This window comes from Pseudonaja textilis, chromosome 8 (genome assembly GCF_049901715.1).
Source record: "Pseudonaja textilis isolate UNSWEBS1 chromosome 8, rPseTex1.2, whole genome shotgun sequence".
Lineage (NCBI taxonomy): Eukaryota > Metazoa > Chordata > Lepidosauria > Squamata > Elapidae > Pseudonaja > Pseudonaja textilis.
In genome coordinates, this window is record NC_141997.1 from 7211839 (window position 1) to 7283927 (window position 72089).

Genomic DNA, 72089 nt, shown 5'->3' on the forward strand with positions numbered 1-72089 from the left:
TAATACATATTTTACAAAAATGGAAATCTGCCATTTTTCTCATGTTCCAGGCTCAGAACAGCAATTTGTAGCAATGCCAATGAGGCCTTTTCTAGGTTTTCCTTTTTGTTGTGAACAGGTCTCTGGGTAGGCCCAAACACATTCAAACACCATCATCATGACAACATCATTCTCCATCTGTAAAACTGATGGAGTTGGGGTATATAAAACTGAATAATTGGGATCGGATTTAAAAGTTGTACAAATATACGAAATATGAAAAATGAGAAGGTACACAAATAGGACACTTTACAAAGTAAAACAAAATAAGCAGTAGCATTTGCAAAAAGAATCCTACAATATACTTGAAATATGATTATCAGATCTGTGCCTTAAGCAAAACATACACCTTTTTAATTATCAACAACATGTACAGACATTTCTTTCTTAAAAATCATGTCAAATAATCCAAAATCCATATTAAGGAGGCTTGACCACAGGGGATACCACAGATTACATAGTGAAGATATATATTCACAGATATATAATTCACCTTATTTAAAGACATATTAAAATCCATCCACTTATAAGTTAGCTGAGAATGGAAAGTAAGCACATACTTATTTTTAAAAAATACTAAAGGAAAAAAACTTATTTTTTACATTTAAAAGGAGTAAGTCTTGAATTGCTTATAATTACAATACCTGGTTTTTCAGTTTAGGCTCCTTTGGAAATATACAAATAATAATAAAACAGAAATCAATTCATAAATAGACTGTTTACATTCATAAAAAGCAGCCCATTCACGGACCTAAATACATCAAAGATAGCCTGAGTCCCTAAACCATACTTTGATTCTGCATTAAAAGGACCCCCAAGTCAACTGTCTAAAAACATACTACTTGGCAATCGTATTTATTTAACACTCTCACTTCTTCCCCCCAACTCTCACTTCTCCCCCCCCCTTCTTTAAAAGGGACCTCGGGGAAATTTAGTAGCAAAAGTTAATTATGATAGGAAGCCACCAGCTAGGCTCAACTTTCTGACACATGACTGTTGTTCACTTTAGTTCTCTACCCTTCTAGGCTGGCCTTCTCTCTTTACCACAGCTCCAGGAAAACAGAAGTAAGTGCTTGGCATCTTCCTTTCCAAAGTCCAATACTGCAGAACTATGAATTCAAATACATAAAGACAGCAGTAGAACATTGTAGTCAGGTAGGTAAGGAAAGTGTAATAGAAAATTTCTTCTAAAACCAAACTAATAGCTATCAATAGAAGAGGTTTATTGGAAAGTGGCAGTCTTCTATTTATCATTAATGTTTAATAAAATTGAAGAAGTTGCCAGAGCACACTAAAGCAGAAGAAAAGGCATACCATTGCTTTACCCAATCAAGAATAACATTCTATGTATGATTCAATGAACCTAGCCAACAAATCAGAACGTTTAAGACTAAAGACACTTTCCTAATGACCCTTGGAATTGTAAAGGTGCAGCCTGGCTTCCACCATTTCTATCTTTGCAAATGTGATTTGATGAAAGTCTTCTTGGGGGTGGTGGGAGGGGAAGCTGGATTTCATCTATTTCTCAATATGAGAACAATGTTTAAATTAAAATTAGAATTCTTTTATTGGGCAAATGTGATTGGACACACAAGGAATTTGTCTTGGTGCAAATGCTCTCAGTGTACACAAAAGAAAAGATACATTCATCAAAAGTCAAGAATCATCAGGTACAACACTTAATAATAGTCATAGGGTACAATAAACAATCAAATCATACTAGGAAACAGTCCATATAAATCATAAAGATACAAGTGACAAAATTACAGTCATACAGTCACAAGTGGGAGGGGATAGGTGATAAGGAGTGATGAGAAGATTAATAGTAATAATAGTGCAGACTTTGTAAATAGTTCGACAGTATTGATTGAATTATTTGTTTAGCAGAGTGATGGCATTCGGGGGAAAACTGTTCTTATGTCTACTTGTTCTGATGTGCAGTGCTCTATAACGTCGTTTTGAGGGTAGGAGTTGAAACAGTTTATGTCCAGGATGTGAGAGGTCTGTAAATATTTTCACAGTCCTCTTTTTGACTTGTGTGGTACACAGGTCCCCAATGGAAGGCAGGTTGGTAGTAATTGTTTTTTCTGCAGTCCTAATTATCCTCTGAAGTCTGTGTCTGTCCTGTTGGGCTGCAGAACCAAACTAGACAGTTATAGAGGTGCAGATGATAAATGCTTTAGGGAGACTGATGCCAAATGAAAAGTAGGGATATGTCACACTTTTCTATTACTCTCTCCTTTCACATTGGTCCTAACATGTCAAAGCTTACTAAGTAGCAACAATGTCCAATTTACTTCCTTTTGGCTTTAACATGCAATCAAATAAACTGCAGAATAAATCACTGACCTCCGAGCACCATTTCCTGATAATGCCTCTGAAGCCATAGGGGCCTCTAAAAAGAAATGCTGAATATCAAGAGGTGGTATTCAGCAGGTTCTGACCAGTCCTGGAGCAGAAATTTTGAGTAGCTCAGAGAACTGGCAAATACCATCTCTGACTGGAGATTTTACAGTATTCTTCCCCTGCCACGCCCACCAAGCCACGCCCACAGAACCAGTAGTAAAAAAATTTGAATCCCACCACTGCTTGAGTATGATCAAGTAGCAGAGTCAGAGGACTTCAAAAATATGTTTGAAGGAATCTATGGACGCATTCTTAAAGAGTAAAACTACTTTTCTTTCCATTGAACCACCCAACTGTCATTTTGGAAAATGATATATTTCAAAGTTTTCTGCATCAGCATAATAAATGATATCAAATGTGCTATTATGTTATCGTGCTGTCACAACCCAGAATCCTAGAGCCACATTAGCAGCCAAGAGTGCACTGCCAGCAAGTAAAATTAAGAAGCCTAAAAGCTCCCTGTTTTGCTTTTCAACAATAAATTTGCTAGCCGTAGCTTCTAAGAAAGAATTCAATATCCATTGGCCATCCAAAGCAAAACAGGGAATTGCATTAACAACAGCCAATGCTCCAGAGAGTGAAATCAGATATCTGTTTAAGCTTGTTAAGGTGCATGATATAGTCATTTTTTAAAAACACATAAATTTTATAGTTTCAGCACTTTGGGAACATAGCAATTAATTGAACTAATACTATTTTTATTTGCTCTTTATAATTCTTTATTGATAGCAAAAACCAAAATAAGTAAGATCCTAGTTGTAAAATGTATTTTTATACAAGATAAGGGAAGAGACTTTACATAAGAAAAAAAAACATATTGAGAAAGGATGTAAAGGCTAGACCACATTATATATTCCCCTACAGGTGGACATAAAAAACTAATTTGCCTTTACACCAGAGCTGTTGGCAGTATACATATTTAATAAATAAATAATTTTTTAAAAACCCTGCATATTCCAATGTTTAAAAAAATATTCCAACTTGGAAATGGGTAATCTAAAACACTATAGTCATTTTTATAATTCTCAGTAATAGCTACATGCTATTGCAACATATTAGAATATACAGTATATTATTCACATTATCATACAAATGATGAAACATATTGCTAAACAGTCACTAAATGAGGCAGTCATTAAACAAGGACTACCTGTCCTTGTAGTGACATGTTCCTATAGGTTTAAGAAATGAAAATTCTAATATTATAGAAGCCAAACAGAATGGGGCAAGGCGTCCTTTATGAGTGCCAACTTGTCCTGATACTTGGTGCAGGAATTGTGCAGACTAATTACCCGGGTTATAATCTACATGGTTTCTATGTCCTTTCCAGATTTTCACTGAAAGAAATATATCTTGTTTTAAATGACTGAAGTGAAGATTATGCTTCCATAGCTATATTGACTATCCCACTACCAATGGAATCCCTGATTCAATGGACTCAAGCAGTCCTGGGACACTTTATAAGAAACCCCAAAGGGCTTGGTATGTGGAGATCTCAACACTCAACTTGGCAAATGTAGCTCATTTCCATATCTTTATCCAGAATGGATCTTTTCTAGTCATGATACGAGCCACATACGTAAATGTTTCTTGTCATAAAAGGAAGTCAGCAAATTGTTTTTTCCAACAGAAAAAATTGCTTTGCCCACTTCCCATGGACAAGGCCATCAAGAGTTGGTGTGGAGTTAGCAGTCTTATATATTTAATAAATAAACACATTCATTTATTCAGGCTTTTTAAAGAGTTAATGCTAACATTTTAATTTGTAACTATTTGTTTATGCTTTTACTGACGTTTTTACTGTAATTTTGTAAGCCATTAAGAAAACAGACTGTGTAATTTTAAATATATACATAAAAGATGTGCATAAAATGTTAGATATATTTTTACTTTTATCATTTCCTGTAATTGGATTGTTTAAATCAAAATCTTACACCATAGCCAGTAGCTTCCACCCCCTTAAATAGGCCAAATATGCAAAATAAGTTAGAAGAGGCTGTTCAAAAGGTAAAAATCAAATGGCTGTAGTATTTTATATGCATGATACTCCCAGAGTCTTTTCTCAAAAAGTCCACACAAATATGAAAGGATACTTGCAAAATGTTTCCATTATTAAAGGAAGGTCCAAAGTTAGAAAACTGTATCGAGGTACAAAGCTGCTGAGGCTCACTTAAACAAAGAAAGAATTTTCTGTTACAAAATCAAGGAGCATTTCAAAACAAATCATGTCTAAATCTCTGTTCACAACAAATACAACATTTTGTTTCATTCCCCATGATGTATGGTAACATCACTTCTATTATAATTATGTTATATTCATAGTTGGTCTATATTTTGTGAAAACAGCAAGTCTAACATATAATACACCTACTGTTGTTTTACAATCAAGTGCCTATAGAGGGAAAATAGATATGCAGCTGATCTTTGTATCTGAACATCACATATTGTTGTGGTTAGCCGGCAGCAGGTGCAGATGGCTGAGGAGAGCAAGGACTCAGATGAGGGGCCAGGACCATTTGGGAGTGGTCTGCTGCCTTCAGAGATTGTGGGGGCTGGCAGCAGCAATGAAGAGGTTCCTGAGGAGCCTGTGCCAAGTGCGTGTGTGCGCAGGGTTGCTCGTAGGAAAGAGCAGCTGCAACAGCACGGGCGACTTGGGAGTAAGGCTGCAAGGTAATGGCCCCTCCTTCAAGAAGATAAAAGGCAGCTGTAAAGCGAACGTTCTTTGCAGGAAGCAAGGATGTTTTGAAACTCAGCCTCATGGACATTACAGTATTTTAAGTTGGTATTTAAAGACTCGGGTTGTGAAATATTTCTTATCTGTGATTCTTGGCAGTCTCGTACAGTTTTGGCAAGGTTTGTGCTTATCAAAGTTAATTAGTTTGCAGCAGCCTTTTAACCGGGGATTCGTAAGACTCATTAAAAGGTTTCTGTTCCCTTTAGTAATTATTTGTCTTATTGGAAAAGGGTTTGGGTCAGAACACATATGTATTTTAGTAGAAGAAAGGCAAAGACAAAAACAGGAAATACCTATTGCATTCATGTCCCTAAGCATGTGGTGCTTATGTAAAGTACAGGAAGTCTTCGACTTACAACAGTTCATTCTGTAACCATTCAAAGTTACAACAGCACTTAAAAAAGTAACTTATGACCATTTTTCACACTTACAACCATTACAGGATCCCCAGGATCATGTGATTTACATTCAGATGCTTGATAACTGGTTCATAGTTATGACAATTGCAGTGTCCTGGGGTCATATGATCACCTTTAGTGTCCTTCTGATAAGCAAAGTCAATGGAAAAGCCAGATTCACTTAATAATGGGGTTACTAATTTAACAACTGCAGTGATTCACTTAACAAATGTGACAAGAAAAGTCATAAAATGGGGCAAGCTCACTTAACAAATTTCTCATTTAGTAACATAAATTTTGGGCTCAACTATGGTCGAAGGTAGAGGGCTACCTGTAGTGAACAAATACAGGTAGTCCTTGAGTTATGACTGTATTGGAGCCTTCCTGTCATGATTGTACGTCATGATGGTCATAAAATGGGTTATCGCTTAACTGGACCCATTGTATGATCTTTTTTGCAGCAGTCGTTAAGTGAACTTAATGGTCATTAAGCAAAGCAATATTACACTTAAAGGGCATTTTTGCCAAAAACCAGAAGTAAATGTCAGGTTTGGCAAAAATGTCGTAAAACACAATCACATCACTGCAGGACACTTATAGCCATAAATGCAGGCTAGTTACTAAGCACTAGAAATGCAGTCATGTAATGGGGGCATGGGAGCTGGCCACCGGAACCAGATTGTAAGTACCCCACTGAGGTGCATCATAATTTCAGGTAGTTGCTAAGCAACCAGATGTAAGTCAAGGATTATCTATAAAAGGAGTCTATTTTATTTATGGCCAAATATTGAAAAGTATTATCTATGTTGAGATTTGTTTTTAATGTCAGTGGTTTAAAGCTGAAAATATAAACTTTATGAAGTTCAAGAAACTATATACATGCAGATTAAGAAACTGTACAGCACAAGTTTATATTGCACAAATAATTTCATAACAAAATTAGGGCTCAATATCTTAAGACAAACTTTTATCAAAATACTGAAATAACAGCAGAAACTATGCAAAAACATTTGTTAGAACACCCTGTAGCAATATTTTCATATTCCTGAGTCAATTTTTCAAAATTTTCCTGCTATTAAGAACCAATGATCAACATACATGTACACATGTATAAAATAGATTGTTTTTCATAGTTTATGAAATGTATGCCTGCAGAATAAACTTCACATTAAGCAGGTAAGCTTTTTTGTAACTTAAGTACATTTATTTATTTTGCAAACATGACCAAATACATATACATATAATCTAAATAAAAATATATAAATTTGATTACTGTGGAAATAGGGTAATATCATTAACACAATAAAAAAATTATATCTGATAAACCTTAACATTGAAATAAATAAATAAATAAATAAATAAATGCAGAAGAAAAAATCAACCAACTGTAATCTGTATATTATGTATTTACCTGCTTCACTTCTGTTAGCATTCTCATCAAATCATACATACCTGTATATTGGAGATGCGCTGGATGACCAATGAACAGCATATCAATTTGAGGAGGATGCTTCACCCTTATGAGCCTGGTGTGATTTTCCAAGGAAGGCATCACACATGTACTTGGGATAAAATCCTTTGGGCAATCTTTGTTTGTTTGACAGAGCTGACTGGCCTCAATAGTTTTCCTTGCTGGCAAACAAGCATATAGGGTCTGGAATTTAAATAAGTATTAAATGTATGCTATTGAGAAACATTCATTTGACAAGCTAGATGAAAAAAAAAGAAAAGAAAACTACGTTTTAGTTAGTTTACATATTCATTATCACTTGCTCAGAATGAAACTTTTATGAACTCTACAAAATTGAAAATTCCACCATTTCCAGGCAGTATCTCAAAAGTATTATGGCTGCAAATGCAACAATATGCTATAAACATAAAGTTCCATGTGGCATATATGATTACCTGAGGGGACATTACGGAGATATGAGAATCCAACTACAAGAGAGTTGGGAAATGTGTTTAGAATAACTGGCCCAGGAGACTTACAACTCTTTTTGGTACTGGAGTGGACAGGTAAAAAATGTTGGGCTCTTTGGTTTGCTGAGCTTGGCTATTTTCTTTCAGGCATTTCCTTACCAGGCAACATAATCAAATGAATGAGAGAGTAGAATTAGCTGGCTATTAATCTTCCTTCCTTTACAGTTTATTATGGTATTGTTTCTTCTTGGACTGTTTGCATGGTATTGTATACTTTTTACTACGATATTGATTATTAACAAGGATGTGTTCTAAGTTGCTGCTTCTTCTTTGACTAGGTTATATCCTTTACATGGTATAGATTGACTTTATGGCTCAGTTGATGGCTGATACGTCTGAATACTAGGAATTCCCCAGCATTTTTGGATTTACAGTATCAAGTTTCCCAGTTGAAACTGTGGTTGAATTTGTCTGTGTGCTGAGGCATTTATTATTTTCATCATGTCTTTTGTTTACAACATGTTTTTGGGTGCATTCTGCCAATCTTCTACTTGTCTGTGCAGCATAGGCCTTACATCATACATTATGTTTAATGCCTGGGTCTTTAGGTTTGTTTAAGATGATTTTGTTTGGATTATAGTGATACTGAGAAGTTATAGTTGCCTTTTGGTTGCCAAAGATATATATATATATATAGGGATTTTTTAAATAGGTTGTTACAGTTGTTATGTAGATTATATAGTCCAGCACTTTTTAATGAAGTTGTGAAGGTGTCTGTTGTGTTAAAAGATATTGTACGTATAATATGTTTCTTGTTTTTGAGGTGTCAGATACTGCAATGCATTTGCTCATCTTCTTCTGAGGACAATGTTGCTGGTGGACACTATGGATTGCTTTTCAATAATCTGGATTTCTGTTCTTTAATTGCTTCATCTATTGAGGAGAATAGTAATTATTCTGGTGTAAATTTTATTCCTTTACAGATGTTATTGTTTCATTTGTCTTCTATAACTGTTCCTTTTTAATTATAATAAATATGTCATCTACAGAATGGATCTATATTTGGGTTCTCCATGTAAGAGTGCTATTGCTTCTAAACATCACAGACTCATGAATCCTGAGAGGGAAGATCTCATGGGTGTTACTTCTGATTTTTCTGTATATACCAGGAGTTGAACTGGAAGAGATGAAGCAAAGGATTAAGTTCCATGAGCCTGGGTATTTCAATTACTCTGTTCTCTGTAGAGTTTGGTATGTTCTATAGTGGTGTTATAATAGATTCCTATCTATTGTTGTGAAGAGTGCTGAACATCAAATGAAACCATAATTTCCTCTTTTTAATAGTTAGGTCCTGGAGGCACTGAAATGGAGAACTGATATTCATTATCATTATTAGGTGTCCAACTTTTTTGTGAGTTCTTTGGTAAATTGTGTGTTGGATTCCTTGGTAGTTATAGTGAATCCTGCAGTATGCAGGAAGGTGGACTTGATGAACTCACTTCCAACTGCATAATTCTATCTTTGGTCACCTAGTTGTAAACATATATTTTAAACAATACTATGCTGTGCAAATCTGGGTTGGTGTGCTTTCAGATATTTGAAGATAGCTATGAAGTTGCTTTTGATAAGATGGGTGACTACATAAATCAGATGCTATTAGAAACCTCTCTTGACTTTTATTATCTGCAACTTTGGCAAGCATTCCTTTGACTCCCTCCTCTATATAATTGATAAATATGTTGATGTAACAGCCCACTTGAGATGTTTCTCCAGGTACATTTGACAGTATTTATAACTACACTTTGAGTATGATCCTTGAGGCAACTGTGAAATTGTTAAACTTAGACTTGATCATTTTCTTTATAAGGATGCCATGAGAGGTTTTGCCAAAAGCTTTGCTAAAGTAAAGATATACAATATCCACATTTCCCCAATCAACTAGGCTAACAATATATATTAGTTACAAGGTAGTTATTATGTGTAGGTAATCTGCAGTTACCACCACTTTAAATGGAATGGAATAGAATGGAATACCTTAATGGCCAAGTGTAATTACACACACAAGGAATTTGTCTCTGGTGCAGAAGCTTTCAGTGTACATGCAAAACAAAAGATTAATCAGAATAATAAATATAATAATGATACCAATAAGGTAGAAAAAAAGATGAGAAGGATAATAATAATAATGCAGCCATGGCACAAGGGTAAATATATTTAGACATAAGACAGTACTCTGGGAATTAGGTGTTCAGCAGAATGATTGCAAGAGGGAAAAAACTGTCTGTGCCTAGAGACAGACATGGTGGCACAGTGGTTAGAGTGCAGTACTGCAGGCTACTTCTGCTGACTGCCAGCTGACGGCAATTTGGCAGTTCAAATCTCACCAGGCTCAGGTTGACTCAGCCTTCCATCCTTCCAAGGTGGGTAAAATGAGGACCCAGTTTGTTGGGAGCAATATGCTGACTCTGTAAACTGCTTAGAGAGGGCTGTAAAAGCACTATAAAGCGGAATATAAGTCTAAATGCTAGTGCTAGTTGTTTTGGCATGAAAGCGATGTAGCAGCATCCCGAGGGAATGATTGAAAAAGTTTGTGACCAGGATGTGACAGATCGTTAGATATTTTCTTAGCCCTCTTTCTGACCTGTACAGTACCCAGGTCCTAAATGGAAGGCAGACTGGTTGCATATATCCAACTAAAATGATTCACTTAACAACTGTAGTAAGAAAGGTCATAAAATGATGCAAAATTCACTTAACAAATGTTTCACTTAGCAACAGAAATTTTGGGCTCAATTGTGGTTGTAAGTTGAGGACTACCTGTAAATAGATACCAACTTGGTGAGAAAGTAGCAATGCTCTGTGACTTCATGCTGACCACAGAAATGTCTTCTGACAGCACTGGCTCAATGGCCTTGAAATGGAGATGAGCCCTGTCCCCTAGCAATGACTAGAGAAGTAAAATCCACAGGGACTCCTTTTTACCTAGCAAAAAAACATCTATAAGAAAACAACCAAGCTCAGCACACAACTAGAACCTTCAATTCTGAAGAATATATGTTCTCTAATATTGGAAGTAAAAAGGGCATTTGAAAAAAATATTAACAAAACATTTCAGCACAATAATGTGGTTATTTGCATTAAGACTAAGCAGTTTAGTCTTGCTCTATATCCGTTATCAAACCTTATTTATTGCAACATCCTGTTATTTCTGTCAAACCTAATATTTGAAAAAAGTTAGCAAGAGGAATCAGGTGCGAGACAGTATTTTTAAATAAAAATATGCGCATTCCTTTTTCATATAATTCATTTTACTGAATTTTGTAGTTTGTATGCTATTGAAAAAATGTTCTTTTCTATTTAAATAAAAACTTACCATTCGGCTGTTCAGATTATTACTGTATGAAAAGCAGATATCTGTGAGGCTATTGTTGTTACAACATTCAACAGTGCCATCAAGTCTTTTAAAACCTAAGGACAAAGGCAAAGGCAACATTATATTTTCAGATATAGATCCACTGGTCTATAATGTACTGTATTTTTTGGAATATAAGATGCATCCCCCCCCAAAAAAAATGGATAGAAATGTCTGTGTGTTTTATACAGCAGATGTTGCCAAAGCCCCTCCCACCCACCAACCCCCACCCGTCGCCCTCTGCCTCCCAGCAATTTGCCTCCTTGCATCAAACAGCAAACAACCTGGTCAGCTTCAGCACAGCCTGATTAATACAAGCAGCTGATTGTCAGTAGGATCGGCCTCCTAATGATCAGCTGTTTCAGGCTGCATGGATTGCCATTGCCTATTGCTGACTTGCACACCCCATTTTTGGCCTCCACATGCCCCATTTTCCATCGCCCAGAACGGGCCAAAAATGGGGCATGCGGAGGCCGAAAATGGGGCATGCGGAGGCTGAAAAATGGGATGTGAGGGCCAAAAATGGGGTGCACAGAGGCAGCAATAGGCGATAGCAATCCCTGCAGCCTGAAACAGCTGATCATCAGGAGGCCAATCCAACCGACAATCAGCTGCTTGTTCTAATCAGGCTGTGCTGAAGCTGACCAGGCTGTTTGCTGCAAGGAGGCAAATTGCTGGCAGGCAGAAGCAGAGGCAGAGGCAGATTTTTTCCCCCTTGTTGTCCTCTTTCCTTTTTCCTTGTATAAGCTAGGTGTGTCTTATACTTTGGAGTGTCTTATACTCTGAAAAATATGATAATAAGAGCTCAACATCACCACTTCCTGAAGGGTTTGTATCTATGTGTATGAGTGGGTTTGTGTGTGCGTATATAGCAGTGACAGTCAGAAATAGCTATAAGTAGCCATCAGTATCCATTTCCAATGACTATTTCCCATTCATCTTTATAAAAAATACTTTGATATAAAATAATAATGTGTAGGATAATACTAACATCTATTGTGGGGGTGGACTACTGAGGAAGTTGCAAGAGACTCATTTACAACAGTGCACTGACACTCTAGAGCTGCTTTCAAGTCTCTATGACAAGTAATAGATGTGTTCTGAAATTTATGCTGCCCTTGTGTGTTTTGACAGTGCTGTGAGGAAAGCCAAACTCTCCAAATTCATCAGCTCAGATACTGCTCCAGAGCAAAATCCAGAGCAATACTAAAGCATTGGCTAACTTGCTTTTCTTTCTCTCTATCTTTCCACATACATGAGTTTTGGGAGGTAAAAAGTAGAGAAAGGGAGCATTGGCTGATTTACATTTTTGCAATCTCCCATTGGCTAGCTTGAAGGAACGCTGGCCAACTCAAGCAAGTACTCAACACTCACTTGGCAGCTGCCATGTGTTTGAATGGTGAAGCCAAAAACATAAGATTAATTTGCTAAGAAAGAGACTACCTAGGAGACCGGAATGTAGGAACAGCCCAGCAAATAATACGATTTTGCCCTAGCAGGCTCTAGGTGTTAAGACAACAGAGAGAGATTTATCTGTCCCACTTGCCAAGGAGACACTGTGCTGCAACAGGTAAACTAAATCCATAAAACTTAACAATTCAGCTGGTAGGTAGGAGTAGATATTTCATCCCAGACTAAGCAAATATGTTGAAATTATAATCAACTATATAAGCAACCAGTAATAATTTTGAACTGAAATAGTCATCTGATTAACAGGTAGATAATCTAGTAATTGATTTAACATTTGAAATCAAATGTGTAGTTTTTAAAACAATTGTTATGTGATTATACTAGACCTTGCTTTGGAAGAGGAATTCTCCTCCCAAATGAGAATACTCTTTAAGACAGTGAATTAACAATATTAATTTTTTAAAATCTGGTAATCATATAAAGCAGGCGATTCTTCCGTTATATAAAATCAACCTACAATATATCATAAAAGTATAATTAGATGCCATCTAGAAACAATTGTACCTCTTGTTGAGAAGCTTAGCTGCTGTAGTATTGATGATTTTATGCAATAACCCTTTTGTGGCTTCTGATAGATGTTTTCCAGGCAGGCATGCCAGTCTTCCACACTATAAACTGAGCAATCTTGCAGACTAGTGACAAGGTCACCAACAAAAAGACCTCTAGGACCATTAGCAGGAGAATCCTAAAAAAGAAAAAATGTTAATAAATCCTGGACTGAAGACCACCTAGTTTTGTTTTATTGGCTACATTTTCCTATACAGTAGTTTAACCATGATCTGAAGAGAAATGAGTGAAGCAAACTTCCCTTTTAACCAACCAGTGGAGTATGAAAATAAAAGTATTTTCTCTTATTATTCTGGCTATCCAAATTGATAAACAGTGATTAGCGATAAGTAAAATAAGATGAATAGCTACTTCAATATTAGTAACATACTCCTGATGCAAATGTGATTTTTCTTAGTATCATATCTTTCCCATTTTAATAGAACGTTTTTACACTTAACCCTGATTAATTGATTGTATTCATATGTACACCTGATTATATTTCATTGTATCACATAGATTTAGGTTTATTTCATATACTTCACTACTAATACCACCCATATCTTAGCAAAGAAAAGTAGTTGTAATAAACTGAATGATTGTGAAACAGAGCTTTAATTTCTTTATTATACACCAGAACAACTAGACACAAGGAAAGTTTTTTCCTGAATGCCATCACTCAGCTAAACAAATAATTCCCTCAATACTGTCCAACTACAGTATTTACAAAGTCTGCATTACTATTACTATTAATCTTTTTCATCACTCCTTATCACCCATCCCCTCCCACTTGAGACTGAATGACTGTAACTTTGTTGCTTGTATCCTTACGATTTATATTGACTGTTTCCTAATATGATTTGATTGCATATTGTACCCTATGACTATTATTAAGTGTGGTACCTGATAATTCTTGACTCTTGGTGAATGTATTTTTTTATGTATGCTGAAACCATTTTGCACCAAGACAAATTCCTTGTGTGTCCAATCACACTTGGCCAGTAAAGAATTCTATTGTGTCTATTCTATTTTATATCCTATCTTTCCACTTCAAACAGTATTCAATGTAGAAAAAAACATTTTAATTAAATTAGAAAATTGAATGGACACTACACACACACACACACACACACACACACACACACACACACACGAACTGGAATGCCTTCGCAATTTCAGGCAAAGATTACTTCAAATTAAATAATGTGGAAAACCAGCTCATTAATACCATAACATAAAGTCAGAACTTCACTGAGCACCAGGAGTTCTATGTCCATAATTTCCAAACAACGAACCTCCCAGTATATGCAACCAGCACTTTTAGAAAAGAGAACAAGGACCATTATGTTTGATTATAAAGATGACAAACTATTCTTCCAAAGAGGTGAAATTATAATGCTGTTACCTGAGTGACTTCAGTAACAAGTGCTCCTGCACCAGTGTAATAAAATGGGTAAAGAATAGCAGGTAGGAAGAAGAGAAATACAAGACCCACAATACCAAGCACAAAGTTATGCCAGACACCTGTAAAACCAGAAAAACAAAGCATTTAATGTCTTACCATGTAAGAATATGCTAAACAGAATTTTAATATGTAGAACTATTTTTTTATTTTACTACAATAGCAACTTAATCTAAACCGCATAAATTCTGCTTCAGGAATAAAGCTAATATTAAAATTTTGAAAATGAAGTGTTTAAATGTAACTGGAACTGTACAGGCAAATGCTCCTAGATAATGGTTAACAGAAATCTTGATTTAAAAAATGTATATGATAGTCATAAAAAACTTGACTGGGAACCACTCTGATCTTCATTACAAAGGACAAGCACTGCTATGGCAATAAAAATGAACTTGTATGAGTCTGCCTCTTCTCTCAGTTCAAGAAAGTAATGACTCTTGAAACTTCAGCATTTCAAAAGGAACCTTTTGTTGAAAGGGAGTGATTGCAGGACAAAGGAAAGCTGGATCTAAAGTCCCCCTCAGGCAATACAGTTAGGATAAAGTAATTAAAAACCCCACTACTCAGTCTGAGGTTGAATGAGCCAATCCACAAGTGTGAAGATGTTGTTAGAACAGCTGGCCTGAGAAAGAGATAAGAAGCGATTCCCAGGTTCATCTTGAGGAGGCTTCAGGACTGAGACAAAACACATGGCCCTCCCCCTTTATTACATTCCCCCAAAGGTAAATCAAGCCTAGGGCATGTAGGTGCCAGGATAAAGGCTATAAACTAGGGGGATACAGGATGTATGGGAAATAGGAAAAGGGCAGTAAGCTGACAAATGTATCCAGCCCCCCTCCCCACAGGAATGGCAGTATCACGATAGGATCTGACAGAACTATCTGAGAAGTTTTCTGAATGAATATGAAATAGAACAATCAGCATAGCAGATAGATTAAAGGGAATTCAGTGCATACTTTTTTAACGTTAATATTGAGGAATAACAATAAAGTTATACTTTGTCATTTTGGATATTATAAATATACCCTCAACTAAAATCCATTCATTAGAATGTGATCCTGGAATTAAATGCCACTGGCAGTTGTGCACTATTATAGCCAAGAATGTGAACTGGAAAATTCAGTTCACAGCTGGAACTACTCCTGTTATATTAGAACACAAATGGAATTTTAAAATAAATAAAGCTAGTCAAAGATTGCTCTTAAATGAAATAAGTATTGTTATGTACAAAATGGTCTCAGCATTCAAAACTTGCTAAATTTAAAGGGAAACACAAAAGGAAAATTATACATGGTTGTCATTTTGGTAAAAAAAAAAAATCCTGCCATGCAAGTATGATTCCCACAATCCGTGTACACATCTAATGTGCACAATTTAGAATTGGTTGACTGTTGCCTTCTTACAGGAAAAGTTTCTGACTTCCTAGTTTAACTTACAACCCTGGGATAACCTCCTAGTCTCCCACCCAAATACCAATCAGGACTGACCGCCTCCCTGAACCCTTGCCAAGGTATAGGGTTTTTTAAAAGTTATCTCTTTTTCAATCTTTTTTGCTGTGAGTTATGTATTTTTACTATTCTGTACATTGTTCATGATTCCCACTTCTTGGAATTTCCCCAAATCTCTCAGTTGTTACAAAAAAAATAGAAACAAGCCAGTTTGTTTATAATTATGCAACTAATAATATATTTACTTTTTATTACTGGCTTTATAATGAAAATCTTACTCAGGGAGCACTTGAATCACATCTGTCTTAAAATGGTGCAAAATTTCTACCAGAATCCTAATCCTCTTCATTCAGAAGTATTTATAATGACTAAATTAAATGACTGACTGAAGTGTTTTATTTTCCATTTGAAGTCATCCCAACATTATTAAAAGTCAACTTCAATTAGAAGATTAAGATTGTGATCTACAATGGTTCCTTTTTTTATCTTCTACTGCCAAGTCATGAACAAATGCCGAGAAACAATGACTTAAACACTGTTCATACATATAACAAATTGCCAGTAATAAATGAAAATTGTACAATTCCAAAACTGACTGCTAGTATTTAGTATTATATACAAATATTATTAAAATCATTAGAAGCAAAGGAAAGAAGACATAGCCCAATCCAAGACATATGTATCCAAGAAACTCAAAGATCTCTTTCCTAATATCCTCAACAGAAAATTGTAAGAAAATTAGGGCCACCTAGGCTCCTTCCATTTTCTCATTTTGAAACAGTACATGGAGATTCATATTACAGCAGCAAAATATGTTCTTTATAAATCCTGCAATCTTTAATAGGAATCAATCACAGGTTGAACATGAAGAGCACAAAACAGCTGTCATGGTAATCAAATACATGATATATATTTGGGGCTTAATCAGAAATAAATTAAAATTCTATTTTAATTTCATGAGAAATTGACATCTTGGAACAAGTAAGAAATATATCATTAAAAGAAGAAATTACCAAGAGAAACTAATTTATCCAAAATATCTTAATAGTAATAATATACACAGCTCAAGTATTTGTTATGTTTCTGTTTGGCCTCAGCAGCCTCAATACTGAAGGAATACTTCAGTAGCTTTGAACATATTGGAGAATGTTTGTACAGAGGCTAGACACGCGGTGGCGAACCTATGGCACGCGTGCCACAGGTGGCATGCAGAGTGCTCTCTATGGGCACACGCACCATTGCTCTGCCGTGTATGCACGTTCCTCCTGCCAGCCAACTGGTCTTCATGTCTCTGTCGTGCATATGGGGGGGGCGCATGCACAGAGGGATGCATGAGGGGAGCGGAGCGCACTAGAAGGCAGGGCTCATGAGGGAGTGGAGTGCATGCGTGAGGGGTGCGCACACAACCACAGGGGCGTACGTGTGAATGTGGGGGGGGTGCATGCACGGGGTGTGTTGCATTTTGGGAATGCACACAATGAGCACTTGGTGCCGAAAAGGTTCGCCATCACTGGGCTAGACTATTCAATGTTATCAACAAATTTTAAAAGTTACAAAAATAAACTTGAATATATAAAGAATGGAAAATGAAGAATTGGAATATTCCACATTGAAAAATCATCTCTCTTAAGTTCTAAGAAACGTTAAGTATGTTCAATATGATGCAAAAACCTGATTAGCCCGATAGAATTTGCAGGATATCCTCAGTGTGTCCAGCAATACCCATGCTTTCAGATACAATATAAAATATACTGCAATAGTAATCCCAATCAACTTACCTGCACAAAATATTCTTAGCTGCTGAATGGGAGATATTAGTTGTAAATGAGTAGTGAATAGGTCAACAAATGCTCCAGGATAGACAATAAATATAAAAATTCCAAAGCCATTAAACCGAACTTGCTCTCTAAAAAGCAAAGAAAATATTTTTTAAAGATTGAATCAAATATTTGTAAGCAAAGAAATCAACATGCTTCACTTCATGGAATTTTATTTTCTATGTCTACTACATAGCTATACAGATGATTTCCTATTAACCCAAGAAGAATGTATTTGAGAATAAACAAAATAATAATAACACGCATATTTTGAATAGCAATTAATGTAATTTCATTCTAAGTATTCAGTATGCTTTACTTCAATTATCTGACTATAATCTTTAACATAATTTGCAGGCAGAACTATTACCCTCCAAAAGGAGTATAGTATATAACTAACTATGGTTTGTTTAAGGATCAAAGCTGTTAGGAAAGGTCTTTCTGATCTGTTATTCAGTGTCTGACCAGCACAATATAAAAGATCTGTTCAATTAAAGAAAAAGAAGCAGTCTAAAGCAGAGGTGTCAAACTCAAGGCCCGGGAGGGAGATCCAGCCCGTGGGGTGTTTAGATCTGGTCCCCAGGGCTGCCCTAGAAACAGCGAAGGACTGGCCCGCGGTGTCTCTGCCAGTGAAAACAGAGCTCAGGAGGGCCGTTTTTGCTGGCAGAGTTTTGCAGGAAGCTATTGCAGCCAAAAATGGAGGTCACAAGGGCTGTGTGCAGCTCTCCCAAGCTCCATTTTCACTGGCAGAGGGTTGCCATTGCAATGAATAGACTATAGAAATCAGTATCAGATGAGCCCTGTGATGGTGCAGTGGTTATAATCCTGCAGGCTACCTCTGCTGACGGATTGCTGCCAGCAGTTTGGCAGTTCAATTCTCACCAGCTCAAGGTTGACTCAGCCTTCCACCCTTCCAAGGTCAGGACTCAGATTGTTGGGGGCAATATGCTGACTCTGTAAACCACTTAGAGGGGGCTATAAAGCACTGCAAAGCGGTATATAAGTCTAAGTGCTATTGCTATTTAATTTGTTTTCAATAAATCTTTGACTCATAACCAAGAAAAATAAATTAAAAGAAAAAGCACAAAGTCATCATCCTGGCCCCCAAACTTCTCAAGCAGTAAAAGGAAATAGTGTAGAGCCGTGATGGCAAACCTATGGCACGTGTTCCACAGATGGCACGCAGAGCCATTTGTACCGGCACGCAAGCTGCAAGCAAACTTATCTCACTGCACATGTGTGCGCCGCACAGCTGATTTTTGGCCGGTTTGAGGCCTTTCTCAGCCTCCCAAAGGCTTGAGGAAGGCTTCTGAAAGCTTCTACAAGCTTTGTAGGCCGAAATCTAGCCCCATTTCGTCACTTCCAGGTTGTTGTTTTTTTTGAAAAACAGGAAGTGATGAAACGGGGATAGATTTCAGCCTACAAAGCTTGTAGAAATCGGCAGAAGCCTTTCTCAAGCCTTTGTGAGGCCGAAAAAGGCCTCAAGCCAGCTGAAAATCAGCTGTGAGGCGCAGTGCAGGTAAGGGGGCAGTGTGGGTTGGTGGGGGATTGTGTGCGCATGCGTAGGGGACATGGGGGGGCATGCATTTCCTTCTGGGTGCTGGCATGCGAGTGCGAGCATGCAAATACACACACAAGTTTTGGCACAGGAGCCCAAAAAGGTTAGCCACCACTGGTGTAGAACATATTATGATGCTAAAAGTGTAACTCTAAGATCAGAGTAATTCTCAAGAGCATAATATATTAACATTGTCTATAATCCATAAGATCAACACATAAGTAACATCAATAAAAAGTATTTCCTAAAACCTACAAGGCTAGTACTTTAATAATATAGCTTTAACCTATATTAAGCATGATGAAACTGAAGAAAAGAAAGTAAATAAAAGTATGTCTTCAACTTTTGTGATATTTCCATTGAGGTAACACAAAGCCAAGCTACTGGTTGCATGATGGAGGGTTGCAAATCTTCTAAGAGGAACTTCACAAGGTGCTTATACAATTTTCCAATATGTTTATGTAATGGGGTAAAATATAATTGTTCTAACTGTTCCTGAGAAATTTACAGTGTATTAATATATGACTGATTTTTTCTATCTTCTATCAAGAAGTCTTCTATCTAGAAAAAGACAGATGGAAACATGTCACTCATAGAAAAAATCACAAACCTAGTACAAAACCACTCTCCAACCCAACTCACTCTGATGCAGCCCCACTGGTGCTGAGCAATCAATTTCATAGACTCTCCCTGGAAGAAAACATGCAGACACTTAGAAAAGAAGCATCATCAAATGTCCCTAAAAAGATAGCATCATTAAGTGCTGCTATGACAGGTAGAAAAGTCCCCCAAATCTTCCTAAGAAAAAAATGGTAAGTGTTGGTGATAGAAGATTCAATTCTCAAAGGAATAGAACCAGCCATAGACCAGACAGTCAATCCAGAGAAGTATGTTGTCTACCTTGAGCAAAAATCAAAGACATGGCTGAGAACCTAACCAAAATAATAAAACCCACAGATTACTACCCTTTTCTACTACTACACATAGCAATGAATGCTATGAAAATGGACCTATTAATTACTCAATATTGAGTGATAATGAGCAGCTAAGCAAGAATGTTAAGGACTTAGGTGCACAAGTCATTTTTTCATCTGTACTGCTAATGAAAAGACAACATCCAGTAAGAGAACAAAGGATTCTAGAAGTGAATAACTGGCTAAAGGGTTGGTGTCACCAAAAAACCTTTGGATTCCTGGACCATGGTCTGGCACTACCTCCATGATGGACTTCTGGCAAGGGATGGGCTCCACCTCACAAAAACTGGGAAGAATGTTTTTGGAAAATGACTGGCACAACTTATCAGGTGGGCTTTAAACTAAAATTGAGGGAGGAGAGTGACCAATCTTTAGAATCTTCAGGACCTAACTCCATACAAAAACCTAGAAAGCAAGTCAAATAAAGAGGTAAGGAGAGATGGGAAGGAAGACAAACTCAAACACCAAATAAGAGACATAAAAAGCATACTCAAGAGTCAGATATAAAGATCTCAAGTGCCTATATACAAATGCACAAAGTTTGGGAAACAAACAGCGTGAACTTGAACTATTAATACATGAAGGTAGATATGATACAGTTGGAATTACAGAAACTTGGTGGGATGAAACCCATGACTGGAACATACTGATAGAAGTATGTAAACTGTTAAAAAAAAAACCAGTCATCATAAAAGAGGAGGTAGAGTTGTACTATATGTAAAAGATGACTATATAACTACAGAAATGAACAAAATCAAAGACAAAAACCACCTAGAATGCAAATGGGTCAATATAAAAGAAAAAAAGAATGACATTGTTATAGATGTATACTACAAGCAGTGGTGGGCTGCTGCCGGCTTGAACTGGTTCTAGCAAACTGGTAGTTCCAACGATCAGCTGGCCCCACCCACCCCCACCCTATTCTGTCCTATATTTCCGTCTTTTTCAGCGCAGCTGATTTGCGCAGCACAGTGGATTTCATGCATCTCAGCTGCTCTATTTACCAGGGCTACCCTGTACAGGTTCAAATTGGTGTTTTTTTTAATACTGCATGCGTGCGCAAAGCATGCATGCACAGAATCAGTTGTTAACCCGGTTGCAACCCACCACTGACTACAGGCCACCCAACCAAACAGAAAAAATAAATGTACTCGCATCCGCTCGCAGCCAGTTGCTGCATGGCTCATTGCGCCAGTGTCTCCACTCATGACAGAAGTTTGCATGGTGCATTCTGCCATTGCGCATGCGAGCAGCAGCACCGGCACAACGAGCCTTGCATTGTCTTGCTGCAAGCAGCAGCACTGGCTCCGGTGTTGTCAGATAGGCGGCCAGGGCTCAAGGCCTCAGGGTAGGTTTATGAGAATTGGTTTAATGTCACTAACATTAACTAACATCAATACCCAGGAAGATACTGGAAAAGATAATCAAAAAACAGATCTGCAAACATCTAGAAACTAGTAAACTAATAACTAGAACTCAGCACAGGTTTGTTAAAAACGGATCATGCCCAACCAATCTTATTTCATTCTTCAAGATAGTGACTAAATTAGTAGACCAGCAAAATGCTCCGGACATAGTATACTTAGACTTCAGCAATGCATTCAACAAAGTAGACCACAATCTACTTCTTGGTAAGCTAGGAAAAAAATGGGATAAATAGCATCACCATCAGATGGATTTGTAACTGGCTGTCAAACCATACTCAACTAGTAGTCCTTAACAGTACTTTGTCTACATGGGGGGGGAAGTAAACAGTGTGGTACCACAAGGTTCAGTCTTAGGCCTAGTACTCTTCAATATCTTGATCAATGACTTAGATAAGGGAATAGAAGGGGAACTTATCAAATTTTCAGATGATACTAAGCTGGCAGGAATAGGCAACACTATGATAGGCTCAAGATCCAGATTGATCATGAAGACGAATACTGGGCCCTAACTAACAAAATAAAATTCAATATAGAGAAAAGTAAAGTCTTACATTTAGTTAAGAAAAACTAAAAGTACATATACAGATTGGGAGAAACCAGCCTTTATAGAAGCAATTGTGAGAGGGACCTTGAAGTCTTAGTGGACAACCAGCTAAATATGAGTCAACAGTGTGCAGCAGCAGCAGCCAAAAAAGCTAATGCAACCGTAAGTTGTATTAACAGAGGGATACAATCAAGATCAAGGGAAGTACTAATGCCACTCTATAAAGCCTTAATAAGATCACACCTAGAGTACTGCATCCAGTTTTGGTTACCACACTATAAAAAAGATGTTGAGACTCTAGAAATAGTACAGAGAAGAGCAACCAAGGATGATTAGGGAACTGGAGACTAAAACATGAAGAAGGGTTACATGAACTGGGCACGGCTAGTCTAGTGAAGGGAAGGACCAGGTGAGACATGAGAGCAGTCTTCCAATATTTGAGGGGCTGCCACAGAGAGGAGGGGGTCAAGCTATTTCCTAAAGTGCCTGTAGGCCAGACAAGGAATAATGGATGGAAACTGAACAAGGAGAGATTTAACCTGGAAATAAGGAGAAACTTTCTGATAATGAGAACAATCAACCAATGAAACAGCTTGCCTTCAGAAGTTCTGGGAGCTTCATCAGTGGAGGCTTTCAAGAAGAAATTGGACTGCTATTTGTCAGAAATGGTATAGGGTCTCCTGCCTGAAGGGGGGAGGGGGTTGGACTAGATGACCTACAAGGTCCCTTCCAACTCTGTTATTTTAGCATAGAATTTTAGCATATCTGCCTTGCAGCAATGCAGAAGGAAGAATTTTGGATCAAGTTTTAAGAATGATTTTCTCAGTTTAATAAAGATAAGTAAATGTTTTGCTGGTTCTCATACACCCTTAGCAACTCAAATTCTATTGTACTGGGATAATCTCAACCCAATATTCTATATCGTTCATTCTTTGGATAAGCATTTGCTTAGCGTGACTGTAATATAACTACATTAAAAATGATGCCAAAAGCCCATATGATACAAGCTTTTGCTCTACCACTGAATTCCAGTTTGAGGGGAAGTTATCAGCAAAACTTAATGATGACTTCCTGGGGAAAAAGTTTTTAGCTGATAATTAGTCACGAACCTCCAAACTCACATTTGGATTCAGGGCATTCCTAGTTCCATTCCAACATGAACATTTGTTTTCCTGTTAGGGGAAGCAGATACAACTTAAGAATTTCATTTGCATCAGCTCCAATGCTTCTTGAAATAAATGTCAAGAATTTGGGGCAAACATCTTACCTCAAAATGAGGGTTTAATGAAGTCAGGGGAAGTTGGAGTTAATTTAGGGAAGGAGACGTACTTAATTCCTATTAATATTTATGTTTCTCCAAAAATAAGACCCGGTCTTATATTTTTGGAGGCTCCAAAAGCAGCATTAGAGATTATTTTCGGGGAAACGCAGTACATATTGCATGTGACACGCATGTGTGTGTGTTTCAGCAGAGAAAGCTGACTAGTGTGATCCCTAGTCAGGCAGGCTGGAAAGAATGTTGGATTTCCACTCATCTTCTGGTTTCTTTACAGGATTACAATGTCAGCACCAATGATTCTGGGCTACATCTTCTCCTAGCCCAGGAAAGGCTGCAGGCTGCCCCGAAGGATCTGCAGTAGTCCCAGTTGCTGCAAGTGAGTGGCAAGCGCATTAGATCATGTCTCGGCATGTTTTGGAAGGGAGAAGGTGCAGCTGCTATTGCTCATGCTTGGATTTGCACACTGGCGGCAAGAGACTGCAGGATTTATCTGAGGGAGGGAGGGAGGGAGGGAGGGAGATGCTTCCAGGTTTTTTGCCCAGGGCAACAGACTAGACTGTCTTGCCCTCACCGTGTGTGTGTGCGTGTAAATATTTATATATACATGTATACATGTATACACTTATACACACACACACACACACACACACACACATCTTGCAGTCTCTTGCCAGCAGCTTGCACCTTCTCCCTTCCAAAACACGCCAGGATATGATCTGAAGAACACCTAGCTTGACCTGCTACTAAAACGCCTCTCGGCTCTTTCCCAAAAGGAAGGTGGCTCTTCTCTATGATTCACCACCTTCCATAGTGCAAGGGACGGTGGGCAAGTCCCACTTTTACTTTTTGATGTACTTGCAGCAACTGAGACTGCTAAGGGCAGCACCAGCAGCAGGTGGAGGCAGGCATGGGGCCTCCCATTCCGTGTCCAGCAGCCTCTGCAAGCATATTTCAGGCAGCCGTGAACTCATTTGGCTCTTGGTCCCTCCCAAGCCACTGACATGAAAGAATCTTCAGCCAGAGCAGCCTGGTGCAATTTAATGCTTTTAATTTACAAATAAAAAACCTGGTTACTAATACTACAGTACTTCTTTTCTTTCTTGGCTTCACTTTTTTCCTTCTCCTTTTCCTTATTATCCTTCTTACTCTCCTTTTCCTGCCCCTCCTTCTTGGCATCTGTTGCCAATCTTGTTGTTGATGAGGTTGCGCACCAAACGGATCAGGCAAGGCAGATGGTGGGGCAGGAGTGGTGCCATGCCGCAGCACCCATGTACTTGCTGCCTCCTGTGGTCGCCATGGTCACCCCACTCCTCCCAGGGCTGACGCTCTTGACTGGGACTTATATTGGGATAGAGCTTATATTTAGGAGCATTCTAATAAATCATGCTAGGGCTTATTTTCTACTTGGGTCTTATTTTCGAGAAAACGTGGTAGCAGATGATGATCTTAAGGTTAAGTAGACGCCTGACTAGAGGCAAGGTGAGGCAGGGGGCGACATCCAAGATGGCTGTGCTTGTAAACACTGTGACTTTGAGCTCCTGGTGTTTTATAATGGAGTGAGTGGGCAAAAACTAGTCTATACCCGCGGGGAGTTATTAAAGATTGGATTTTCTAGGCGACTAGATATTACCAGCAACTTCCAACAGTCTCATAATATACTGAGTGATGTAATAAGACTGCCAGGCTCTTCATGGATCGTTGCTGGGCCTGGGAGGAGATGTCAACAATGAAAAGAGAGAAAGCAGAAGCAGGGATGCAGAGCTGGTTTGCTAGCTCAGTTATGGAAGCAGCCCAAGTATTTTTCTAACCAGTGCTAGATCCTTTGTCAACAAAACTGATGAACTAGAGCTATGGATGGCGGCAAATAAGCTCATTCATGACTGTGTGATGATTATTAGAGAGACCTGGCTTTATCCACTTTTACTGGATGTGTCAGTGGAGCTAACTAACCACACCACACACCACTTTGACAGAAATGGCAATTCCAGTAAAAGCAAAGGTGGAGGACTTTGTATTTACACACATGTAATGACTGGCTCACTAACAGTAGAGTTGTTTATATACACTGTTCTCCAGATGTGAAATTTTTAACTGTCATTTGTTGGCCATTTTATTTACCTAGAGAGATTTTTTATAGTTACCACCACTGTCTATATTCCATCTGATGCAAATGTTAGCACAGCGCTAAGTTACATGATGCCATGTTGTATTTTGAAATGTTTGAGACTGCATTTCAAATGATCCATCTGTTAAACTTCTGAAGTTTGCAGATGATACAACAGTGATTGGTCTCATTTGAGACAATGAAGAATCCGCATACAGACGGGAAGTTGTACAATTTGCCTCGTGGTGTAATCAGAACAATCTGCAACTGAACACACTCAAAACCATAAAAATGGTGGTAGACCTTAGGAGAAACCCTCCCATACTACCACCTCTTACAATACTGGACAACTCTGTATCAATAGTAGAGACCTTCAAATTTCTAGGTTCTATCATATCACAAGACCAAAAAGGGATACCTAACATCAAAAACATCATCAAAAAAGCACAACAAAGAATGTTCTTTCTGTGCCAACTCTGAAAGCTCAAACTGCCCAAGGAGCTGCTGATCCAGTCCTACAGAGGAATTATTGAGTCCACACCTCCATAACTGTCTGGTTTGGTTCTGCAACCCAACAAGACAGACACAAACTTCAGAGAGTAATTAGGACTGCAGAAAAAACAATTTCTACCAACCTGCCTTAAATTGAGGTCCTGTATACTGCACGAGTCAAAAAGAAGGCTGTGAGAATATTTACAGGCCCCTCACATCGTGGACATCAACTGTTTCAACTCTTACCTTCAAAACGATGCTACAGAGCATTGCACACCAGAACAACTAGACACAAGGACAGTTTTTTCCCGAATGCCATCACTCTGCTAAACAAATAATTCCCTCAACCCCCTCCCACTTGTGACTGTATGACTGTAGCTTTGTTGCTTTATATTGACTGTGACCTACCTAGTATGATTTGATTGCTTATTGTACCCTATGACTATTATTAAATGTTGTACCTGATGATTCTTGACTAATGTATCTTTTCTTTTATGTACACTGAGAGCATTTGCAACAAGACAAATTCCTTGTGTGTCCAATCACACTTGGCCAATAAAGAATTCTATTACTATTACTATTACTTCATGTTTTGGGGAGGGGGGTGCTGCACCAAGGGAGGCTCATTCAATTTCATTGTACACATGTTGTTTATTGACAATAAAGGTAAGGTTTGATCTGATTTGATTTGAGGCATACTGTGTACTCATAAAGTGTGGTCTAGTTCCTTTTGAGTGGAAAGTCATTCCAAGATTCTCGATCATTTTATCTTTTTTCTGTTTTGTTTGTTTTTGAGATTTTCTTCCTTGTTTTTTGGAAGCCCATATATTCTCATATAGATAATCCCTGAGTTATGACAGTTCACTTAGCGACCGTTCAAAGTTATGACCTAGCCTCCCCCAAAGAACTTACAACCTAGCCCTGAAGTTACGAATGTTACAGCACTACAGTTGTTGTTCACACTTACAAACAATGGCAGAAGTACTGCAACATTCCCCCCCATCTATTTCCCCCTGGGGTCTCCACAGCCATTAAGCCTGTGGTGACTCATGTACCTTGAGATGATCTAGCTACTGTCAGTTCCATTGCCTGCTTTGGTGCATTTGCAGAAAATGCACTACTGATCTCATGTGATCTTGCACTACAATATGTTAGACCTCTATTTTCCGTGAACTGAGGGCCATATAAGATCTGAGGCAAAAGGCTTTGCAAACAGAGGAACAGAGGAAAAGAGAGAAACAGAAGGCGGCCCCGGATCTCATGCAGACTTTAGTTTGTAGAAAACAGAGGCCTAACATACTGTAATGCAAGATCACATGAGATCAGTAGCGCAAGATCTCACACTACTGATCTCACATGACCTTGCACTACAGTAGTTTAGGCCTCTGTTCTTTGCGAACTAAGACCTGTACCAGATCTGGCCGAAGGCTTGCAAGCCAACGAGACTTTGCAGCAGCGAAATCACCTTGCTTGAAGCCTCCATTGGCTTGCAAATGCCTTTCGCACCATTCCAATCTCGGTGCGAAGAGCATTTACAAGCCGATGGGAGGCTTCAAGCAAGGCAATTTCACTGCCCCAAAGTCTCGCCGTCTTGCAAATGCATTTCATGGTGAGACTGGAATGGTGCGAAAAGCATGTGCAAGCTGATGGGAGGCTTGAAGCAAGTGATTTCACTGCCCCAAAGTCTCATCAGCGTGCAAATGCTCTTCATGCCAAGACTACAAAGAAACCGTGGGAGAGAGACTGGAGAGGAGGCAGATCTTCACAAGTTAAGTGACCTGGCAGGGTAGGATGGAGGGGGGAACAATTGTAGGGATGCCAGGAGTGGGAGTACATAATAGCCCACTGAGTTTGGGGAGGTCTTGTGTGGTCTAAAGCAGATGGCCTGTTCCATCGCTAGGCTCCCATGGCCTTCCCCACTCTGAGATACCTCATGTGCATTTAATAACCCACACATTTGGTTAGCTAATGTGAGCGCGAAAGCAGGGAGTGATTACAGTCAAGGTACACAATTCACTCCTACAAATCCTCAGGTTACAAATGTAATTGGCAGGCTCAATTATATTCGTAAGTCAAGGACTACATGTATATGTAAACATGAGAAATTAAGAAATCATATAAATTAAGGCTTCTAGCAAATGTATTTTTCTTGTTACAAAGTCAAAATGTGGATTTCATTACCTAATAGCTGCCACTCCATGGCCAACTTCATGTATAATACCACTGATGAGGATTGCTGTGAAGAAATAGGACAGCTGGCTGATGGGAAGGTTTACACCAGGTACCTGTTTTCAAAGACATAACAAGATATAAGGCAGCAAGAGATGATTGGTCTTCCTGCATTCTGTTAACACAATTGCCCTAAAAACTACTATAGATTTGCCAGTGCTCTTATAAATAACTCATTTTCATGAAAAAAGTAAGATACAAAAAAGGAAAATTATAGTCAGATATAATCCTGTCATATTTACATAACTATCCTGGGTGAAGAACCCCTAATTTCAAATCACAAGTATTAGTGAAGAATTCTTCATTTTATTGTCCCAAAGGTGCTTTATTAAAAGACTTTTCTTCTTTTTTCCTTGAAAATGTTTCGCTTTTCATCCTTAAAAACTGATGAAGCTTCTTGGATGAGAAGCGAAACATTTTCAAGGAAAAAAACAACAGTCTAGTTGTCTTTTAAATAAGTACCTTTGGCACAACCAGGACCTGGGTGATTGAGAATATAGTCATTTGTTTGACCCCATACCGCAGCCTTCTACAGTATGACTCTGAGGTTTCAGCAACTTTGAGACATAATATCTCTAGCAATATTTTGTTGAGCAAAACACAACTTGGCCATCTTGTACAAATTTTGTGCTCTATTAAACAAAATAATAAAAACATTCTCATGAGCAATCTCCAGCTAGATAATTTGGAGTAAAGTTGGCTGAAAATATTGTGGCTCTAAAAAGGTTAAATTATCTAAATGGAGATTGCTCATGAGAATATTTTTATTTTGTTTAATAGAGCACAAAAAGTTGTACAAGATGGCCAAGTTTTGTTTCGCTCAATAAAATATTGCCTGAGATATTATGTGTCAAAGTTGCTGAAACCTGAGTCATATTGTAGAAGGCTGTGATATGGGATCAAACAAATGACTATATTTCTGCAAGTATTGCATTGGCAAACATAACACTTTACCATTTGATGGTATAAGTCCATTTTTAAAAGTGCTATTCAAAATCCACTGCATTCAATATAACTGTTTTGGATAGCTATCTACAGATAGAATAAGTTTGTATATAGATCAAATGAATGTAAAACATGTTAAAAGGCATATATTTTTATTTTAATGTGCTAAAACAATTTTATCTTGATATTATTTGATTGCTTATTGCAAATAAAATAGTAAGAACACATTAATAAAAATACAACGTAGGGAGGGGATGTTACCACACCTCTCCATAAATCATATATGATTATGTGTTTACATGCCATACTTAATTGAACATGCAGTTCAGCTCTCATTTATAAATACAAACCAAACTGCATTTAATATTATATACGTTGCCAAGTCTGGACTACAGTTATTTTGTGGCAAGTTCAAAAGAGAGCCAATTTGATCTCAGCTGAAAAACTGAAAATTTAAACAGGCTTTCGTTACTTTACTCATTTTTATAAGATGACAATGGCAATACATTAAAACAGGAAAAAATTAAAATGTTTTAATAAAATATAATTATATTTAACATCAAAGTATTAAAAACACAGTAAACCAAATACAAAGATGACAATTTGCAGAATACAAGCCCTTTGGAAAAGTTTGATTTTTAACATTATCTGGAACACCATTAAGAAAGGAACAATTTGATGAGAGGAAGCATCTATGTTGTGGTCAATGCCACAACAGAAAAACACTTCTTGTTTTTGGCTAACATGGGGAAAGAGCATTGGTTCTTACCTGAAATGCATCTTCTAGTAGTACAGGAGGAGAATCCAAAGCGTGGGTAGTCTCTGCTTCCTTCCTTGAAGACTGAGTCAATCAAAGCTTAGTTCCGCCTCCTTCCACTGCGCATGCCCAGTTTTTGATGAAGGCTAATGATTGACCTGGAGATTTCTTGGTGCTCTTTCTTGATGGTCCTAAACTCGGGACTGACATTACTCGGGTGGGTTTGGATTCTCCTCCTGTACCACTAGATGATGTGTTTCAGGTAAGAACCAACACTCTTTCTCAACTGTATGGGTCAGAGAATCCAAAGTGTAGAGCGTACCTAAACCAGTTGTCCTAAGGGTGGGCAATAGTCTAGTCCCGAATCCCCACCTCCATGTGAACTCTTTGTAGTACCCTTCTTCCAAAGGCTGCCTCTGCTGATGCGAAGGTATCCAACTTATAGTTCCTGATGAACAGAGATGGTGATGATCACATTGCTGCCTTACAGATCTCTTCAGTTGGGGCCTGTGTGTTCCAAGCCGCCGCTGCGGCTGCACTCCTGGTTGAGTGTGCCTTTATACTACCTGGGAGCTGTAATGACTAGCTTCCATAAGCCTTTGTAATACATGCTCTGATCCACCAACCTATGATTGATGGTGAAAGCTTTTGACCCAAAGAACCAGGTCTGATTGATATGAACAATGTTTCCATTCTCCTAATGGCCCTAGTTCTCTTAAATATATATGCGTACTGCTCTCCTTACGTCTAAAGAGTGCCACTTCTTTTCTAAGCTATGGACTGGTTCCAGGCAGCAGTCTGGTAGCACGATTTCCTGAGCTCTATGGAATGTGAAATTCACCTTTGGAATGAAGGTCAGATCCAGGCTTAATACTACTCTGTTTGGATGGAATGTGCAAAGATCTTCCCTCACAGATAAGGCCACTAATTTGGATATCCTTCTGGCCGATGTAATGGGCCACTAGGAAGGCCACCTTAAGGGTAAGCGAGTACAAACTAACTGGCCTCAATGGTTCAAATGGTTCTGTCATGTCAAATGGCACCTTTGTCAGGTCCCAGATGGGGTACCTGTGAATCACTGGTGGCCTTCAGTGGTTGCCCCTCTGATGAACGTGCAGACCAGGGGATGTTGTGTAAGGGATGCCAAGGTCTCACAACCCAACACTGATTCTATCGCCACTACCTGCCTACAGGATGTTTTGGGAGCCAGGCCCTTTTCCAGACCCTCCTGGAGGAAATCCAGAACCTGTGTCACTAACACTGTAGTTGAGTCAATTTTTCTTGGAACACCAACTTTCAAATGCTTTCCAAGTAGCAGCATAAATTCTATTGGTTGATGGCCTCCTAGAGGCCTGGAGTGTTTGTATTACATTAGCTGAACATTCTAATTGACTCAATGTGGCCCTCTTAAGTGCCAGATGGTCCATTGAAGCCATTGTCGCTCTGGATGTTGTACTGTCCCCTGGGTCAACTCTATTCTGTCTGAGGGAATTCTCCATGGTCTGGCTACTGACAGGTCCACCAGATCCAGGTAACATGACCGCCTGGGCCAGTGAGGTGCTATGAGTAAGTCCTTCACCTCTTCCTCTTCACTTTTTTGATTACTCTCGGTATTAATGGGAGCGAGGGAAATGCGTAAAGTAGACCCCTGGGCCAAGCCCCTCAAAGAGCATTGGTCCTTTCCGCCCCCAGTGTTGAGAATCTTGAGAAAAATCTCAAGAGTTGTGCATTTGCTGGGGACGCAAATAGATCAAGGACTGGTTTCCTGAACCTGTGTGTCAGTTCCCTGAATAGGTCCGGGTGTAGATGCCATTCTGCATGGTCGACCATCATTCTGCTGAGCCAGTCTGCTTGCATGTTCTCTGCCACTCAGATATGCTCTGCTCTCATTGATAGATGTTTTTCCACCCAGTGGCCAAAACGTTCTGCCTCTTGCATGAGTGCCAGGGAGTCCCTCCACTGTCTGTTGATATGTGCCTTGGCAATCACATTGTCCATCAGGATCAAAACATGCTGACATACTACTCTTGTCTTCAAAGTTCTTAGAGCCAGGTGCATAGCCCTGAGCTCCAGCCAGTTGATGTTGTTCTTGAGGTCTGTCTTGGACCACTGGCCCTGTGTAATCTGAGTCATACAGTGCCCCCCCCCAATCTACCAGGCTGGCATCTGTTCTAATGGTTAGTCAGTTGGGTTCCTTGAACCCACATCCCTTGGTCATGGCCTGTGAACTCCACCTCTGAAAGGAAACTTTCACTCTGGAAACTTCTGGGACCTGTATCTTTGACCTTGCATTGTCCTTGCCTGCTCTCTGGCAAGGTAATAGAAACCATGTCCAGCAGGTGTTGCACTGCTGTCTCCATGATGACGTTTTTGGCTCTGTCTCTTGGTATCGGGCACCTTCTGAATGAGTTCGGAGGTCTGGAAAGGAATTCTAGAAATAGGCCTCTTCTTACTGTGTCCTGGACCCACTTGTCTGTTGTTATTGTCTCCCATCGGTTGGCGAATAGGCCCAGTCTTCCGCTGATGGGCGTGTTGTTCCGACTGTCACTTTGTGTGGCCAAGGGCTTGTTGGAGGGGCCCTTGAATGGTCATCTTCCTTGGAATGATTGACTGCCCCTGTCTCTAAATCTGGATCTATCCGGTTGCCTGGTTGGCATCTGTGTGTACTATCTCTGGGAATACTGGGAGTGACCGAAGCCTCCCCCAGAGGCTGGAAAGGACTGCCGTCACGTGTATGGTGATGACCACCTATCTGCTTGACGAAACTTCCTAGGCAAGAACTTTCTCTTGTCTTTAGTCTCGATCAGTAGTGGTTCAATGGCTTCCCCAAGTAGCTTGTCCCCTTTAGCTGGGGCCAAAGCAAGTTTCCACTTATGCTTCAAATCCGCCTGCCAGCGGCAGAGGCAAATTAGACGCTTTACTGCCACTGAAGCTGCTATATCCTTGGTAGCATACTTGACCTCACTGAGGGTGGCATCAGCTATTAGCTGCATTGCTATTATTTTGTTTAAATCCTGTTCAAAGATCACCAGGTGGTGCCCTCTCCTACATCTGTTCAAGCCATATCAGGTCTGTCCTGCTAAAAAATGAGGCAGTAGAATTTGCTTTTACCGACCATGCTGCAGCTTGGTGGACCTTTTGGAGGGTCTGCTCCACCTTCTTGCCTTCCCCTTTTAGACCGTCTTCCGCGTCATTGGTCAAAACGGCAGTAGACGTAGAAGCCGCCACTGCTCTATCTATTGTTGGAACTGGGATCAAATCCGCAGCTTCCACGTTATAATTCCTCTTCTCATTTCCCCCTGGTGTTGAGAAAATTACTGGTCGGTCCAGCTGCCCTTCCATTACCTCTCTGAACAATTCAGGTGAGGGCACCACTTCGCTTTTTATCTTAGTTCTTGCAAACAGCCTGTCTTTTGGGTTTGTTGGTTTTAGATCAGATTCCTCTGTAGCTGTTACCTTCCCCAATCCTGTTGCTACTTTGGCTTTCCCTAGCAGCATCTTAAACAGCTCCTGGTGAAATAGGCCGGTGAACGCTGGGGTTTCTGTCTCATAAACCTCTTCATCTGAAAAGGCTGACTCTTTCAGATCATCCTCCCCTGAAACTGAAGCCTCACTTTGGGTGTATGACCTAATTGAATTGGATCTCTGGAACCTCAATTCCTCCCCTGCTTCTCCTGTCAGTGAGGGATGTTGTGCCTCTTGCCTTTTCTCATTATGCACCAGGTTAAGTCTATTACCTTGCCCATCCCTAACCTCTGAAAGCATTTCCCACATTATGGCCCTTATTTCCTCCCTAAGGGATTGTTCTCTAAGTCCTGCTGCTGTAAAACTGGCCTCTGTTGCCAGCCTCCTCCTATTGGGGGAAGGCTTCTGGCTTTCATTGCATTCCTGGGGCTTTCCTTGCTTCTCTGTTATTTTCTTCTAAACAAAGAGCTGGTTGAAAAAACTGCTCATCAGCGCCCTCTGGTGTTGACTCTCTGGCGCTCTTCTCCTGATGCTTGGTTTCCATTGGCCTGCCTGCTGGAACACAGGAATTTCCATTTCTCTCTGCCTCCTTCTCAGCCCTTGCAAAGCTCTTTTCAATGACCCTTTGTCTCCTTAAGGCTTCTCTCTCATCTGATTTAGATGTCTAGATTAGTGGTTTCTCTCTCTCTTCTATCCTTGATGATCTGATAGCCTCCCTAGGTCCCTTTGAGCCCTGCTCTCTATTAGGGCTTGGGTCAGGCGATCCCTGATCTTCCAAGCCGTTTCTGAAAAATCAGCCATGTTGTCCCCTTTGTTGTCTGGAATAATAGCTTTGCTCTCGCTGGAGCTCAGCTGGAGTGGTCTGCTAGTTCCTAAACACTCAAGCATATGCTTAGCCGGGAATGAGTATGGACTCTAGCCCCCTTTCAACTGGGTGGGCTTGCAGGGTTGTTTCCAGAGCTCACACAGCTGCAACTGAGTGTCTTGTCTTTGTCTCTTAGGACCCCTTTTAAAAACTATTGGAGGCTACGCGGAGGCTCCTGTATCTGTTGTCCTTTGCTTAACCCAAGCTAGCTCTGTTCTTTTGGAGCTGCCGTGGCTGCCCATCAGCTGTTTGGCAGTCCCTTGCTTTATCTTTGCCCGGTGGCTTCAGGATGGCCAATCGCTTGCCTACCAGTTCCTTCCCTGATGGCCAAGCGCAAGACCACTTGCTCACTCTGGGGCCACCACTGCTTTCTTCTGAGTACTAAACAACTGTTTAGCACTCTCCCTACTTGCAAGGGAATCCCGGGCTGTCTGTCTGTCCATGGCTTCCACTCCCTTTTTGCTTTACTCACAGTTTGCTGTTTTTAAGTTTGCTTCTTTCCAAATTCAAAGAATCCAAAGTGTGATTAATTTCTTCTTTTGAGCACTCTCTCCATGTGTCTTCTTTGCATGAAGACCGAGTCAAAAATTTGGCATGCGCAGTGGAAGGAGGTAGGACTAAGCTTTGTTGACTCAGTCTTCAAGCAAGGAAGCAGAGACTACCCACGCTTTGGATTCTCTGACCCGGCCAACTGACAATAAGTGATAACTTTCCCCAGGAAAAAAGCATAGTAATGAATCAATTCTATTTAGAAAAGGCAGTCCTGCAAGTATCTAGGTGACAAACCTTATAGGTTTTTACAGATGAAAGCCAGCACTTTGAGCTGTAACTAAAAGCTGTACCCCTGCAATAAATGTGAAGCGTCCAGATGATGTGTTTTTCCCCTTTTCCTGGATACTTTTTTCTGCCTACGTGTATCATAAGTACTTTAGGTTACCTTGGGTTCTGGGAAAGTAGCCCCAGAAATCCTCCAATATAAAAATAAATATTAAGACACATTGGCAGAGCAAAAGTCTGAAAGACTTCTTGTAAGATACTGATTTTAAGTTTTATTTCACTGGTTAGATTATAAATATAGAAATAAAACTCACCACAACCTGCAGCATTTGATCACTTTGACTTGCAGGGTTTTCAGTTAACATCTGTGACAGAGTCTGCGTCAATGTCTTCCCAAGCAGAACCACAGAAGCAAACATAGCTGCTATGCCAAAAATCATCCCTATGTTAAACCTGAAGCAAGCATGTAAATATTAATATAAATTATATCATCTCCAACTTGGTAAGCACACATGGCAAATTCAAATACTTAATGGCTCCCAATTTCCTACACCAGAAACATGCATTCATTGTACAAAAAAGAATACTTAATGCTAAAACAAAAGGGCATCCTATCTAGCTGTCATATAAACAATCAGTTTCAGAAAGTAACCATTCTGATTGGAAGGACTGAAATGAAGAATTTCCAGTAATTGTCTTATAGATGCCTAAATGGTATATGTGAAACAATACCAGAGATAAAGAAATCTTGGCTTCCATCTTCCCCAGGTGTAGAAAAGGCGGTTGAAAAAAGCTGTCTGCCATCGCACATGGAATGGAGAGACTGACAATCCATAGGATACAAGCCATTCCTCATAAGATTCTTTCAGAGAAGATGACTATAAGAGAAGGTGAATACAGTAAAACAAAAAAGAAAGTCAAGAACTTTGCAAATTAGAAGTATGATTGCACAAATATCTCATGTTTTTTTTTACTTCTGGAAAATGTGTCCCTAACTAATGAGGGCTAGCAAGCCAACATCTGGTACGTTGAGAACACGATGAAGAGCATTCCAGCAAAATGGCTATTAAGAGCAAGTGGTTCATTCACAAAATAGCTGCCTTATCTATGCACAAGACACCAATAGAGCAGAACATTATTTGCCTCTTTCTCTTGTTCTTCCACTCCTGCTTCTGTTTATCCTGTTCCTGAAAGATACATATTCTTCTCAAATAAGTACTGAGCCAAGTCATCCACCATTTTTCTTTCCTTAAAAATGTATGGATCATATGAAGTTCACAGACATGAAATGATGGTGATGCTGAAAGCTGGCTTTCTCTCTTATGTTTCAATAGGAGAGGCGAGAACTATCAACAGAACTGATGTAAGCATAATAGTAATCAATTCCACACTGGAAAGGCAGAATATGGACTGTCTTATTCAACCTCTGCTATATTTTTGACTATTTTCAGCTGTTCTTTGGATGGGATGAAAAGCAGGGGCAGATGGGGAATTCTGGGAATTAAAGGCCACAAGTCTTCAAGTTGCCAAGGTTGGATACCCTGATGTAAAGCATCAACAGTGCATTATTTATCAATTTTTTTTCTGGAATGCCTATGGAAAAGTCTTGCTATTTTGAAAGAAATTGCAGCAGTAGATTCCTGTAATAGCAATGAAAACAATGAACCCAACATGCTAACTGAGATGAATAAGTATCTGATGTAAAAGTGCACAAGCTTAACTTCATTTTAAAACAAAATCAAAGAGAAGATGAAATGAGAAGAACCAGAATTCCGACAACAGAAATTGAAGAGATTTGCAAGGCTTGGAGAATATTACTGTGGGGAAGTGTATGCACTTCCAAACTGAAAACTTGTGCCTAATTCATTCTGAATACAGACTTATGACCACAACTGAGCCCAAGATTTCCATTCCTAAATAAGGCAGTTAAGTATATTTTGCTTTTGTACTTTTTCTGCCACTGTTAATTAAATCACTACAGTTGTTAAATTAATCATGTGGTCATTAAATGGATTAGGCTTCCCCCATTGACTTTGCTTGTCCGATGCCAGATCTCTGGGAAGGTTACAAAAGTGATCATGTAACAAAGTACAGGTAATCCTCAACTTACAACGGTTTGTTTGGTGACTGAAGTTACAGTGGCAATGCAAAGTGACTTGTGACCATTTTTCACACTTATAATATTAGCATCATCCTCAAGGTCATATAAATATCAAAAGATGCTTGGCACCTGACTCATTTATAACAGGTGCAGTATCCCAGGGTTATGTGATCACCTTTTGCAACCTTCTGACAAGCGAAGTCAATGGGGAATCGTCCAAACTCAATTGATCCCAAAGTTTCTATTGCTAAGGGAGACACTTGTTAAGTAATCTTGATGAATGTATCTTTTCTTTTATGTACATTGAGAGCATTTGCACCAAGGCAAATTCCTTGTGTGTCCAATCACACTCGGCCAATAAAGAATTCTATTCTATTCTATTCTATTCTATTCTATTCTATTCTATTCTATTCTAATAAATGTCTCACTTAGCAATAGAAACTTTGGGCTCAATTGTCCTAAGTCCAGGATTACCAATACAAAAAGTGGCTCCCGCACTCAAAAAGTCGCATATAAAAAAGCAGTCCAGTAAACGTTGGATCCTTATTCCTTGGGCGGCTGGCAGCCCAAACATCCTTATTTGTGGCCCACCCCCGCGCCTATCAAGCACCTAAGAAACACAAGTTCTCAGCAAGGGAACCAATCGCGTTTCGGTCTTACTCTGCGCCTCTTAAAATAAAATTTAAAATAAAAAATTTAAAATAAAATTTAAGAGGTTAGAGGGGCAGCGTATGAGCAACTGTCATTGCAGACGAGGCAAGGTGGGCAGAGCCCGAGCGAAAGTTGGGCAGAACGGGGAAAAGGCTCGCGGCCGCTATGAGCTGCTCCTCTCCCTCCTCCGTAGACTTGAGGAACGTATCGCCTGCAAAGATTTCCCATACAAGGGGCCTAAGAAAGGGAAAGGCTTACCTTCAGTATCGTGTCGCCTATGTATATGGTGCACCAGCCCCCCAACACGCAGACCACCACGGGCAGAGGAATCATAGTGACGGCACCAAAGCGAAACAAAAGTGGCCGCGGCAATCAGGCCGGCGATTCACACTTTACGGCCCGGAACAAAATGTCCCTCGGAACTAGAGTGAGGAAACCGCATTTCCTGAGAAGGAGACTTCCGGAAAAAGCACCGGGAGAAACCTAGAGAGCTGCGTGTTTGATTCTTGGCGTTAACTTCAGGTTCTACTTTGCAGTCGATAGATGGCTTCCTTTCAATTGAAATATTGGGGAATTGCGTGAACAGCGGAAGTCTTTGTTGTTTTACATTTTGTTCAAATCATAATTATCTATTGAAAAAGTCCGAGCGCACATCTTTCCAACCTACTCGCACGCCTGGATTTTTTCTCGAGAAAGTTTTTTAATGCTCCCTAAGGTTTCACTAAGTGTCTGTGGAGATTCTCAGTCATCCAGGTCATGGTAGTTCCTAAAGTGCTTTTTCAAAAGGCAACTGGACTTTTGGTTTGTTTTTTTTTCCTTGAAGACGTTTCGCTTCTCATCTCAGAAGCTTCTTCAGTGAAAGTCCAGTTGCACCTTTGAGTTTCACTAACTGGGAAATGTCCGGATTCGGAAGAAAAATCTCACCTGCGAAATTTCTCACTAGATATTTAATATCATGAAAATGTAGAAGGGAGACAGGCAGCTAGAAGTCCCCTCCTCGCAACAGCGTATAGGTGGGTCTAGAAGGGAAGGCTGTGTTAAATTTATTGTACTGGAAGCAAAGACACTCGTGGCACATGGAAAGCAAATTTTATTAGCATAGATTGCAGGAGTAGGGAACGATGGCCCTTTAAAGACTTGTGGGCTTCAACTCCCAGAATTCCCAGAACTCAACTCATTTTCAGAGGAACTAGTGGATGTTCCAGCGGAAACCCGAAATCTGCCCCAGGAGTGTTTGCGTGCGTGTTTCTGTACGCGGTTGTGTTACAACTGCAGGAACGCTTGTTCAGCAAAAGTCCTTCGAGCCGTTCTGATGCTTAGCGAGGTTCCTCGGACGATCAGCTGAAGACCAGTTGACCTATAGCCTTTTATGTTATACTTTGGAGTCCACAGTGTTCTTTCCTTATTCTACACACCCCACAGCTGCCATAGATAACTTAAAAATAAATGTACAATACTGGTCTGGTACTTATAGACTGAACATTTATCATCTTGTGAAAAGAAATATCCATCTGGTTCAATTCCAAGCAGGGAGAAAGGCACTGGAGACAAAATGGAGACTGGAGGCTGATTGGAAAGAGGGTCCATTTATTGATGAAGTAGAATCACATGGAGCTGAGAAGGGTGGTAGTTATATCTTCTATTGGGATTTGCATTGAACTTCCTGTTCATGTGCAAGAGCATGTATTTTATTGGCTGTTGTAGGGGTTATGTAGGGGTTATAGCTGGCTCTAGCTTGTCTGAGCTAAGTTTGATTGAAGTTTGGACTGATGCAATGAAGGGGCATTGGGCAATTCCTATTGTGGCTGAACACTAATCCTACCTTTGTTGGATCTTGGGTGAGAATATTTGCTTATGAGTAGAGCTATCTATTTATCTCAAGTGCTGACATCTGCTGTGGGCTATTAAGGAAGGTGGGGGCTGCTTTCCCTTTTTTAAATAAAGTTTTTTATTTTTTTTAACGAACATACCATCTTCCATTAAACAGTGTATTTTCTGGGTACAAATGTCTCTTTGCAATTATAATCAAAGTTTACAGTATTCATTACATTGATAATTCTCTAATCTTACAATATTAATAATCACCTGTTATGTCTCACCTATGTTCCTAGATGAGAAGACAAGGTTTCAGAATTCAAAATATTCAAGCAGAAACAAAACCGGATTCAAAAGGGTTAATTAGCACTGTTTTCCAGTCCTTGGCAGACTTCCCGGAACCTGTCAGGCTAATCAGAATTGTCCATAATTCACAAGGCCACTCCAAATGTATTCTTTCGACTCATCAAACACTTTGCTTCCAAGCAAAGCTTGAGAGTCAGCACGCCTCTTTAAATCACCTGGATAGGCGTGTCAGTCTCTCCAATCAATGTCTGGCCTGATGCCTCCCTTCAGATTGACGTTTCCTGGTTCTCCTAGTTCTGGCGTCAATCCACGATCTGTCAGTTTCCTTACTGGAAACTTCTGTCTCATTTTGTTGATCATTTGCTGGCATGAACGAAGTCGAAGGTTCTGGGGAGGATTGTCTCTGCGACAATCTCTCATCCCCCTGGCTCACGTCTGTGTCCTCTGATAATTCAGACTCCACATTCACAGCAGGCTCCAATCTTCCATCTTCAGAGTCATCAGAGTCAAAACTCCCAGCAGGATTGATCCTTCCAGTCACAACACTATCCCTCACCGCAGGGCCCTTCCCCCAAGTCTGACGATCAGGATGTGGTTTTGAAGGGAATTGTGCATGATATATTCGAGTAAGGTCTGGGGCATGTACCTTGGACACATCCTGCCAAGAACGAATCTCCGTTTCATTTTCTAATCTCCCCACAAAATACTGGAATCGTCCCTTCAGCCATCGTGAATCATAAATTCCAACCACTGTGGTATCTGTAACAGGTTCAGTGCTGGGCCTAGATGGAGAGCCTGTATCTTCTGGAGAACGGAGAGTACACGATGGGGTGTCAGGTACTAACAGGGAGCAATGAAAAACAGGGTGAATGCGCATGGAGCGTGGTAGGGTGAGCCGATAAACCACAGGATTAATAACCGCCTCGATAGGGAAGGGACCAATAAAGCGATGATCCAACTTCCTAGTCGGACGATCGACTCGAAGATGTTTCGTTGACAACCACACCTTGTCACCCACAGCCAACGGAGGCGTCGCTTGACACGAACGATCTGCGAAACGTTTATAATCTGCTTTCGCTCGTTCCAATTGTCTGGAAATTAACTGGTGTATGGCATATAACTCCAACAAAAAGTCTCGTGCCTCTGGAACTGGAAATCTGCGATCGACGGGGAAAAACCTCGGATGATAACCCACATTGGCGTAAAAAGGCGTCATGTGGGTGGAGGTGTGTCGAGAATTATTAAAGGCAAACTCTGCCAATGGAAGAAAGGTCACCCAGTCATTTTGTCGTTGATTTACAAAACATCTGAGGTATTGAGCGAGGATGCCAATTACTTTCTCAGTCCCGCCATCGTTTTCCGGATGGTGCGCCGACGCTAAACATACCTGTACTCGTAGAGCGTTCATTAGACTTTTCCAGAATTGAGCGGTGAACTGAACACCGCGATCTGAAACAACTCTGTCCGGTAAGCCATGTAACCGGAACACGTGTTGTATAAAAAGCCAGGCAGTAACACGAGCCGATGATAATCTTCTACACGGGATGAAATGGGTCATTTTAGTGAGCATATCAACCACCATGAGTACCGTCGTATAACCCGATGACGAGGGCAAGTGTGTTAAAAAGTCCATGGAGATTGCTCCCCATGGTCTGCCCGGAGTCGGCAGTGGTTGAAGGAGTCCAGGAGGCGCACCCGATGCTGCTTTCGCTTGTCGACATTGTACACAAGAAGCAACGTAGGCAAACACATCATGTTGAACTCGAGGCCACCAAAAAGTCCGGGTGACCAAGTGCGGAGTTTTGTAAAAACCAAAATGACCAGCAGCAGGATTGTCATGACATTGTGTCATGATGAGGGCTCTAAGTGTCCTGGTGGGTACATACAATAAACCCCGATGTCTTAACAAGTCCTCCTCCAAAGTCCATGGGGAATCAGGTCCAACTTCCCCCCTTTTCTGCTGCATCCATGCGTCTAATCGCTGCGCCTCCTGTATTCGAGCCCGCAAATCTACTGGATCTTGAAGCACAGATTCCGGTGGCAACACCATTCATGGAGGAAGAGGATCCTCGGGACCGAGATATTCGGGTTTCCTAGACAACGCGTCTGCTCTCTGATTCTGTCCACTTGGAACATAAGTAACAGAAAAATTGAACCTTGCAAAAAACAACGACCACCGGATCTGGCGTTGTTTCAACTTCCTGGCGGTAGACAAATGTTCCAAGTTTCGGTGATCCGTCCGAACCTCCACCTTATGCCGAGCCCCCTCTAGATGATGTCGCCAGGTCTCAAATGCAGCCTTAATAGCCAACAACTCCTTTTCCCAAATAGTATAATTACGCTCAGAGGCTGTGAGCTTCCTAGAATAGTATGCGCAGGGGAAAAGAGGTGCACCATCCTTTGAAGCTTGCAACAATACCACCCCGATAGCCACATTAGAGGCATCTGTCTCGACCACAAATGGACGATTCGGATCAGGATGCCTCAATATCGGCTCGGCCACAAAAGCTTTCTTTAAAGTTTCAAAAGCCTGTTGTTGTGGAGGCCCCCACCGGAACGGGACCTTCTTACAAAGGAGTTGAGTAATAGGATCCATTTTAGCAAAACCTGGAACGAAGGTCCTATAGTAATTGGTGAACCCCAGAAGACGTTGCACGTCCTTTACTCGACGAGGGGCTTCCCAACTACACAAGGCTTCAACTTTTTTAGGGTCCATAGCAATACCCTCGGGAGAGATGATATGCCCTAAAAACTCTATTGAAGACTGAAAAAAGAAACACTTCTCCAGTTTCGCATAGAGCTTATGCTCCCGAAGACGCTGCAGCACTTGACGGACCTGATGAAGGTGGTGATCCCTGGACTGGGAGTAGATCAAAATGTCGTCCAGATACACCACGACAAACCTATCCAGCATATCCCGAAAAATGTCGTTCATCAAATGCTGGAATACCGTGGGAGTGTTGGTCAGACCAAATGGCATGACGGTGTACTCGAAATGACCATAACGAGTGCCAAACGCCGTCTTCCACTCGTCCCCCTTGTGCATCCGAACCAGGTTGTAGGCCCCACGCAGATCGAGTTTAGTGAAGATAGTAGCCTCCCGCAACCGCTCCATTAATTCCGGAATGAGCGGCAAAGGATAACTATTCCTCACTGTGATAGAGTTTAAACGGCGATAATCACAACATCAGAGTAATTCTCCTGACTTCTTTTTAACAAAAAGAATGGGAGCTGAAAGAGGAGACGACGATGGTCGAATAAACCCCTGAGCCAAGTTTTTATCTAGAAACTCTCGAAGCGCAGCCAACTGAGGCTCCGACATGGAGTATAACCGACCCTTGGGCAGTGGAGCATCTGGTATCAGGTCTACAGGACAATCATAAGCACGATGTGGTGGTAATTGATCCGCCTCCTTCTTGCTGAAAACGTCGGAGAAGTCCGACAACTCTGAAGGTAGAGAAACAGCAGAAGTGGCGATATCTTGACCGGCGCAGATATGTCTCAGATGGTCTACACATTGGAGACCTGGAAAAAAAATGGCGTTCTGCGCCCAAGCCACCAATGGATTGTGCAAACGCAGCCAGGACACGCCGAGAACCAAAGGGAGATGAAGGTTCGAGGTGATATAAAAACTTATTGCCTCCTCGTGATCCCCAATGATCATACGCACTGGCTGGGTGGCGAAACGAATGGGCCCAGACTTGAGTTCACGCCCATCCACGGTTTCCACCTTAATGGGTGGATCCACAGCAACCAATGGTATCTCATAGTGCGTAGCAAAAGCCCGGTCTATAAAGCTGGTTGTAGCCCCTGAGTCCACCAACGCAACAGCGGGAATTCCCTCCCTCTGGGACTGTAAAAAGATTCGAGTGTCCAAAAGTAAATGCTGAGGAGGGCTAGGATTTACTTCAGCAGTTTGAGGTGGGGACGTGAAACGTGCCTGACCTAGGGTTTCCTTGAGGTCAGGTCTACCCTGTTTTCCCAACGAGCCAGGAGTGGTTTCAGGTACGGGTCTGCGGGTCCCTCTCCATTTGCAGGAATTAGCAAAATGTCCCGGACCCCCACAATAAAGGCACAAGCCTTCCTGGAACCTTCTCGAACGTTCTTGCACCGTTAAGCGAGGGCGGAGTGCTCCCAACTCCATCGGCTCCTCCGTCTTAACCGTGGTTTATGAACGAAAAAGAGAAGGTGGTTCCACAACGGGCCGTCTGCTTCCACGCTGTTGTAAACAGGCTTCAATATGTAAGCACTGTATCACTAGTGCATCCAGGGTTGAAGCCCGCTCTGCATGTACTAACTCATCCTTAATGGTATCAACCAAGCCCTCCTGAAATGCATCCATATGGGCCGGTTCGTTCCAGTTAGAGTCCATATAGAGTAAACGAAATTCTGCAATGTATTCCTGCAGGGAACGTTTCCCCCGTTTAATGTCCCATAACCGTCTAGCCACAGTTTGACTTTTAATTGGGTTTTCAAACATAACCCTCATTTGTTGCAGAAAACCCTGAAAATTATCCAATAAAGGGCTATCTTGAGTTAACAAGGGAGTAGTCCATTTGGCAGCCTGCCCAGACAAAAGGCTAATAATAAATCCTACCTTAGCCCGGTCATTTGGGAAGTCTTCAGGCCTCAAGGACATAAATAATTGACACTGCCCCAGAAATGCCGGAAACATGTCCATTTGTCCTGAAAATTTCTCCGGCATGGATACCGGGCTTTTCCTCAAGGGAGGGGCTGAAGGAGCAGCAGGAATTTGCAAACTTGAAATATGATTCACCAACTGATAATTCAGACTCCACATTCACAGCAGGCTCCAACCTTCCATCTTCAGAGTCATTACAGTCAAAACTCCCAGCAGGATCGATCCTTCCAGTCACAACAATCACCATTATAACTATTCATTTCTTCCTCTTAATGGGGATGCTTTCCAAGAGCATGTTTTTTCATTTCTCTCTTTAGGGAAATATATTCTGCCTTTTTAATGTTTCCAAAAATATCTCATTCTTCTAGGGGAGAAGTGGGCGCTAACTTTCTATACACTTTACTTGTGAAACGTATGCCCAGCATGAATTTAAAGCGAGGGAAGTTTAGGATTTCAAATTCAGTCTTGTTTGATTTTCTGGTTCTCTGAACTGTAAAAGGGCATCTGTAACACAGCCTTCATTCTGTGGTAAGAATGCACTCCACCCCAATCCTTTTGACTATGCCCCAAAATTGCAAGAATAAAACTCAAAGCCAGGAAAAATTAATACTGAATCTGCTAATAGTAAAAGAACGCCATCTCCATTTTTTTCTTCTTCCCATAATACAAAATAGCTGCAGGTAAACAGCCAGCTCTTTCAAGCTCTGAAAGAGAAATAATGTTACAATCATGAACTTGCTTAAACTTTGTCATTGAGAAACAATGACTCAAGCCTGCCGATCCATTAAGAAAAGTATGCTAGAGGCAATAGACAGACCAAAGATAACAGGATAAAATCAATTACACATTTCTGACAGGATTAGTACCAAGGGAAGCTGATAATTAAAACCCATCAGGAGCCTTTGCAAAACAAGATTTTACTTGTTTTGCAAAGGCTCATGATGGGTTTTAATTATCATATAGTAAAAGCACACAAAGCAAACCTCAAAATTACAAAATACTGTAAACTGTATGTATAACCAAGCTAATTTGTCAGCCACCCCAGAAACATGCTTCTGTCTCTAAAGTTTCTGGCAACTAAAGAAACAGAAATCTTTCCTTGTAGCCAGCCTCTATTTTATTTCCAGTGTCTTTCTCCCAGCTTGGAACCAGACAAGATTTTTCTTCCAAGGATTCCATCTGCTGGGAGCAAGAATGAGATGATGAGTGACTGGGATAGTGGGAGGGGAGGGGCCAGCCACAATTACCCAAGGGCTTTACCTTCTTCTCAATCTTAAAATCTGAATTATTCATTAGTTTTGTTTGACCTTGTATGTTTATTAACATACTGGCCTTCTGTTTATTAATCTTAATACCTGCTAGTGTAACCAAAGTATTTTAGCAATAGCAATGGTACTTAAACTTATATACCACTTTACAGTGCTTTGCAGCTCTCTCTAAGCAGTTTACAGAGTCGTCATATTGTCCCCAACAATCTGGGTCCTCTTTTTACTGACCTCGGAAGGATGGAAGGCTAAGTCAACCTTGAGCCACTCAGAATCAAACTCCAGGAGTAAGCTAAGTTAGCCTGCAGTACTACATTCTAATCACTGTGCCACCATGACTCTTTTCTTTTGGTCAAATTTTTTATTTTATATTACATATACATTTCAGTGAGTGAACAGTGTGACGCCTGAGTGCCATACATTTTGGTACAAATAAAAATAATATTACTCATGATTATTACATTTATCCTGCTTATATATTTCTAATAGTAATACACATTTATAGTAGGTTATAATCTTTCATTATTTCATATTGTTTAAACATACCTGAAACTACCGCCATTCAATTTCTAAACCTCCCTCTTGTTATATTTATCTTGTAATATAAAAATGTGTATACTGTTATTCTCCTTTTCTCTTATTTCTATCTCTATTCTAACTTTGACTCATTTCACCATTATATTAAAAGACATTTCCTTCTGTCTTTCATCACTCATTTACTTTAACACTTTAATTCATATTGATATTTTCCTAATTTAACTCTTCATGTCTATTTCTATTAAAATTTCATCATTCATTATTTCATTATTCAATGTTTCAATCTTCAATTCTGGTACCAATTAAATATTATTTAAACATACAATATAATTCTATTCATATTCTATATATTCATCCAGTTTATATGATTCTTCTATTAATACACATATTTATATTCAAATATATTCTTTCATTATTTTCTTATGCTCACTATTCGACTATTATTTCACTGCTGATCATATTATTTAAGCATATTTACTAGTACCATCGTTCAATCTCTAATTTTCCCATTTTAAATACTTAATTCTTATTCATATATCCTGTATTCTACTCTTCACATCTATTTGTATTAGAATATTGTCCTTCATTATTTCATTATTATTTTGTTGTTCAATGTTTCAATATACTATTCTAGTACCTATCGCAATACATACAAAATAATTCTGTTCATATTCTTTGCTTTCATCCCATCTTTATAATTCTAATGTTAAAACACCTGATTATGTTAAAATATGTTCTTAAAGAAAGATCTCTTCTCTCTCTCTTTTCTATCCGTCATCTCTTGTTCGCATCAATATTTTAAGTCTCATTCTTTTTTGACTTGCCTCTCATATTCTTCTCTTGGATCTTTGTGTCTATCTACATCTATGTCTACATCCTGACTGTTCAATCTAAATATTTCTCCCATCTCTACCCTCTTCCACTATCTAACTTTGTGACTATTTGCTCTGACCCCTATCTCCATTCCCAAAGCATCTTCCTGCTTCTCTAATTCTCTTTTTAAATCTCTTAAAATATCCCCCCCCCCCCGTGAGAGATTCATCAGTCATTTTTAATGTTATTGGTATCTCCTTCTTGTTATCTTCTTTTGCTGATTTCCCAGTTCTGTTTCCCTCCATTCCTTCTACTGGCTCCTTCTTTTCCTGAGCATCTTGGTCTTTACTCATTATCCCTTGTATAATATTTTCCAGTTTTTGGTCTATGCCATCTATTAATTCCATGGTTGCCTTGTGTTCTTTCTGTATCATAAACATTAGCTCCACCTCATTCAAAGTTCCACTCCTTTCATCCATGTATTGCATCTTGTCTTGTTGTAGTAAATCCCACTTTTGGCCAATATCCCAAGAACCCTTTATTGAAAGCTGAGGTTACTCTTCAGAATGCACACAAGCCACAGTTCTTTATGTCCCACAAATAATCAGCTCCATTTAAATAGTCTGGGGAGTTATCCAAGACTCCTTGTCACTTTCATAAGTTCAATCATATAACAATATTCAGGGGTCATTTTAATTAAAAAAAATTCCTTGTTATCATATTTAAATCTCCAGGGGTCTTAGGGTAGGTGAATATAACCCAGTAGGTATTTTCACAGTCCTTCAAAGAAATGTTCCTAGGCATATTTTTTTTTTCTCATCAGCAGATAGTGCTGTCTGCATAATAATATTGTTGCTGGTAGATCCGATTTTAATTATTTTGAATTGTGATTCAGATATATGCTAATATCAGATACGAACCCACATTACGTATCTGATATTAACACAGTTGAGAAAGTCCAGAAATATTTCACAAGAAGAGTTCTCCACTCCTCTACTCGTTGTAGAATACCTTATGCCACCAGACTTGAAATTCTAGAACTAGAAAACCTTGAATTACGCCGTCTTCGGTCTGATTTAAGCATGGTATATAAAATCATACATTGCAATGTCCTACCTGTCAATGAATACTTCAGCTTCAACCATAACAACACAAGAGCACACAACAGATACAAACTCAAGGTTAACCGCACCAAGCTTGATTGCAGGAAATACGACTTCAGCAACAGAGTGATAAATGTCTGGAATACTCTACCCGACTCTGTAGTTTCTTCCCCAAACCCCAAAAACTTTAACCTTAGACTGTCTACTATTGACCTCACTCCTTTCCTAAGAGGTCTCTAGGGGGCGTGCATAAGCGCACCAATGTGCCTACCATCCCTGTCCTATTGTTTCTTTTATTTTTCTTATATGTACCCATTTTATGTATTCATAACTATGTATACACTTATACTTATTATCTTGTAAACAATTGATAAATAAAATAAAATAAAATAAAATAAATATAAAAACAGTATTAACTTCTAAATCCATAATTCCAGCATTTTAAAATGCCTTCTTAATTCCATATCTTCCCAGTTTGGGAGTCCAATTTCCTGTATTTTTGAAGAAGAAAAAAGTTTTTTCCCCCTCTCTCTTTAATTCTTTTCCTTCTGGTTTGATAATTTTCTCAAAGTATTTACTCACTGCTTTAATTCTAAGTTAATTCTGAGTTAGTAGTTCCCCTGAACTTTCTCTTGGGGTTGAGTTTAGTAAAAAAAAAGGGTCCTCTCACCCAGTTCCACACTGTTCAAGCAGAAATCTTAGGAACTCATTGGCTGTCTTGGCTTCAAGGAAGCCATCTTGGGGCTGCCTCTTCTCCTCATCATGGCTGAGAGGGAAAGAAAGCCCAGGCAGGAGAGATGCGGCTCTCTGCAACCTCTCAGGGCATCCCTCTTTGTTTCACCACTCCTACATGGTGGCTTTGGCTCCTTTGGGAGCCCACCAATAGGGAGAACTTGGCACAGCAGTGTGGAGACCCAGTCCTCATGTCCGATCTCACTGCAACATCAGCCAGAAGTCCACCATGACTCTTTTTAATATATCAACAAATGTTTCAGTTTCTTTAAACACCAAATCATCTGAAAAATCTCTTAACTTATTAGTCTCTTTTTAAATCTTTACTGCAACAATTCTCTCATTCCTTCTTATGTCTCTATTCAATATTTCAGGAACCAAAATAAACAGAAGATTGGGGGATACAGATTTGCATTGGAAGTAGAATGTGGTTTATAAATATTTATAACTATCTAAGAAATTGGATTTAGACCAGCTAGTTATATATCTAATATTCTAGCAAAGGAGCACCAAGACTTTAGAAAAGCCTATTTCAATTAACAATGGGGGGGGGGGGAATGAAGTTGTGCTTCATTATTATTCATATTGTTGAGGTAATTCCCCATTAGGAGAATGAGCGCATACAGGGAGACGTATTTGAGAGTAGTGTTTGAATAATATACACATAGCACACAGATACACTGTACAGTAAATGTAGGTTTTTTTACTTTCAAGAAAGGTTTAAGCAAAGTTCAATGATAAGCAGTCCAAAGTCATTCACAGGTAAAATCAGTCAGTTTTCATCCAGGGATAATCCAATAACAAAATCCAGTGTCAAAAACAGTTCAGTATCAGACTTACATCAAATCCAAAAATAGCAGTCAATTAGGAGGAACGGCAATATTCTCCAACAGAAGGAAACAGAGACTCACACTCTCTTCTGAGACTAAGACTAAACAACCCAGGTTTCTGGCTCCATCTTATGGCCGTTTGAGAAACCACACCCAATTACAAGTTTAGCATTCCCTTAAAGAGACAGTATTAAAATGTCTATCCTGGTTTATATATTTCCATCCCAAATAGCTGTTGGTGACTCACATTCCTAACACATATGGTTTCTTTTTTCTTCGTCTTATAATTATTCTGTTGCATTTGAACAAGTACTTGCACTGAAAAATGTTGTATGCTTTGAGATAGATATTTTTTCTTTTTCTTTTGGGGATATGATTGATTATAGGCTTTAAGTAAGATTAATTAGCACCAAGGCAATCAAAATTAAACATTAAGAACAAATCCTTGCCTGGGGATTAGCCATTGCCAAACTTAATGTCTGCATGCCCTCACCTGTATCTCAGGGTCCTCTAGCAATTGAGATGTCTAAGGATAGCCCATGGGACTCCATTCTTGAAGTGGGGTTTTCAGTCCTGTCTCACCTCAGGACGCTGTGTGGGTACTTATACCTCAAATTTGCAACTCATCCAAAAAGAGCAAGATGCATCCTCTCCCTCCTGGTTTTCATTGTTTCTTCCATCATTTTCTTATACCAAGCATCTGTCAAAAAGCTCAAGATAGAATATCAATTAGTACAGGAAAAAAAAAACCCTCTAAAATTGTATGCATTGACCTTTAAAAAAAATAATACTGGGAATCATATCCCCATGATTTTTTTTTGACAAGTGACCTGAAGATTTGCATGAGGTCTGTTCACTGCAAAACAGTTATATGTTAAAAGGAGGAAGAAGAGGAAGTTGTTAAATGCTATTTACTCAAACTATTAAAAAAAAAAACTTCTGATATTTCTACATTGAGAAAATGGCAGCAACGTTACCTGGAACTGAGCACTCATATCTTTTTGCTTGACACTTGAGAGCCTTAGTTTCAACTAAGACAGAATGAAGTTACAGGATGAATCTTATTCTATATTTAGGAAGAACAACTGCAAGCTATGACAGGAATTCTCTATTGCACTTGGCTTCTGAACATTGCTCTATTCCAGTCCCAGAGGTCCTTTCCCTTGATAGTATCCACTGCACAAAGACCTTCATCTATTTCACATGAAGGATCTCAGCTGACCTAAGTGGCCTCAGTCAGCAGCAAAGGGAGGTGTAGCATTCACTCTTCTGACTGGAACTTTTCTGATATAAATAATCAGGTACCTAATGGGAGTTGAGGAGGGAGGGGGGCAGCTTTTAAAAAAATAAAATGTTGACTTGGGAAATACATTTATAGCTAGGGAATAAGGACAAGGGCTATGTTGCTATGAATGTGATTCTCTTTATACCAGGTCATTAATGTTTTTCATTAACTATTGCAATTACTGAATACACAGACAAGAGTTTTTAAATTAAAGAATGTTGTTCTGAGATTTTGCAGTTTCATAAATGTACCTGCTCTTGTATGATTTTCATAAAAGCCTACTGGGCACACTGGTGACAGCTAACCAAATGCATGTTTATTTTTCTTACTGTGGCTTTGTGGAAAGCCATATACAAATAAGCAAAATTTTAATATTCAAAGTTTGAACCCAGAAATATTTCTCTCTCTATGCTAAAAATGCTTATCATTCACTCTGGAGTCACAGTGACCTTTCATGAAATGAATTGCAGAGTTGTATTCCCCCTCCTTTCTGAGTAAGCTTGCTACTCAGCATAATTTCTATCTAGATATTAAAAAAGGATAATGCAGTTCCATTTCATAACATCCATGCCAGTTTTATACATGTTACAAATGGGGGAGGTCAGCATGACAAAGATGTCGTTTCCAGCTTCTTTTCAACTGCATCTAGGTTGCAGGAGTAGGAAAGATGGATATTAGAGAAACACCTTGCACAGACCTCCACTTCATTCAAGCAAATTGACACAGCTTGGTGCTGAATGTCCCTCAGCACTCCCCACAGGGCTTATTTTTAGATAAGGCAGAGCAGTTAAGAACTCCCCACCCCCCATTTATTTCTTCCTGTGCCTCATGCTGGATCACAAATCTTAGGGACCTTGGCGTGTAAAGTTACTTACTAAGTTACTCCAGTGCAAGGCTTGGCGGGGGAGGGGGGGGCGGTCATAAAGGATAAGCCATGAGATCAAATCTGTATGCCTGATAGGATTGGCTTTTTCAGTCATTTATCATGTTTACAATTTAAATGATTTGTTCAGATTGTTTAAATTTGAAATTATTCAGTTACTGATTATCACTCTGTTCTGTAACCTATAATTTATGGATATTCTCAGCCTGTTTTTTTGTCTTAAATGATGTAAGAAAAACACTGAAAATTATCCTCCTAATTGTCAATTGTGCCCCAAAGTTCTTCAACAGATGGGGACAACCAGGGGTGGACTTCAACATTTTTAGCAAAGGGTTCTCTGCCCAATTGCTGGGTAGGCATGGCCATGGTGGGTGTGGCCTAGTCAGCCTCCTGCCCCATGGGGGGCATTTTTGCCCTCCCCGGGCTTCAGAGGCTCTCTGGAAGCCAGAAATGGGTCCATTTCCAACCTTCCCAAACTTCCAGGAGGCCCATTTTTCATCCCGAGCCTCTGCGCATACTGTGTACTTACCTGCATCCAAAACTGGCTGTGTGAGGATTCCTGGGAGGGGTGAGGTGGGAGGGGCAAGGTGGGAGGGGTGGGGCCAGCCAGGAGTGGGATTTGGAGATTGTCTGAACTGTACAGACTATTAGCTAGGAGCTCTCCTGAACCCCCAGCAGCCCACCCTGGGGAAACCCAGTAACCCCAACAGTCTCAGCTATCTTTTGGAAGAACCAGAGCTCCCAAAAATTATGTCATCAAAATCTGGTGGGAATTGCTAATAACAACTTGGCAATTTCCTACTGATTTCAGTGGAAAGTGTGAAATATATGTAATATTATATACAGTGCATTCAGAAAGTATTCAGACCACCTTCACTCTTGTCAACTTGGTTATGCTGCAGCCTGATTCTACAGTTGTTGAAATTCATTTTTTTCTCATTAATCTACATGCAGTACTCCATAATGACAAAGTGAAAACAGAATTTTAGAAATGACATTGCGTGCATGCACGACAATCACTGACTGCATTTTTCCCCCGCCCGCCCTGCTCTGCCCCTCCTTATCTCGGCCATGCCATCACTGCCTGAAGTCTGTCTTTGCCCACCGGACTGCCCGCCAGCCATCGCTGTCTGCCTTCCGCCATCATGATCTCCCTACGTGAGTGAGGCTCTGCAAGCCCCGGTCACCTACATGCTCCTGCTGCCGCCAGCCCCAGTTGAGTCCCGACTCCTGGGCCAGGCTAGTCTGTCACCACCATGCTACTGCTGCTGTCCAATTCCTTGCCGCCACTGCCGCCACAAGCCCCAGTTGAGTCCCCAGGCCAGCCTAAGCACCACTGCCATGCCACTGCTGCCCTCAATGCTTGCGGCTTAGCAAGCTTCCCCCCTCCACTGTCACCAGCCTCCAACTTACCTGGCTTGCTGGTGACAGAGAGTAAGGCAAGCCAGGGCTGACCCATTGCCACTTGGGTCCCCACCAGCCTGCATCTTGCCCCCCACCTAGATTATCTGCAGCTGCTGGGCCTTGCCTGCTGGGGGTGAGGGTAAGGGGGGTGATCAGGGAGCATGATGCTATGCCACCTGGGCCTGCAACGCCCCTTTGCCTGCTGCCCCTTCCCGCTGTGAGGGGTGATGTGGGCGATGTAGCCTCATGCTTCCTGGTTGCCTTCCGCACCACCACCACCACCACCACCCCCGGGCAGCTGTGAGCCCCAGCAGCTGCAGAGAATCCAAGCAGGGGACAAGCTGCAGCCTTGGCCACCCCACCGGCAGCTCTGGGCTAGACAGCAGTTTGGGCTTTCCTGACTGCCTGCAAACTTACCTTCCTCCTGTGGCTGGTGGCCGGGGGAAAGGTGAGTCAGCCACGGTGGGCCGGCTCACCTTTCCTACAGCTCACCTCTCCTGCAGCTGCTGGGATAGGCGAGGTTGTAGTGCATGCCCTTGCTTCCCTTGAAGTTCCAGCCCTTTCCCCAAAAGAAAAAGGGGAGGAAGTCCCACCTGTGGCCCCTTTGTTGGATCCAGAAGCCTTGCCTGCCAGCTTTTCCAGGTAACGTGGGAGCAGGTGTGAACAAACAATCATGCCCAGTTCCTGGGACTCTGGGAGACTGGCCAGGAAGATCCCTAGTCACAAGCAACACTGCTGGGCGAGTACTTTGATGGAAGTGTATGTGTGTGTGTGTGTGTGTGTGTGTTTGTTTCAGGTGGGTCTCCTAGCTTTAGAAGGAGAGAGGGAAGGAGGAAGGGAAGGGATAGAGAGAGAGGGAAAAAGAGAGAGGGAAAGAGAGCAAGAGAGAGAGGGAGAAAAAGAGAGAGGAAAAGAGAAAGAGACAGGGAAACTGAAGGGGGGAAGAGAAAGAGAGAGAAAGAAAGAGAGTGGGAAAGAGAGAGAGAGAAAGAAGAGACAAGAAAGTAAAGAAAGAAAAGGGAAAGAGAAAAAGGGAGAGAAAGGAAGAGAAAGGAAGAAAAGCGATAGACAAAGGGGGTGGAAGGAAGGGACAGAAAGAAAGAGAAAGAGAGGGGGAGAAAGTGAATGAGATATATGGTAGATAGATAGATACATGGAAGGAGGGAGGGAAAAAAAAGGAGAGGAAGGAAGGACACAAACCCTGGCTTCAGAAGACTTTTTGAAACAGCACAGCAATCTAGGGCTGGCCTGCAAGGAATCTCTGAGGTCATCTTCTAGTCCAGCCCCCTGGTCCAGCAGGGTTAGAAGGGTGTGTGTGTGTGTGTGTTTGTGTGTGCATGGCTGTCAAAACTTCAAAAACAGGTCAAGTAGCTCTGGGGAGGTCAGTCATAAATTAGAACACTTGCTAAGTAACCGGCCATTAAGCAAGGACCACTTGTATTTGGTTTGCCAGTCACATGGCCACCTGACCACAGCTGCCCAGTTCACATGACCACCAAGCCACGCCCACCCAGTCACGTAACCAGCAAGCCATGCCCAGCCAGCAAGCCACACCCAGCCAGTCACATGACCACCAAGCCACACCCACAAATTTAGCCACACCCACAGAACTGGTTGTTAAAAAATTTGAATCCCATCCCTGGAATTAGTATAGCGTCTAAAATCACATTGGTTCAGATAGGCTGCAATCCAATGTACAGTATAGGCACACAGAAGAAAAAGCTCCATTGAATTCAGGATAACTGCAAGTAGTAGTATTAGGAAAGAAAAAAGAATTTGTCCCATAACAGATCTTTTGGCTGACATTACCAAGATATTATGGCTGGTACTACAGAATGTAATCCATTCTGTATCCAAAAACCTCTTTTAAGGCAACAAAGTAGGATTCTAAACTTGCTTTCTTACACTATTTTGACGGGTTAAAAAATGTGTAGAGACCAAGGTTGAATTAAAATTTCCAGCATCCCTTTACTGCTGGCCATGCCGGGAGGAAAGGGGGAGTCTTAAAGCCCAAAGCAACTAGTGAACTTCTAATTGGGAATTTGTTTTGAGGGATAAACAGTATAAAGAATCAATCTCAAGGTTCCTGTCTAGTACAGCCCTTGTATAATTGTATTGACCAGGCTGCTGATAGCTGTAATTTATCAACCATAAAAAGAACACAAGTTCTTCATCCCTAGTGCAAAAGATTTGGTGCCTCAGAAATAGTTCATTTTCTTCCCCAACATTGCAATGCTTCTGCAATATTAACACATATGGTGAGATTCCAAAAGTGGTTTTGGTGAAAGGAGAAAAAGCTCCATGAAAATATGAAAGTACCATCTATTTCTATTAACTATTAGCCTCCTTCCTGCTCATGCAGTCAAATCTGAAGACATAATGTCCTTAATATCTTTATTACTAAATAAAATTAATCAAGTAAAACAGAGGAATTGCAATCCAAGAAGATAAGTCTATTTTTAACTCATCAACATTCTGTTGTCCTGATTTCTCAAGCAGCAATGAGGTCAGTTAAAATTGGCATGGAAAAAAAAGTTTGCCTCTGCTTAAAGTAATTCTATGCAGTTGTATCACTGAGGAATTTCCATTTTGTTTATATTTTATTCTTATCATTTATTTTTAGTCCCAATTTAAGGTTACATATAAACTTAGAAACTGGCTTCTGGAAAACAGTATATATCCAAGCCATGCCATCCAGGTAATCCTCAACCTATTATCACAATTGTGCCCAAAATTTGTGTTGCTAAGTGGGAAATTTGTTAAGTAAGTTTTGTCCCATTTTACACCTTTTCTTAGGCACAGTAAGATGGGAAGCTGTATTGAGCATACCCAAATGCTATTGCTCTTGTAGTTTCTAGTGGTCTTTATTTTCTGAAATTCCTTCTTATCAGACCTCTGAGTAGTTTATTTATCCTTAGGTTACAGTCTACTGAAAGACATGTTCATCAGAAAACTCTGGTTTCGTATATAAGGGTTTTGCAATTCTGTTTTGTGAAGTGAAATAAATAGTAAATAAATAATGTAGATAGTTATTAACTTGTGCCTTTTAATGGAATGTGTGCTCCTTTCCTATTGTATTGTGAAAGTGATATTACTCATTGGATCTATTAAAAATTCAGTAATGAATTTCAGAGGTTCTAAGTTCCTTGCAGTATTCTGTGGGTGTATCTTAGTAACTCTGAAACTTGAGTCCGAAAGATAATCTGAGCTGATGAATACATAGTTACCAGGAAGCACCATAGTGAAATTATAGGTTAAAAAATATTTGCTTATAGAATGCCATTATAACCCATAAAGGTTTTGCTATCATTTTTTTGTTTCCTTAATTGATTTTAGTTTTTTTGCAGTGAAAACTCTATTGCTTAAATATGTCAAATCAACGAGCTTCAAATGTCAGAAGCATTCAGGTAAGGTATTTTGTGTGATTGCTTATAAATTACTTTAAATGGAGAAGAGATACATGGGACGGAGCTTTATTTCTAGTTAGGGATTATTCTCAATTTGCTAGAAATGCAGCTAAATTATTTTGAGGGAACAATTTATTGCACGTCTCACATATTTTTATTAGCATAAAAAATAATCACAATTTGCTTCCCCCGTGTGCTTTGTTCCGTGTAAAAAAGCAATTCAATATGTTATCTAAAGTTTAAATAGTGCTATCATACACATACATACACACATTACTTGTGCTGTTACTTTTCCTTATTCTCCTTGAAAATTAACTTATCACTATTAGCACTCTTTTAGCTGGTAACTGGAAATAAATCTCTCAATTAAATATCTATGGAGATTCTCAATCATCCAGTCATGGTTATCTCAAAGGTGCTTTTTAAAGAGGCAACTGGAGTTCCTTGTTTTTCTTTGAAGATGTTTTGCTTCTTCTTTGCTGAAGAAGATTCTTGGATGGGAAGGGAACTTCTTCAAGGAAAAACAAGAAAGTCCAGTTGCCTCTTTAAAAAGCACCTTTGGGACTCTCAATTAAATACCTGTTATTGATGTTCCTTGACAGGAAAATGCTGGCTATATTCCATTCTGCCAATTCCAGATAGTGTTCAGCTAAAACACGAGATAGCTTGCTTGTTGGTCATGCTTAGGTAAGGTTGATGGGTATTTCTGTGAACAAAGGAATAAATATAATTGAAATTAGACATTTTTTATTTCCTTGTAGGTCATGTTGGATAGCTCTAATGAATTAATAAAGCGTCCAGATAAGTTAGGCCCAGATGAGTTATTTCCCCAAATATGCACTCTGAAGAAACCAATGGCATACGTAATTTATTTGAAACCCAGAGCATCTATTTCCTCTCAATCAATCACTAAAAAGGCCTGGAAACAATACTAGCTCCACTTACTTAGCAGCGCTAGGTTGTCAACCACTAAACAGCTGATTGGAATGTCACCAATAGCAATCCAACTCCATGCTATTGACCCTATGAATAAACTTCAATTGTTTCTGACAACAGCTCCTTATTGCCTCTATTGAGGACATAACGTTCTCATTCTTAATGTACCACTGAAAGAATCTGAATGGAGAAGGAGAGAAATCCTCATCCAGTAAGATAAAAAAACTATGTTAGGACTAAGGCTAAATTAATGCCATGCATGATCTATGGACATTCCTGTAATATAATTGTTTTCTTTGGGTAGCCTGTTTGTAGATTTAACTATGGACTTAGATTGTTCCATTGGTACATTTGAATATAAAACAGTGGAATTAAAATACAGATGTTATATCTATACATGCAATGCAAAAATAAATGCAAAAAAGAAAGAGAAAGAAAGAAAAAGAATCAGAAAGTCCAGTTGCCTCTTGAAAAACCACCCTTCTATATAGATACGTACAATCTACTAATGAATTATAAATTATGCCCCTATTATTCTGGGAATGGGATGACCAAGGCTCTAATGTTATTGTAAGAGACTGGATTTGTTATACAGTTTTTGAAGAAATAAATATTTTGCTTCCTAGTAATAGTAATAAACCCAATAGGATGCATACTTTATTAATTTTCCATCATTAAGAGTCATTTACTGCAGTTAGGCAAAAGATCAAGAGAGAAATATAAGTAAAAAAATACAAAAAGAACCCAACATAAATTAGGGTTAGGATTAGGGTTTTATTAAGGAAGAAGAAAAACATTGATATTTTTACTGATACTTGCAGCTAACAAAACAATCAGTAAAGCCATGGGCATTTTTTGTTGTTGTTCCTATGAAGAATGAAATAAAAACTGAACAATGATAGTATTTATATTTACATTTTACATTTTGCTTGATTCCATTCAAAATTGGACAAAAGTGAATTCCAATACATTAATGTCTAGTCATGAATGATTAAACAATTATGTTAACTATATTTAATGTGTTGAACTCAGTGCTGATTTAATTTATAATCCCTTTATTATTTATAACTGAAGTCATCCTTCAAGATTTTCTAATTAATAATTAAGGGATTTTGTTGCTCTTTTGACATTGAATAAAACTTACTTGTGGGAGGAACCTCAAAACCAAAATTGAACTGATGCAGGCCCCATTTTAACTATAGATTTTCTGTGGTGTAGAATTGAAGGGATAATATTTTCCTACTATCTATTCACAAACTATGTATATTGTTATACTGTTAATACTGGAAAATTATTTGTTGTATATTCTAATTTCAGCAAAAACATTTCACAGTGTCAAATGATCCCTGATTAACAAGTTGGATAGTGTGGGCTATATTGCATAATAGTTAAGTGGATAAGTGGGCTTGAAAATTGGTTTCTCATAACAAAGAATGATATTGTTCCTTTCTGGGTCCTGTATTATTTAACACTTTGATTCATGATTCAGATGAAAAGCTGCAGAAAATATTTCTCAATTTTGAAGATGACACAAAATTGGCTGGTACATCTAACAATCCAGAAGACAGAAATAATTATCTGAATTATCTTGAAAGCTTAGAGAAATATGCTAAAAGAAAATTAAATTGAACAGAGACAAATGCAAAATTATGTGTTTGAGAAACAAAAATATATATATAGTTTTTTTCAATGGGAAAATTTTGGCTTCGCAATAGCACTTATGAAAAAAATGTTTGGTGTAGTTCATTATTTACGATGCAGTCCATTGTGGTCCTTGGGCATTGTCCTCCAGATCTCTTCTGGTTGGGACAGAAATAATAGAATTCAGACGTTCTCCTCTGCATCTTCTGGGCCTGTTTGCAGTTCACTAGCCCTGAAAGAAGGATCTCATCAACTAACAGGTCAAGGCACTGAGAGGAGATCCCAGAAGAGCATTATATTCATGTTTATTCCTACATTAAATAGAATGCTTGAGGTTTATTCTCTACTATGCTTTGACCTTTGATGGGAGGGAAGCAGTGGTGGTATGCTATCGGTTCAGTCCTCTTCTGCCGAGCCGGTAGCGGCGATGAGCAGCAGAGACAGAACCGGTTCTCACCACCACTCTACTGTTGGGCCCACCTGCCCACCTGGGCTCCCATACTCACCTTTATCTTTTGCTTTTGAAGCACAGCTGCATTGCATGGCACAGAAGAGTGTTGCACGGCAGCTGCTGAAGCAATCTGGAGAGTACAGGCTTGAAGGAAGTGAGTCAAAATGCCTCTGCCCTTGCGCAAACACCTCTGCGCCTGTGTAAAGTGCATGTTTGGTGTACACGTGTACGCAAAGTGTGTGCATACGTGCAAAGCACGCCCACCAAGCCACACTCACCGAACTGGTGATAAAAGTTTTTGAATCACACCACTGGAGGAAAGGGAAACAAAGTTGGCATCCAGGCTGACTCTTATTACCCCTCTACTTGCAACTTGACAACAGAAACAAAGGAAGTATGGAGGGAATGCTTGGAATGTATTGGGAGCTGGAAGGGAGGTGAGGAATTTATGTGAGCCGTTTGCAGCCTGAGAAAATTCTGACACTTCAAGGCTGTGCAATGGGAATCTTCCAAAGGTACAGCCTGTTTTCCCAAAATAAAAGCAACATGTTAGATTAGTGGACAATGGACAATGAGTGGCCCAAATGGAAAAAGGGGAAATTAACTATGCTGCTTTTCACCTGAAAACCTCAGAGTAAGCTTTGCTTCTTCTGTGGCTATATGGATCTATGAGTAAAGGCAACTCCCCCAAGATGTCAGCAGCTGATAAAGAGTCAGAGGAGAAACCAGGAGAAATTCCAGCCAAAGGGGCTCTGGCAGTGCTGCAAGCCAGAGCAGGAGCACAGCCGGTTGGCATGCACTCCAAACAGAAGGTTGAAACACTTGAGCAGCGGCCAATGAGTATGAGAAAGTGGGAAAGGGATGGTCTGTACCAGGGTCCAAAGACCTGCTGGGCAATGAATGTGGATAAGGCAGTGGGAGTTTCATTGGGAGTCAATGATATCTGAGGGTTGAAAGATGAAAAGCGGAATGGCCAGTCGAGTGGGACTAGCCCACGGAGTGGAAGTTCACCACCCACAGCCCATTGATGGAGCAGCTGAAGGAGAAGTTCGGTGGCTTGGAGATCCAGGTGGCCACAATCATCCAGGGCCACAGTGGCAATAACCAGATGGGAATTGTTAAGTCATTAACAGCGTCAACTAGCTCATTGGCTCTCCTCCTGCAACTGACGGTGCCTACCCTGACTGTGTGGCTAAGACCCTGGCATAGGGGGGTGATGACAGCTGAACCTGCTATACCACCCCCAGCGTGGCAGAAAGTGGCTCTGGCAGCAGCTGGGGTCACTGCACACCTGGCAGCCAGTGGTACCAGCAGGGCTGCCACTGGGATACAGCCTGGTCTGAGAGGAGTGACCAACCCCTAATGATCTACTTTGATGGGTATCCAGATAACCTGGCCCTCTTTCCATCCCAAGTATGGCACCATATGGAATGCTATGGAGGAATGTATCCAGACAATGCAGCCTGGGCTTATGTCATTGTGTCTAACTTGGAAGAGAGCACTTTAGGATGGCTGGCGTCCCTGCACAATGAGGAGGATCCAGAGCTGAATGACCTAGATGCCTTCATGCAGACCCTGTGTGAATGGTTTGAGGACCCCATGATGGCTCAACATGCAGAAGCCCCCTGTATCTGCACCCTGAAACAAGGCAAGCAGCCAGTGATGGAGTACATCCAGGACTTCTGTAGCCTGGCTAGCCACCTAAGAGATAGGCCCAAGTGCATGCTGGACTACCACTTTTGATAGGGGCTAAACAAGGAGTTATACCACAACTGCCCACTCTGAAAGGATACCACAGAATCTGCAGGCATGGTACCAAGTGGCCACTGAAGTAGAAATTGAGTTGATGGAGTACCACAAGCACACCATGAAGAAAGCCAACCTTGCTGAGTGCCCAAGAAGTGACTGGCCCTTAGAGGAGGTGGGGGGCATGTCCCTGCCTGGCGGGGAGAACCTCACCAAAGCCCAGGGGCTTGCTTTCACTGTGGGAAGGAAGGTCACAGAGCAGCAGAATGCCTCTCTCCACAACCAGTGGCTGCTTCCCCACCCCCAGCCAACCAAAGAAGAAAATCCCTGTGAAGCCAAAGGAGAAGACATGCATGGGGCAGTAGGTCATGGAGTTCTCCCCTCAGTCCACCAGGGAGGGGGGGACACTAACCCCCACCAGAGCAGACCCAATCTACAAGAGTGACAATGAAGGAAAGGATGACCCAATGGTAAGTGGCACCATCATCCCCATGATGGCCAGGGTGGAGATTGTGATGTTGTCAGGAGTAAAGTGGGTTCTCATTTGTCTCAGGGTGCACAAAGTGTGTGATTAGCCCCAGATAGTAGAGAGACTAAGGAGGAGACTGAGAAAGCTGAGGCAGCCCATGGCATTTTCCCAGTTGAATGGCTCAATAATGGGCAGAATGTCATCGACATGCCTGACCAAGCCAGTGAAGCTCAAAGTTGGGGCCCACATAGAGACTGTTTCATTGTAGTCCCTGGGATGACCAAGTCCATGATCCTGCAGTTAGCATGGTGGAAAAAGTGGAACCTGGGTTTGAACTAGGACAGAGACAAGTGGCAGGTGCAAAGGGAAACAGCTGACCAGCAGGGATTAGTGAAAATGCTAAGAGCCAGCCACACGCCTGCAGCCGGGAGAGTGAAAACAGAATTAGCTAACACACTAAAGGGAGGTGGAGAGCTCAATTATACCATGACCTAGCAAAGATCTTTAGCAAAAAGGAATCAGATACATTCCCACCCCACAAACCCACAGACTATGCCAGGGGTTTGCAACCTTAAACACTCAAAGAGCCATTTGGATCTCTTTCCCACAAAAAAGAAAACACCAGGCCAATAATTTAACAACTGGTGTGACTCGGTGGGCATGGCCAACTCGACATCACTCACTCCAACCCAGTCACATGACCCTCCAGCCAGACTATTCAGCTGGTCATTAGGGCAGATAACTGGTTGTTAAATTATTTGCCACCCCTGGCCCCACCTCACACCTCCCCTCCCAGGCACCTGTTGCCATACCCAGCCTCAGGTGTGTTGTTCACCTTTTTCTCTCTCTATGTCTCTCTCACTGTGTCTCTCTCTGTGTCTCTGCCTCTCTTTCTCTCTGTCTGTATCTCTGTCTCTTTGTGAGTGTTTGTATGTTTATCTCTGTCTCTGTCTCCGTCTCTGTGTGTGTGTGTGTGTGTGTGTGTGTGTGTTGGTCTGTCTCTCTCTGTCTCTCCTTCTCTTTGCCTATCTCTCTCTCTCTCTCTGTGTCTCTCTGTCTCTGTCTCTGTCTCTGTCTCTCTCTCTCTCTCTCTGACTCTCTCTGTGTGTCTCTGTCTCTCTCTATTTATATATCTGTGTTTCTCTCTGTCTCTGTCTCTTGTCTCTCTGTGTGTCTCTCTGACTCTGCTACTGTTTGCAAGGGTGAGTGGGCAGGGTCACATTGTGGCTTCACATCATAATGGGCTCTAGGAGGAGGAGGAGACCCCATCTCCCCCATTGTGAAGTGCGCTAAATTTCACTGTGCTGCACAAGGTTCTGCGAGAGCAGCAGGCAGGCCATAGAGGCAGCAATAGCTCTGAGCTTGAAGCAGCTTACAGCTCTGAGCCTGAAACAGCAGGAGGCAAGGACTACATTGAGCGCAAATGTATTGCAACAAAAGTGGAATGCTGTTGTCTCATACAAGCAAGTACAGGGGTGCTTTGCTCCTGCTGTGGAATATAGAGTTTCCATCCACCGCCACTGCCCTTATTTTCTCAGGTCAGGTGAGGAGTGATGGGGAGGGGAGGGGTCAGCCAACAGGGAAATCAGACAATAGGGAGCTGCAGCAGAGGGCCAAAAGTGCCGCATGTGGCTCCAGAGCCGTGGGTTGCTGACCCCTGGACTATGTGATTGAAATCATGCCAGGGGCCAAGTTGCCTAAATCAAAAATGTACAAGATGACACCCAGGGAGATGGAAGAGCTTTGGGCATTTATAGACAAGAACCAGGCTAGGGTTCATTCAGACAGTGAAATTGAGGATGGCTGCCAGCAAAAGCACAGATGGCTATGCACTTCAAGGAGAAGGTTGTGTCCCTTAGGCTATACATGGACTATAGAGGCCTGAACTGTATTTGCAGGGGAAACATGTATCTCCTCCCTCTTATGAGGGACATGTTAAACTATCTGTCCAAAGAGGATTTTCACTAAACGACTTGAGAGAGGCATACTACCAAGTGAGGATAAAGGAGGGGAATAAGTGGAAAATGTCATTTAATTGTCCCCTGTGCTGCTACCAGTTTTGGGTGATGCCGTTTGATCTGCAGACTGCGCCTGTCTGCAAGGGTTTTTTTAAGCCATTGGGCTCTGCAAGGCAGCATGCTGTGAAGGTTCAGCAAGGGTTTTTTTTTCCTAAAGTTCCCAGGAGGCTCTGCAAGTTGTTTTTTTTAAAGCCATGGGGCTCTGTAACCTTTTCTCCCTAAAGTGCTGAGGAGGCTCTGCAACTTTCCCCTCCTACTTTTCTAGTGGCGGGGCGGGACTTGCAGAGCCTCCTCAACACTTTAGGGAAAAAAAACTGGCAGGGTCATGGGCTTTAAAAAGAAACCTTGTAGAGTAGTGCAGCCCAAGGCAATGGCGGGAGGTATCAAAATAGGAGCCTTGCTTGCTGCCTCCTCCCCGCCCTCCACCCCATCCCCTGCTGCAGCTGAACTGCCAATTCAGCATTCAGGGCAGAGCCAACCTACTGCCACTGCCTTCTGAAAGCTGCTTGCTTGTCTGGCTCTCTACCCAGTACCCACAGCGAGTTATCTCTGCAGCAACTTTCCAGTGCCAAGACGTCATGCAAAGAAATGGCAGCAACCAAGTTGGTGGAGGAGAGTTGACAGTGGCGAGAAGGCTGCCCCCTGCTGACTGCCCCTACTGGTGGCATCCAGTTTTCATAAACACCTTAACCTGGAGACAGTTCCTTTAAGGCAGTAAAATCCCATTTGAAATGTGGACAGACCACAAGAACTTGGAAACTTTGAAGACATTATTCCCTAAGCAGGTTCGGTGGGCACAATCCTTCAACTGCTTCAACTTTAACCTCTACTACCTACTGGAAGGGAAAAACCTTTTTGCCAGACACTCTCTCCTGGATGCCACAATACAACAATGCCCAAGAAGAAAAACTCCATCATCCCATCCCATCAATTCACAGCACCAGCCCTCAGGAGGCAGCAGAGGGAGTCACCTCTACAATGTATGGCCTTTGAGGAATGCCTTGGCAGAAGATGAATGGTTTCAGCAGCACAGAACCAACCTGTCCTCAAAGGATGGCCTGGTGTGGAAAGGGAATAAAGTGTACGTCCCATCCAGCCAGAGGACATTAGTCCTACAGTGGAGCCATGACACGAGGGCACCAGGGCATTTGTGAAGATTCTTCACCTAATGAAAAGGCAGTTTTGGTGGTCAAAAATAAATAAGAACATAGAAGCATATGTGGCCAGCTGCCCCATGTGTTCTTTGATGAAGCAGCCACCTAAAAGCCCCTAGGGCTACTGCAGCCAGTAGCTAACCCTTGGGAAGAGATCTCAATGGACGTCATTGTTGAGCTACCAGAGAGCACTGGAAATACTGTAATCTGGACTATCACTGCCCTAAGCAAGCAGATTTTTTGGCATGTCCCAGAATTCCCTCAGCCCGAGTCCTGGCTAGGCTATTCATGCAGCACAAATATTGACTGCATGGGCCCTCAAAGTGCATTATTTTTGACCAGGCAGTACAATTCACATCAAAGTTTTGGTGGGAGTTCTTAAAATTGATAGGCTCCTCCCAGGGATTTAACTCCAGCCATCATCCCTACACTAACAGAGTCTTTGAATGTATGAATTTGGTTCTACAGCAATACCTGTAATGTTATGTGAACTACCAGCAGACCAATTGGACTGAGCTTCTGCCTTTTGCAGAACTGGCAAATAATAACTCTGTGCATTGTAGCACAGGGTTTACCCTTTCTGGGTGATACTGGAATAGAGTTTGTACCTATGCCAGAGCTGCATCAAGAAAGGCCATCATCAGAATCATTGGCTGAGTGAATTGATACCTTAAAAGCCACTTGGGTCACAGTGCGTAAAGCATTTGAGAAGATGACAAGAAGAAGGCACATCAGAGGGAATATAGAGTAGGAGACAGGGTGTACCTATCTGCAAAATTTTTGAACCTGAGGCAACCCTGTAAAAAACTGGGACCTAAGTTCATAGGGCCTTTCCCAATTATTCGGAACATCAATTCAGTGACAGTGGGGTTAAAACTGCCAAAAAGCATTGAGCACTGTTAAATCTGGGAGGACGGTTCAAGAACGGAGGCAAGACTCAGATAGCAACAAACAGCTCTTTATTTGTGACTTCAGATCTGAGCAACGAACCCCAGCCGCAGCAGCCCCTTATATAGGGCTGGCTGCGGCTAGGCAGCCAATGAAGGCGATTTGAGTTTGCCGCTCTTGGCAGGGCCAATCGCGGCAGCCCGTTTACTGGCCAACCGCATCAGTCTATGGTGACCAATCACAATCGGCTTTCAGCGGGCCAATCAGATTTGCAGGCTACAAGCCTGCTAGTCCGGAACACCCCTCCCCTCTCGGTTCCGTTTAAGGGGTGGAGTAATATAGTCTCGCAGGTAAGCAGGTCTTCGCACCTGTCTGCCTGACTTACGCAGTTCCGCTTGACCCTGTTCAAACCTGGGTTCAGATGGACTGCTTGCTGGACCAAACAGAAACGGTGAACCGGTGTCATGGTTAGGGCTCTCCTCTGGTGCCCCCGGGGTGATGAAGTCCTCAGCCTCGCTGTTAGCGTCATGGCTCCCAGGGTTCGCTGAACCTGCCTGGTTGCTGCTTCCTGGCGAAGCATTCGACTGTCCAGTCTCAGTTCCAGCTGGTGAGTGTTGCCAACCATGGTGCAGTGATCTCGGTGGTAGCTCGGAATAGACAGGTGTTGGTTCTAATTCTGAGTTCACTGCTTCCCCTCCCCCCCTAGTGTCAAAATTAGGGTCAGGGTTGGAAGATGTGGTTAGTCTGGAGCGCAGTTGGTCAATATGGCGTTTCCATGGTCTGCCATCAGTGGTGAGTAGACAGTAGGAGCGGGGGCCTGTAACTTGAGTTACCTGGGCAGGAATCCAAAGGGGATCCCCAGAAAATTTTTTTGCGAAAACACAGTCTCCTACCTTGAAAACACGGTGCTTGCTGCTGGAACCCAGGGGCTTTTCTGGGGTGTAGGCAGGGTGCAAACGATCTAGAGGCGATCTGAGTTTCCTGGCCATCAGGAGTTCAGCTGGGCACTTGTTGGTCGTGCTGTTTGGTGTGATGTGTTGTAGGAGCAGCATTCTAGTGACTTTGTCGTGGATGTTGCCTTGATCCATTTTCTGTAGGGTTTTTTTCGTAAACTGAACCATTCGTTCAGCCCGGGCATTCGCTGCAGGATGAGCCGGCGATGTGAGTGCGTGTCGGATGCCCCGTTCTGCTAAATACTGTTCAAAGGCTAAGGCAGTAAATTGGGGCCCATTGTCAGAGACCAGGACATCTGGTAACCCGTGTGTGGCGAAGAGTCTGTTCAGTTTTTTAATGACCGCCTCAGTAGTGGTTGTTTTCATTTTATTGACCTCAAGCCAGTTTGAGTAGGCATCAACAGTTATTAAGAAGGTGTGGCCTCTCGTAGGTCCCACAAAGTCAATATGAATGCGAGACCAAGGATCCCTGGGTGTTTCCCATTCTGTTGGTGGGGCTTTAGGTGGAGCTGAGTGGTTTTCCTGGCATTTGTTACAAGAGGCGACCCAGGTTTCAATTTGTTTGTCTATACCTGGCCACCAGGCGTAACTTCTTGCCAGCGCTTTCATACGTACGATGCCCGGGTGTCCATCGTGTAGCATTTGCAAGACCCTTTTTTGTAACTTAGTTGGTACAACAACTCGGTCTCCCCACAAAACGCACCCTTTTTGTGAAAAAAGTTCCGTTTGTCTGTTTTTAAACAGCTTAAACATTTCCTTAGTATCGTAATCTGGCCATCCCCTCTCCACCCAGCCAAGAACTCGTGCCAAACAAGAGTCTCTTTCTGGTTTCAAAAGCGATGTCTTGAGCCGTTAGTGGAGGTGATGGCATTGTCTCTATTTGCAGTACGGGGAGTGTGGGAGCTGGGTCTTCCTGTGGCTCAGGTAGAGGTGAGCGGCTCAAGGCATCTGCGTGGGGAATAGATAGCTTCCTTATCTAATTGGCTATAGTTTCTTTCTGTTTTTGATAGAGTTCGTGAAAAAAATGCAATTGGTGCTTCTGAGCCGTTTGGTAGGACGTGGCTCAGGATGGCCCCTACCCCAAATGGTGAGGTGTCACACGTGACAGTCAAAGGTAGTGTCTCGTTATACTGAATTAGTACTGCCTTTGAGGTAAGAGGTCTTTTACTTGCTGGAAGGCGTGTTCCTCCAGACGTCCCCAATTCCAGGATGCCCTTTTATCGAGTAGTCTATGAAGGGGCTCAGCAACAGTCACCTTCTGGGGTAGGAAGATGTTATAAAAGTTAATAAGTCCCAGGAAGGCTTGGAGGTCGGTTTTGTTTTTAGGTCTTGGGGTGTTTTTGATAGCTGCCAATTTTTTTTCTGTGGGGTGGATTCCTTGCTTGTCAAGGAGGTAGCCAAGAAACTCCACCCTTTCTGTGCAAAGCTGGCACTTTTCCTTCTTAACCTTGAGGCCAGCGTTTTTGAACCTCTGTAGGACTGTTCTGAGACATTTTTCTAATTGGTTTTTTGTGGGTGCTGCTATTAATACATCATCAAAATAGGGCACGACCCCTTTTATACCTTGTAATAGTCTCTCCATCACGCTTTGAAAGATGCCTGGGGCTACGCTTACACCAAACTGGAGCCTGTTGCGTTTGAATGCACCACGATGTGTGACTATAGTTTGGGCTTCTGCAGTCTCGGGATCAACTGGTAGCTGTTGATACGCTTGGGCCAGATCGAATTTTGCGAATATTTTGCCACCCCCAAGTGAATGCAGGAGATGTTGAACAACTGGCACTGGGTAGGCATTCTGCTGTAGCGCGCGATTGAGGGTGGCCTTGTAGTCACCACAGATTCTTATGGACCCATCAGGTTTTATGGGGGTGACGATTGGTGTCTCCCATCGGGCGTGGTCAATAGGTTCTAACACGCCTTGCGCAATTAATTTGTCCAGTTGCTCGTCAATTTTGGATTTAAGAGCAAAGGGAACTCGGCGTGGCTTAAGACGAATGGGTGCTATGTCGGGGCGAAGATTAAATGAAATAGGGGACCCCTTGTACTTGCCTAGGCTTTCGTTGAACACTTCTCGGAAGTCGTGGACGAGAGCTGCCTCCCAGTCATTGTCTTCAGTATGATGGATGCCAGCCACTCCGATTCCTAGTGGCGCGAACCACTGAAGACCCAATAGACTTGGCCGGTCTCGGTCTATGACGGTGAGTGGTAGAATTGCCTTATGTCCCTTGAACGAGACCTGCACATGGCGGGTACCTGCGACTGGAATCCGGTTGCCTTGATAGTCTTTCAGTATGAGTCTCTGACTGCTGAGGTCTTGGCGTCGGATGTTGGGGACTAGCTGCTTGAGTGTTCTCCAGGATACCATGGATAGTGATGACCCAGAGTCGACTTCCATGTTGCATGGTTTGTTTTCAATCGTGACCTCTACTCGGATCTTTTTAGCGTCAAGTGATGAAGCGTGGCCGATGGTGATGGTTTGATGAGCCTCCCTTCGGGGTCTGCTGTACCAGTTCCACTGGTTGCTAGGGCGGTCCCTCTGCGTGGTGGCATTGCCATCGTTTCTCTTTGGGCTGCTCCCTCTCCGTCCGGGGCTGGAATTTCTCTTGTTTCTGCATACCTTCGCGATGTGTCCCTGTTTCTCGCAAAAACGGCATATGGCATCTAAGAATCTGCATTCGGATCGGGGATGGTTTCCCCCGCATCCGGCGCATTGGTAGTTGGCTTTGCGACCCCGCTGGTCCCGTTGCTCATGTTCTGACCGGAGCCTGTGGACTTCTTCTTCCTCACTGTCTGAGGATGACTCGACATCTTTGTGATGGGTGGTTGATGTGTACTTGTCTGAAGGTTTCCCAGCATCGTTGGTGGGTTGGCGGTTGGTCCCGCTGGTTCGACGCATTTGTGCTGCCGATTTACGAGTGGCTTCGGCTGCTGTGGCGTCTGCTATGGCATCTGCAAGCGAGATGTCTCCCTTGGCCATGATCTTGCTCTGGGCGGTTGGGTCTCTGAGGCCAAGGACGATGCGATCTCTCATGGCTTCTTCGAGGTTGGCGAAGCCACACAAACCACCCAGGTTCCTCAGGTCTGCCACAAAATCCCCAACGCTCTCACCTTCACGTTGGTCCCTCTGGTAGAACTCATGCCTGCGAATGAGAGTTGGCATGGCTGGGGCGTAATGGTTGCGCAGGATGGGAGCAAGGGTGTCCCAATCCATGGTTTTAACTTCAGCTGGCTTGGCTAAGGCTTTAGCCATCTTAAAAATGGCTGGTCCACAGGGGGTTAGAAAAACAGCTAGTTTCTTGCTGGGCGTGGCATCTTTGAGGTTGTTGGACTCCAGGAACATTTGAAATCTGTCCATGTATGAGTCCCAATCTTCGCTAGCTGGATCGAATGGTGCAGGTGGTATAGCGCTGCTGGCCATGTTGCCGTCGTTGCGCTCTGTCAGCCACGTGCTCCTTCGGCTAGCTCAATTCAATAGCTTCTGTTGCCTCCACATCCCATCCTCGTCGCCAGTGTTAAATCTGGGAGGATGGTTCAAGAACGGAGGCAAGACTCAGATAGCAACAAACAGCTCTTTATTTGTGACTTCAGATCTGAGCAACAAACCCTAGCCGCAGCAGCCCCTTATATAGGGCTGGCTGCGGCTAGGCAGCCAATGAAGGCAATTTGAGTTTGCCGCTCTTGGCAGGGCCAATCGCGGCAGCCCATTTACTGGCCAATCGCATCAGTCTATGGCGACCAATCATGATCGGCTTTCAGCGGGCCAATCAGATTTGCAGGCTACGAGCCTGCTAGTCCGGAACAAGCACATTCACCCAGTGTTTCACTGCAGCCTCTTGAAGCCTTTCCATCAGAGGTGGGATTCAACTGGTTTGATCTGGTTCGATAGAACCGGATGTTACAGTTCCTGGTAGTTTGGAGAACTGGTAAAATGGGCCCCTGGCTGGCCCCGCCCCTCTCTGCCCGCTTCTCCGTTCACTGCCCAATCAGTCCTTATCGCTCATGCACAACATCGCATGCATGCGCAACAAGCTGACTGCATTCTAACCCCGCCCTTCTTTATCCTGGCCATGTGCCATCGCTGCCTGCAGTCTGCCTTCCACCATGGTCTTCCTAGGTGAGTGAGGCTATGCAAGCAAGCCCAGGTCTCCTACCTGTTGCCCCTAGTCACCTTTCTTCCCACTTGCCTTTTACTCCTGCTGCCAGTCACCTTCCGCACCCCCACCACCACCTGCCTTTGCAGGAGAACACATGGAGCAGCTCCGAGTCAGCTCCGGCGGGGTCAGTAGCTGCTTATCTCCTCTGCTGGTCTAGTTGGGAGAGTGAGAGAGACTGTCTTGGCAAAGCAAAATTTAGCTTATCACTGTGCAAGAAAGACTTTGTTGCTCTCCCAGCAAAACAGCAGAACATGTGGAGAGGTGCTCATGTTGGCTCTGGCGGGGTCAATAGCTGCTTCTCTCCCTGCTGGTCTAGCTGGGAGAGCAAACGTTTCTTTCCTGGCACAGCAAAATTTAGTTTTGGGGACTTGCGCTCCCCAAGGGAGTGGGACGCAGAAACCCAAAGCAGCAACTCTCGGTTGCTAAAGCAAATTTTGCTGTGCTGCACAAGACGGTTTCCCAGGGCCCTGAGGGTCATCCTCCCAGAGCACCACCACCACCACTGAAGCTCCCCTTTGGGATTGATCAGTAAGTTCTTGTTTTGTTCCCCGGGAAGGGCTCCATCGTGGAGGGCTTTGTCTTTGAGCCAGGCGCTTTCTGTCAGGCCTCGTGCCTCACATGGGGCGGCGGGAGGATGTGTGTGGTATGGAAGGCTGTCTGCAGTTCTTGCAGCCAAAGCTGGGAATCCTGGGGTATCTGCAAACTTACATTTGTATGAGGTTGGAGCCCCATGGCTGCACTGGCTGGGAGGACACTTACTCCACGTGACACTGCTCACCTGCCTGGCCATTGTGTGTCAGAAGAGAGGGAGGAAGAAAAACTTGGCAAGTCTTCCTC

The 72089-nt window shown here is 41.6% G+C and overlaps 2 protein-coding genes across 9 annotated transcripts in view; one reads left to right on the forward strand and one right to left on the reverse strand.

Annotated features, from left to right (window-relative positions):
- Nucleotides 1–371: 371 nt before the first annotated feature.
- Nucleotides 372–38272, reverse strand: MBTPS2 (membrane bound transcription factor peptidase, site 2). 3 transcript variants are annotated; one of them, XM_026714241.2, is made up of 11 exons: nucleotides 38079–38259; nucleotides 35801–35946; nucleotides 35383–35521; nucleotides 28212–28315; nucleotides 17614–17741; nucleotides 14331–14449; nucleotides 12884–13064; nucleotides 10871–10965; nucleotides 7030–7231; nucleotides 4539–4614; nucleotides 372–3036 (listed from the first exon to the last, which is right to left on the reverse strand). In XM_026714241.2, exons 1-11 carry the CDS (start codon nucleotides 38151–38153, stop codon nucleotides 2814–2816), a joined length of 1488 nt encoding a protein of 495 aa, XP_026570026.1. In that variant the 5' UTR covers nucleotides 38154–38259; the 3' UTR covers nucleotides 372–2813. The 3 variants fall into 3 exon arrangements, with proteins under 3 accessions (XP_026570026.1, XP_087794374.1, XP_087794373.1); XM_087938248.1 differs by lacking the exon at nucleotides 35383–35521 and having other exon boundaries at nucleotides 38079–38272; XM_087938247.1 differs by lacking the exon at nucleotides 35801–35946 and having other exon boundaries at nucleotides 38079–38241.
- A 12484-nt stretch (nucleotides 38273–50756) lies between these two features.
- Nucleotides 50757–72089, forward strand: part of SMPX (small muscle protein X-linked) — a 33197-nt gene continuing 11864 nt past the window's right edge. The window contains exons 1-4 of one of the 6 annotated variants that reach the window (XM_087938249.1): nucleotides 50757–51164; nucleotides 53939–54077; nucleotides 56783–56842; nucleotides 57445–57529. In XM_087938249.1, coding sequence (XP_087794375.1) covers nucleotides 53966–54077; nucleotides 56783–56842; nucleotides 57445–57529 — 257 coding nt within the window. In that variant the 5' untranslated portion in view covers nucleotides 50757–51164; nucleotides 53939–53965. Of the gene's footprint in view, nucleotides 51165–51946; nucleotides 52010–53938; nucleotides 54078–56771; nucleotides 56843–57444; nucleotides 57530–72089 lie in introns of those variants that run through there. The other 5 variants (XM_026714242.2, XM_026714243.2, XM_087938251.1 and 2 more) reach the window with 5 other exon arrangements.

Coding starts and splice junctions, on each gene's coding strand:
- MBTPS2 (XM_026714241.2), bottom strand. CDS start 38,153: ATGATTCCTCTGCCCGTGGTGGTCTGCGTGTTGGGGGGCTGGTGCACC. Junction 28,316..35,382: donor ATCAAATGCTGCAGGTTGTG/GTGAGTTTTATT, acceptor CTTTGAAAACAG/GTACCTGGTGTAAACCTTCC. Junction 17,742..28,211: donor CATGGAGTGGCAGCTATTAG/GTAATGAAATCC, acceptor TTTGCTTTTTAG/AGAGCAAGTTCGGTTTAATG.